Genomic DNA, 72,089 nt, shown 5'->3' with positions numbered 1-72,089 from the left:
ACTCTCAACACGCCTAGAGATCGTTTTCAGATTCCTCCACTGCGATTTTTTTTTTCAAAATCTTAAATAGATAACAATCAAATGATTAAACAGCGTTTAGGTCTAATAGTAGGATCTATCTGCAAACGGAAAAGTTAACAATCAACACGTCACCCAAAGATGGACATCATTTTATTGATTTCATTATATATTGGGTGTGCGTCCGGGACAAAATTACTTATTCTTCCAATATTTCGGCTAATAACCCAACAACCATTTACAGGATGGGTTTGTGACTGAACTGAAACCACTTGACACAAATATACAGCAGAGTAAATGCTCGGGTGTCAGAGATAAATATATTTGCGTCAAGTGGTTTTAAGTTAGTCATTGACTCGCCTTGATGATAACTGTAGGGTTATTAGCCGAAATATCAGAAGAAGTTAGGATGGTGTGAGGGAGTCGCAAATACAGCTTACATACCATGTTCCTTAGCCGAATCTCTTTCAAAATGCGGTAATTTTATAATGAGGTTGCATCATGGGCTGGTAATACGCATTCCTGGGATCACCGTCACGGTATTTGTCCAGAAAAAGAAAGCACTTCATTCAGAGGTAACGTCGTACCTCCATTCGTAAAGCGTGTATAGCCTTTAACATGGATACATGTGTGCATGTGTAGAAGCAAGACTGCTTGTGACAGTAACATACGGTAGTTGCTGCGATCGGGTTTTTCTTTAACATCTCACCCATTACGTCTCTCTTTCTAGGACAGGGTGGTAGGACTCGCAATAAAAACCTAAGAGTCATGCACACAGATCGTTGACTTTCCGTCAGTATTATTTCGTATCGCAGGCAATGAACTATTGACAACTTAGTAGTTGTAGGTAATGCGTGATATGTTCGCATTTGAACATTAGGTTTATAAAGTATGTGTTTGTGGAAAGGAAATGACTATGTCCACTCGTAAGGAGGGTGTGGATTTTACTTGGAGTACTGTGATAACAAAGGGATGAGTATGTCCATTCGTATGGAAGGTACAGCTTTTTCTGTTTCCAGAGCCAGTGCCGACAGCAGGGTGTATTTCAGATACTTCGCTCATTGTCGAATGCTGTTCAATTGAGACAACGATCGTAACATTTAATTGTAATTATAATGATAAAAGATACATGTGACCGGTTTTCTGGAATAATTCCGTGTATGCATGGACTGTGGTGAGAATGAATCACGTTCCCCGTTAATGGCAGCAGCCGTTAGAATGCAGAGGCCTGTTGTAGTGTACGAATGTATATGAGTTAACTTTGATGTCTCTACACGATCGAATAGAGAACTAATACTTAGTATGTGTTGGGCAGCTTTCGTGATCAAGGGGAAATTTGAGAAGACTGTGTATGGAAGGTTTTTTGCGCTGGACTGTTATTCCCTCCCATGTAAATTGTTCGGTTGACTGCTTGTGCACATTTTGGGCTTTTATTTAGTTGAGAGAAGATGGACTGTGATGTGTGGAAGACACCTTGGCTGTTCTCTAGACATGGGAAAGACCTTAGTTCGATTGTAAATTACAGGGCTGATTTGGGATCTGTTGCATCACCAACATCGGTGTTCGAGAGTGGAAAAAAATAGTTTCCTTTATTTGTTTCTAGTTACTCAGTGGTTTACAGCACGCTGCACCTTACTAAAGTTTGGGGTTGTAGAGAAATAATTTCCAGTCTATATCTTGGGAATTATGTTGCGCTATCAGTCGGTAGAATGCTGTATAGTGCTTGATATCGAGACGTACGGCGAAAACGGTATAATATTATGGCGACAACAGGCGGGTTCTTGTAATCCCAGGTCTGGAGATGTGTGTAGAAGAAAGTAAGGAAGCAGGAACAGTAACACGTTTGTGCCGAGGGGAAACGAGTGCACGTTAGTAAACGTTTATGTACGTTAATGTATATGACACTTTCACACAGCAGCTGGCTGGGCTCTGAACCTCTTGGTGGACACATTGGGTGCCGCCATCTTGGATTGCGGTACTTGCGTCATCATCTGACGTCATGAGAGCTGGTGGTAATCTGAACTAAGCCAGTTGGAGTCCAGACCCAGTGGCGAACACACCTGCTTGAAATTGGTTAAATAATAAAGAAAAGTCCTTTTTCCCACAAATGACGTGGCAGTCGAGTTACTTAGGTTAGTGGAGGTAGGCCAAGTGTCCTATCTTCACGCGATTTTCTTCGCTTATAAGAGATAACCGAGGTGTGGTGAATTATCCTGTTGGAATCCAAACTTGGCGCCAGATCGTAGGAGGATGTGGCGCTCGGGCGACTTAGGCTAGTGGAGGTAGCCCAAGTGACCTTTCTTCCTGCCATTTTCTTTGCTTAATAGAGATAACTGAGGTGTGGTGCATTATCCTGCTGGAATTTGAACTCTGCACCATTTTTCTGGGGGAGGGGGTGTTGCACTTTCCTGCCAAAATTCAAACTTCTCACCATCTTGAATGACGTCATCACCGCCGCCGCCATCTTGGATACATCTGGCAACAATGAAGAGTGATCTGAAACCGGTGTTGTTCCAATACTTATGCGCCCCCTTATTAAGAGGCATATTGGACTCTTAACTTGACACCTCTTCCCTCATGCCACCACTTAACCACTCTGTCACTGAGTGCCATAAAACAGCTCACCACCTGGCAGTCAACCACGCCTTGCATCCTCACAGACAGTGATGTCGCCAACCCTTGTGGCCAGCAGCACCTCGACTTCCTGTGACACAAGAGGAGATATTTGATATGCTTCTGCAGTTAAATCTGTAGATGACACAGAAATTTTTAAACTACTTGCATTGCTTACGGACTTGTCACAATATTGTAATCTGAGAGTTTTAGTCAGACATTCATTACATATACCGGCGCCCCTGTCAAGAGATCATTCAGGCTCACTGCAGATTTGTCTGAATTAATTGTTGACCAAGATCCTGTCAAGACCACTGAATTTTAGGTAGATACCGCTATATTCCCCATTTTACACACTGTAGCTGTTAACCCTGCCAGGCAAAATATGAGTATATGTTTGTTAGCTCACACAAGCTGGTTCACCTCTGAAGTTTAAATGTCACTCCTCCCCCAAATGCCACCCCAAGGTCAAAGAGTCACCAAGAGGGTGGAACCACAACAAGACGACTGCGTCTATGACACACAATCGAAGATAGAGATACAAGATGGCCTCAAGGCCTCCCTATCACCAATGCCCCAAAATGGCCTACATCCTATCAGGACCACTGCTTTGCACACAGCTTCCCCTAGAGAGCTTTTACAGGTGGGATTAACAGGGGAAATTTATAAAAGTCAAAGAAGTGCAAGCTCATTTTGCATCATTGCAAAATAGAGCAGTGAGTGTCACGGATATGATATGTGACTTGTGATGACAATCTTTTCCCACATAGACCTGCAGACAATCTGCTTGATCGCAATGGGTTGTTTAGCGAACATAAATATGAGCTTTGAGTCAGATTTGTAAATAAATTCAAAAACGTCCTAGTACAAGGAATGCCAGTACATAGACGAAATCGACAGATGTATCCGTAATTTCGATTCAAAGGATTGTTATAGGCTTGTTACTAACCACAACAGATAACACTGGAAGCTCCATACAGCTTTCTCAGGTGATGCTGTTGTCTGTAGGAGTACCCTACCACAAAAACAGATGTGTAACAGAGATTTCATCCATTCCATTAAGAGTATATCCTGTTGCCAATTGTGGGTAGAGTAGCAACTTCCCTGATTTAAATTAGTAATAATTAAGCGCTCTCGAATAACACCTGGGAATAATGAACACCTAGATTTTTCCATACATCCTCTGACTTCTCTGATTTCGCTATGATGGTTATTTATCCCTGTGCAGGAGGCATCCCATAGCCTGATGCAAATTATGCAACTCACTGGCACGAACCACGTAGTATCGATGAAGTATTTTATGGTTGATACTGTTTCCACTGGCGTAATCTAACAGTAACTGATTTATGCGCTGATTTTCATATGTAGTGTTACATTTATCTATGTAAGCCACTGTCGCAAGCAATGTGTAGCTGACGAGGTATTTTACAGTTGGTGCAGTTTCCACAAGCGTAATATAACAGCAACTGATCTCGTCGCCTATTTTTATATACAGTACATTACATTTATTTACGTTCACAGTCAACTGCAGGTCCTTGCACTTGAAGTAATGGCATTCGTTTCCTGATTGTTTTGTCTCTATTTCTGAATCGGTTGTGTTGTTTCTCTGGAAGTGTTTTCAGAAATCGCGCGAGACCGTGAATTTCATTAGTAGTTACCTCAGGGAATCACGGCCGGTGTTTGTGCTAGTGATTAGTGGCTAGTGGCAAGCAGCCTGCTGCATATGTTTATAATAGAAACACCTCACTCACTCACTCACTCACTCACTTCCTTCCTTCCTTCCTACAACACCAGGTGGTATAGCAAGACTGCACAAAAAAAGTGCAAAGAAAGGTTTTATACATTAAAATTTATGTAAAACTAAAGGACTAGAATTAAAGCGGGAAATAATTTATTCAGGTAAAACACATATTGTTATACATTACTCTGAGAATAAATGTTGCCATATGATGTCTCTTGTGAGCGTAAAAGCTATGGATGTCTACTGTGATAAAGCGCTCCACTTGTGAGGATGCTAGAGTGTTCTCTAAGACTACACTGTCGGCCGAAATGGCCGAGCGGTTCTAGGCGCTTCAGTCTTGAACCGCGCGACCGCTATAGTCGCAGGTTCGAATCCTGCCTCGGGCATGGATATGTGTGGTGCCCTTAGGTTAGTTAGGTTTAAGTTGTTCTAAGTTCTAGGGGACTGACGACCTCAGAAGTTAAGTCCCATAGTGCTCAGAGCCATTTGAAGCCATTAGACTAAACTCCCTGCCTGTTTCTCTCGTGTAAACATGACAGTGGTGCCCCCCTTTTTGTGTTCACTTCCGTGGGTAACGACCGTTACTCACAGTTAATAGAATGGAAGGGGACAGAAAGAAATTTTCGATGTTGACCATGGCCGGGGTAATAGCACCGTCGTATTGGCGCCAGACAGACAGGGAGGGCAGATGGCAAGAGTGTCTATATTTTCTCAATGCTCACACATGTCATGGAAGTGGATTACATCTTGTTGTGTCGTATTCGTTCTTATTTTATTGTTTGCTTGGTTTTCATGACATGTGGTGAAGGTCCCTACAGGATATGGTTCTTTTTCCTGTAAGTATTCTAGGAAAGAGGCAAGATGCATCAAAAAGATGCTGTAGGTTTACAATACCTGGACCAAGAAACAGCATACACTGTACATAAATAAAACCATAAATTGACCAAATAATTTTTGTTGAATATCTTTTTTGCCGCAGTAGTCAGCTCTTTTGAAGGAGAAAATACAGCTGTTTTCGAATTTATTTGTTACACAATGAAGAAGGTAGAAATAATCTATGTATTGCCTTCTGAATATTATCTGATGTGCTTACATGTGTTTGTTTTCTCTGATGAATAACTGTCAGTGTCTGATGAATAACTGTCAGTGTAACAAAATTTCCTTTTTTTCCCACTTCTCACCAGATAATACAAACTTGGTCGAGAATATCCGCTGTGAATTTCACTTTGGAATTAATATACTTTGTCACTGCTTGTTTTTTAATTCTGATACTATATTCCGACGTTCTGCATCGCGGATGGTATCTCATTACCTTACATTCATCATTCGATACTGGGCTAATCAAAAGGAAATTTTGCGGTTCCGGCAGGTGTGGTCACACCACGATGTAACGCTGACATCTCCTTCCGAGCCACTCCTTCCGCCAGCGCCCATTATGAATCAACTTTATTAGTAGTACTACTTCTATTACTACTGCAACAACTAGCGCCACCATTATTACTCTAGTAAACAGCAAGTGTTTATGCAACATTGTCTGCAGCTTTCCACGCATCATACAGCAAAGCGAAATGAAGACCTGGCCAGGGTAGCAGCACTGTTGTGTTTGCCGCTCACAGACAGGGAGGAGATGAATCAACTTTATTAGTACTACTACTTCTATTACTACTGCAACAACTAGCGCCACCATTATTACTCTAGTAAACAGCAAGTGTTTATGCAACATTGTCTGCAGCTTTCCAGGCATCACACAGCAAAGCGAAATGAAGACCTGGCCAGGGTAGCAGCACTGTTGTGTTTGCCGCTCACAGACAGGGAGGAGAGGTGACAACTGCGTACATTAAAGTATTTTTACAAAGGAAACTCCCAATCGCACTCACTCAAATTTAGTGTAAGATGGCCCAGTGGATAGCCCGTCAAAAACTGAACACAAATCAAGAATGAAAACAGGAAGAAGGTGTACTGAACTGTGAGAAAAAGATGGCAAAATAGAAACAGTGAACGGTTCAAGCTCAACAAGTCCCATATTGAGCGGGCGAGCTATTTAACTTTTTTCGCAACATTATGAAATGTCCCTTCGGTCGCTGAAATGTTTGCTCTCTTTCTGTAGTCTTGGCAGTTGTTATACACAAATGGTTATACAATTTGAGTCATGTGGAAAGAATACGATACCCTGGCAACCAAACAAGGTGAATAGTGAAAGCAGGCGGGATACCACAAGCACGTAGCACAGAAATAAAAACAACAATAAACGGGTGTGAAGTATGTTATAACAAAGGAATTCTGGAGTCAACACTTCCAAAACGGAACGCAACTTCAAAAACGTTAAAAACATACGTTCTGGCAGAGCACAGAGAAACTGTGTGATTGTGAAACTGTTGCGTTCATTTGTTGTCGGTTATGCGACAAACTATTACGGTTTCATGATTTCCTTGTGAGTGATCACATTCACACTTATGCGAACACCTAAATCGAGCAAGGAGGCATATCTCACTCACTCTACCAGGCGTACAAATTAGGTGTGTCGGTAAGAGATTCCCATCATATGACAAACGTACTGTCACTAAACCGTGAATGACAGCCCAGACGTGTTTTCAGGTGGATGATTCGGTTGACTCGTCGCCTTGTCATCGAACGTTTGCGTTTCCCATTCGAAAGCCACATCCTTTCGGCTGCTAATACAGTAGTTGCGCAGAATCAACTGTCATTATAGGTCCTTTCGTGACATCTCGCTGTTGCGAGCGGGCGTTACACAACCATACAGACTCAAATTTGAATATAGCGGGAAAAAAATTGGCACGGTCGTCCTGCTTTCATGCTTGATCTGTGTTCAGTTTTTGACAGGCTGTCCACTGGGCCTGTTACCACTAAATCTGAGGATGGTGCGACGGGGAGTTTCCTTATTAGAAGTGGAGTGCTGTCATACGTTACACGTCTATATACATACGCACTGTATAGTACAACAATTAAACATTGACTCGTAACTTTTGTTTGACAATGCTCCTCGCACACTAGCCTTTGAGAAAATTTATTTATAAGTGTAGAAAGTATGAATCTACATTTCGACTAAAGAAACCACTGACAGCTTTAATTCTACTGCTTAATTTTTTCGTAAAAATATAATGTATTATGCCTATTTTGAAACTATGTAGTCTTGTTTGCACGTGATAATTCGTATATTCTGCTATCTTTTAAAAACAAATCCCACAGACAAAATTTTTTTTCTCAAAATTTCTTTGACAGCCTTGAATCAAGTTCTGTGCGTCAAAACCGGTGAAGTTTTCCTACAATTTTATAGATTTGTTAATACTTTCAGCCATTCTTTCTCAGTTGCTCCCTCAATTATGTTTATCACGTAGATAAAAAGAAACCCGTATTTTGAAACTAAAGGCTTATTTTGTTTTTAAAGAAACATGTTTCGCCTATTCATGCTAGGCATCATCAGTGATCTATAATATAAAAAAAGAGTTATACTTTTGCTACGCATCTGTGGCATTTCCTGGCAGCACATTTACATTAGTAAGTGTTCATATTTATATCGTTCCGATTTATTAATTACTTTTTACTATGCTTTTCACATATCCATTGGTTCTTCGGTAGACAGTAGGTGCACATTGATTCAATGGACACATGAAAAGAATACAGAGTTTAAATAGATAATTTAGATTTGCTGCCAGGAAACATTAAAGATCTCAAAATAAAATACGTATAACTAATTTTTTCTTATAAACCGTTGATGATGCGTAGTATGAATAGGTGAAACATGTTTGATTAAAAATGAAGTAAACATTCATTTGTAAAACACGGAATTTTTATTATTTACAGGATAAATGTAATTTTATAGTTGTTTGTACTGTTGATAATATCGCAGAAACTGCTGCCTAATAACAAATTTATACATATCGTCAGTACGGTATTTGTTGTGGGAATTTTGCTTCTGCTTCTCTGGGCTAGATACTTGAATCCCACTCACAAGGGGACGTACGAATTTCCCCTCTCGGATTTGATCATATTGAAGGGCTCTGGAGCACACGACTATGACTTCAACATGTGTAAATAGAGAGACGCAAAAGAGATTTTGAACATTTTACACATACTTACGTATTTCGTCATACACGCTTAGTTTCGTAAGCACGAGCACTGTGGCTCGACTCTTGCTTCTGGTGTTTTTTCCATCATACCCACGTAACTCTAACAAAAGATATACGTGGTACACGGCGAAATTGTGTCATGGCCGAGTACCGTCTAAAAGTGTAACACACCGAAAAAAACTATGCACATGTTCATTACAAGTGCTGTATGTCGCAATTATTGTTATTTCCCACGTTTCTACGTATTATCCGTATCATCGTCATCCGCACAGTCTCCATAGATTACACATTACATTTGCCACGCATGTAGATAAAATAATACAAATAAAATTGACTATACTGATTTGATTGAAAGTGCTTGTTTATCCTTTTTTCCCAATCTCATTACGAAACTTTTTTTCTCCTTTCAGGATAACGATTATGAAAATATGGATGAATCATTCAGTAACAACGGTTTGCACATTTATAATAATTACGCGGGAAGAAAAAAAGAAGGGCGGTTACGAGCATTCGATGCATGAACCTCACGATCCTGAAACTAATCTTTTTAACACGCTGAGCTGTGGACTTCCTGAGTACTAGAGACCACAAAAATATATAAATACGCGTAAAGTTTTCAAACCCGATTTTCTCGAAAACTGGTGAGAGTTAGGACTTCCTGTTTACATATGTAGAAGCCGTAGTCCGGTCAATATGAATCAGATCTGTGCGGGGAAGCTTGTACAGTCCCCTTGCCAGTTCATCATCGCGTCCCTCCTGACTTAATCTGCGTACTATCGAATTTCTCATAAACGTCCCGTCACCTTTTCCGTCAACGCTGTCACTCCTTCCTTCTTTTCATCGTCAATAACCATAACGACGTTAACAACAGGCCGTTCTGACTCCGCAGAACATTATTCACGGCCGGCCGCGGTGGTCTCGCGGTTCTAGGCGCGCAGTGCGGAAACGTGTGACTGCTACGGTCGCAGGTTCGAATCCTGCCTCGGGCATGGATGTGTGTGATGTCCTTAGGTTAGTTAGGTTTAAGTAGTTCTAAGTTCTAGGGGACTGATGACCACAGCAGTTGAGTCCCATAGTGCTCAGAGCCATTTGAACCATTTGAACATTATTCACGATCTTTTTCCTTGTTTACGCTGTCGGTAACAACGCGAACTGCTTTGAAATGGAACGTGAGCGTACCAAGTAACGTGACAAAAGTTGGTTCCCGCTACGACCGGGTCTACAGTCCGCTTTGTCGAGTAGTAGGAGCCTACCTGCTGATGATCGGAGCAACGGCGGTGCAGCGCCAGCTGTTGTAGACGGGAGCGGCGCGGCTGTGACAGTGTGGGCGGCGTGACAGGTAGCGCGCCGGAGAACGACTGAGCGGGCGGTGTGGCTGGGGGGCGGATCCCACGAGGTGTGTGTGTGTGTGTGTGTGTGTGTGTGTGTGTGTGTGTGCGTGCGCGGCGCCCCGCGGACGGCCAGCGCGGAGGGCACAGTGGGCGGTCGCCCGCCGTAGCAACAACACCAACGCTGCCTGTGTCGCGGGCATCAACACAGTGGGGCAATCTACTGCTGGCGGCTACAGTGTAACAAGGCTTCGCCTCGCATTCTGCCGAAAAAGAAATGGAATTGTCAGCGTTACAATAAAACCCGAAAACATGTTTACAAGCGTTTCTTCACAACGAACGTTTGGCGACACCACCTCCGGATTGCCTAATTTTAATGCTAATTAACTGGGAAACAGCGCAACGTGTCGAATTTTTTTTTATCAATTATTTCTCAGCACAACCTACTCTGCCACACCCGTATAAGCTTTTCAGACTCTTTCTGGCCACTTTGTGTAAATATGACTCCTGACGATACCACTGCCTTCGATAAACACTCACCGTCTGGGATAAAGTACTAGGTTGTATTACTTAAGAATTCTTCGAGCCACTAATATATCTGAAAAGAGAATTCTGAATATTAGGTAGGCAGATAAATAATGAGGTACTAAATGAAAAGAGGGAGAAAGAACTTTACGGCACAACATGACTAAAAGAAGGGATCGCTTGATAGGACACATTCCTGAGGCTTCAATGAATCACCAATTTGGTAATGTAGGGAAGTGTGTGGGCCAGGTGGTGGGGGGAGAGGAAAAAGGGGTGGAGGTGGGAAGCAAAAACTGTACATAGTGACCAATCCTCGACTACAATAAGTGGGTTCAAATGGATGTATGTTACAGTAGTTACGTACAGGTGTAGGGGCCTGTATATGAGAGCCTGGTGTGGAGAGATGCATCAAACCAGTCTTTGGATTGAAGACCGCAGCAACGACAGCTCTCCAGTAACGAGTAGTGAGTGAAATTCTATTCAGATCTGTGTTTTAAGATAATTCTTCGCTAACTTGGGAAAACATATAGTGTAACCATTACTGAGACCGGAAGGTCTGTGCGCCACCTTTAGGCGCTGCGAAAGGTCAACACCTATCTGCTGTAAGGTTGACGCTGAAAATTGCGTTCTATGCAAGGGACACCTGTATTGGACTCCGCAAGTTGAGGAAATCTGCAGAAAACCGGAAATCTCTTGGAACAAACACCGAAGTTCAGAAGTCGTGTAGGTGCAGAGAGGCTGCACAAAAAAATCGAGTCCTACGACAGGTACAGTGCTGTCAGTGCCAACTGTGGAGCGACAAGACGCGAAAATGCAAAGTTCTACATCACTGGTCCAAAATCGCCCGTCACTAGTTTGGCGCAGCTATGACTGAAGCAGAGGAAACTGTTGAAAATAAAAATGCGGTTTTATAGGCTAGTATATCTCTTCCCCACCTCCCCTAAAGTTTAAAGTTGGTTCAGGTGGTCCATCACTTGTGGCGGATTTCCGAAAGCGTCACGGAACTATCTGAAGCGCGCTCCCCTCTTTTCATGTGTCGCCGGGAAGGAGGACTCCTTGCTTCCTTTGGTATAAATAATATTATAAGTTGTCGCCTCTACAAGTGTTTGGTAGCAATGGGGCTGACAGTTGATACTTCTCATTTGCCAGTCAGGATCCCTCCTTGATTGCCTTAGCTGAGCGTTTCCAAGCCAGCATGAGTGGATGCCAGCAAACAGGTATTTGCAGCAGGTCTGATACAACTGTGTCACTGGAAACCTCGATGTGACTAGCAGAGGAGCATCGCTTAAGGTAACGCCCATCTTCAGCGGCTCCGGCCAGTTCCAGCGATGGAAATGCAGTCGCTATGACAGAGACAGAGAGCGTTTGCGGTTCTATTATTTCTTCGTCCGTATCAGTTCGCGCTTCTGGTTTCACCTCTCGGTTTCTCACACACCTTCAAAAATATCGCTGCACAGAAGTTTGCTTCAATTTTGCAATGTATACAGCTACAGGCTCTAAAAACAGATCACGGCACACTTGTGGAACCTCTCAGTCTTCCTCCACTACTCCGAAATATTTGCAAGCATAAATAAATTTGGTAAAGCCTCAATACATTTGCAAATGTTGCTTTAAACAATTTGTTTCAAATACACTAGCACCCAAAACGCTGCACTGCCTTTCCAGGTACACGTGGAACAGAAATACATTACGGAAAATACATTGGGGGAAAAAAATACATCGCAAAAATAAATAACCGCAAATCTACCGCGTCGAAATTCTTAAAGAGGATCCTGCACAATATTGTTAAAGACACTATCACAATACTTTGTCACACAAGGCACAGTCGTAACTGGGGGACCCGCAAAGCGACGGTACGTCCGTCAGCAGCTGCAGCTCACACAGAGTGAAGTCCAGACTGGAAGCAGGCTTTTTCCAGCTGAATCCCCGAGCGCGCGAAAACCGTAGCCAGCCAGACCAGCACCAACTTGTCATGCAAGCTCAGGCCACCTCATGATACGAAATTCATATCAAAGTCAAAAATATATTCATACATATTCTTTATTTAATCAGTTTGCGAGAGACGTGGTTCCCCCACTTGGGTCTACATTATGACTGCACCCCTCACCATTGCACCCCATGACATAATAACTGCAATCAGAAGGGAATGGAATGAAGTGCGATATAGTAGTCACTATTTGAGGTCTCCCGCGAATGTATCTATCGTCAGGGTGCCGCCACGAAGTTCAAAACAGTCCATGTTCTAATTACAGATCACGTTACTAAATACCACCGACCACGCACCGTCTATCGGCCTCCTTTGATCTCGTGGCCCCCAAACAAAACATCAAGTGGGGGCATTCTGTTGATCGGCAAATTACGGACTCGCTTCCTGTCTCTGTCGCTCTCAAGTGGCCACTCCCTGCTAGTCTGTGTGAACCAAAGTCTCCAAACACGAAGATGGAGGTTTCATCTCTCCTCAGAACATTGTATTCCTATTAGCTAAAAAAAAAAAGGGAGACAAAGGGAAAGTTGACGCAATTTCGGTATCCAAAATATAGTTAAATAATCCATTTGACCTACCCTGTCAAATTAATTGTTTAACAATTTGCAGGAGTCAAAGAGATCGCTTAAAGCACTCACATCCACTTTACGATGATCCTTCTTCATAACAAAACATATTTTCAACGTTTGAGTACCACACGCAAACATTACGCAAATCCAGTGATAAAATTTCCGTCGTAAATAGATCCTAGTCCTACATATATCCGAGGTCTTGTACGCACCCTCCTCCATCACAACGATTCCACGGAACATATGTGGTGGAAAAAATCCTGTTAACCACAATAAGTCGCAACCACAATGAACTGCATGGTAGTCGCTTTCACGTCCGCATGCAATACCATTATTGGAAACAGTAAACTGATCAATCGGGAATTTGACATCGCACGTGAGTTTTTAAAAGTACTATAGGCTTCCTAAATTGGTTGTCTCCGCCACATTTGGAAGGAGGGAGGAAAGTTCTACTACGTGATGGAATAGAGAGAACAACAAATACCACTGCAAGGAAGAGGCCACTGCGATATAGTGAGAAGCACTAAACACGACACGCTTAAACTACGATCCAGTCCGTAACAGTAGTTGTCATGACTAGATGTCGGAGATAGCTGAAAACGCACATAACGCGCTCCTGTCCCGAGGTCCACACGCAGAGCGCCCTCCCCCACGTACACTGGCAGCGCCACGTAAAGATATCGGTGAAAATTACCTCTGCGGCCACAGCCGCAGTCGTGGACGCGCATGTATGCAAGAGCGCAATATCCCCGTCATGGAGGGCATCCGGGGATGATTGGAGTGCTAGGATTTCGGATGCTATCGATACCTCCAGCACAAACGTTGAAGCGGCGATGTAGTTAACCATACACCTCGAATTTCTCACGCGAAATATAGACTCCTCCCTTTCACACGAGTTATTTTCGAAGATAGAAGAAATCGGAGAAACACGCGTTTTCACGTCGCTGAAGTATAGTTACTTCCGAAACTCCCGTGCAGGACTATGGCACAGGACATTCCCTCTAACAAGGGGAGGCCACGACGTTTGGAACGCGGATTTACTTCAAACTTCGTGCACTCGTAGTACTCCATTCCGTGCGGTTAAAGGCGCTGCAGTCTGGAACCGCAAGACCGCTACGGTCGCAGGTTCGAATCCTGCCTCGGGCCTGGATGTTTATGATGTCCTTAGGTTAGTTAGGTTTAACTAGTTCTAAGTTCTAGGGGACTAATGACCTCAGCAGTTGAGTCCCATAGTGCTCAGAGCCATTTGAACCAAGTACTCCATTAGGACAACAAAATGTGTAAACAGTAGCGCGTACTTCTCAAGCGTTATTGAGAAAATCGCAAGATAATTTCGGTCGTCCAATATATACCTGTGCGTGGCCATTTTTATCATCAACTGGCAGCAGCCGACTGGTTAGCGTTCAAGCCCCGTAACTATTGGGTCGCTGTATCGAGTCCCGTTCGTCAGTTTTTTTTATTTTCAACACAGTTATTCTTTACTATTTATATTACAATTGATGTAATGAGAAAAATACGTGTAATCGGATGAACTTTTATTAATTTACAATGTTGTTTGGCAGTCTACAAATTTTTATTATCATAAATAATACAATTTACTATCGCCTAGTAAACGACCAAAAGCATACAGTGTAACTGAAAATGTATGCTTGTCCGTGTCTTCAAAATTGTTCGTATTTAATCGAAACAGAACGAGAAATTGCTTCTCGTGAAGACGCTATTAAAATACAGTTGATACTTCATGACCAATTAGTAGCGCCGACATTTAAGGAAATGCTGCGTTATGCATGGTTTGCTTCCAAATTATCGTCTGAAAGAGAGGTTTCTGAAAATGGTAACGAGGTTTGTTTCCCCACGGAAAACCTCAAAAGACCTTGCGTATGCGGAAATACAGCATTTATTCAATGCAGCTGGTGCCGTTTAACTTTATGTTTTCCATGTTTTTACGAAAAATACCATCCTGCAGCTTGTAACGTCAAAAGCGAAGATTAACTGACATCTTTCGAAAGCCGTCTGTGCCGCTCATAAACTTGGAACAAGTCGCTACGGGCTCCTTCCAGGTATGAGGGATTTCTCGAATCACGGACAAGCATACATTTTCAGTATCACTTTATGCGTTTGGTCAGTTACTAGTCGACAGTAAATTATATTATTTGTGATAATAAAAATTTGTAGACTGTCAAATAACATTGTAAATTTAACAAAAGTTCATCCGATTACACGTATTTTTCCCATTACATCAATTGTAATATAAATTGTAAAGAAAATGACTGTGTTGAAAATAAAAAAAAAAAAACTTACGAATGGGACTCGATCCACGGGGCTTGAACGCTAACCACTCGGCTGCCGCCGCTTCATAGGAAACATTGACCACGCACAGGTATATATTTGACTACCGAAATTATCTTGCGATTTTCTCAATAGCGCTTGAGAAGTACGCGCTACTGCTTACACATTTTGTTGTCCTCGTGGAGTACTACGAGTGTACCAAGTTTGAAGTAAATCCGCGCTCCAAACGTCGTGGCCTCCCCTTGTAGGTGTTGTTTCATCCAGTAGAAAAATATCTTTTCTTATCTGTCCGTCCTGCATCACAAGACTTAAATATTAAACTCATTTTTGGCTCATGACACAGTTCTAAGATCTACCACTGACACAGGACACCTCCTCACTTTCGGACTCTCTCTTAAGTTAATAGCACAGAGAAATTGTAAATAATAGATTTATACTACGTATCACTTTATAAATTCGGTAATGCATCTGATGTTATTAAGATGGTCGTCTCTCCCTGTGTATATGAGTGATACAAATACCTTTAAAAAATATCGAAAAACAGCACGCAAAGTCAAGAATCATATCCGTGGTACCCTAGCCATCGCCTACAGCCGCCAGCTGGCCTGTCACACGGATAGCAAATTGATAGGCTAATTAATTAAGTTGATCATGAAAGTCACTTTGCATGGCGAGTAATTTTTCTTTATCAGTAATCGTATTACACTCACCAGCTAGTTTAAACTGAAATCCCTGGAGGGAAGATGGTGTTCTTTTCGAGGAGCACTATTGAGAACCGACATTTGAACCTGACCACAGACGGATTCTACTGCCCGCAACATACATTACACATAAGGACCGCGCTATTAAAAATTAGATCGCAACGACCCTGCATAAAAAGCGCTTTTGGTTCTACAGGAACACACATGAGTCACTGATAGTGTGACGCTTTCTGGTAGAAATTCTGTCTGTGATTTGGAATCAAATGTCTCATTCAATCACACACTTGCATTGGATTCTATGGAGACGTCTTTTTATGATTACAGCCACTGGTGAACAATATTCGTGCCACACTCATATCTCGAAACGAGTCACCTTTTTCGAACCTATCTGCTACAGCAAAACTTCAACGCGGTTTTAGACAGTCCATCTTTTAACTGTTCCTCAGTATCTGCACTGGCCTTCCTGCAGCTTTGTCCATGTGATAGCCCCAATTAAAGTCGGAAGTGAACGGAAGTCAGAGAGCACTATATACACCACCATCTGCAACCCGTGTAGAAACAGATCGAGCTGAGTTAATGCAACAGGAACGTCTTTTGACCACTCGGTGGAAATGGGAATACGGTCTTAGCTCCGCCAATGGTGTACGACGTGTAAGGTCAGCGCCGAAATGAAGCTTTCTCCTGCAACACATTGTAGTATAAAAGACAGTACAAACTATTACGGTGGTGTTTTCTTATTTAGAAAATTTGGAAGAATCCACATCATACAGGAACTGGAAGAAGGACGAGGATTTTGCTACAGTATAACGAAGTGTTTCCAAACTACATACAGGTACTACAGTCCGAAGATGATCTGCGTCCCTCAGGGTGCATTCACATCTGCGCCCAAACATTCAATCACCGTTATTGTGTACCATCCAACAGAGAAAAATTACGAACTATAAAAGCTCCGCTAACTTCGTCCAACATGCTGTGCATAGATATAAAGTTTAGAAGATGTGTATGTAACAATGACTAGTCTGCGTATGATTGTTATGTACACAACTTGTAACCATTACAGGGTGAATCAAAAAGGACTTTACAACTTTCAAATGATATAGAAATTTATTGAGATAGCTTACAGAATCAGTAGATGTGTAATTTGGTAGGAAACTACCTGAAGTTTCACATAAAAGTGTCAAGTGTCAGTGTGGTTTGATGTGACTACGATTTGCCATGCAGCACACATCCCACCGGTCATCAATTTCTTCCCACAGTCACTGCAGCAAATCAGGTGTAACTTAGGCGATGGCAGTGTAGATTCAATTTTTCAGGTAGGCTAAACTGTTTGGTAGGGGAGGAACTCACACAGTGTTTAAAGCAACCCCTGAGAAAGAAATCAATTGGTGTCAAGTCTGAGGGGCAAGGTGGTCACGTGATGTGCCCTTCATGGCCAATTCACCGACCTTGGAAACGGTTATAGAGGAAACCTGGAATTTCTGTGAATCTGTGTGGTTTCAAGAGTAAATGACTCTGCAGTACCGGCCAAACAGTCTTTTGTGGAATATCAGTCTCGCCAGACACACGTCACAATGAATTCTGTGGGCTTCCAGGAAAGCTCTCCCCAACCTGTTCGACATAATCATCAACATGCAGGCAATCTGATGATTTATCATGTCGCAGTGAACAACCCATCTCAACAAAGTTCTTGTCCCACGAGTATATTGTAGACCTGCTTGGAGGTTCTTCAGCATATTTGGCGTGAAAATTATGCCAAACAGTTGTTGCAGAGTTTCTTTCCTGAAATCTAAACACTCAGCGAGCACACTGCACACCAGTCAAAGTAGCCATTTTAACTGTGCATTGCACTGGCGTTCCTGGAGGTGGAAAGGGTACTGATGCACTACGTCAATAATACTTGAGGTTTTTTGCTACAAAATGACACAACTACCAATTCTGTAAGTTATCTCAATAAATTTTTATATCATTCCAATGTTGTAAAGCCATTTTTGATTCACCCTGTTTAACTATGTGCAGCATGTTGCTCCTAGGTACCTGAAGATGGCAAAGTCTGAAATGCATCATATTACAAGCAATAAAGTCATTCTAGTTTTGATGTAGAACTTTTTGACTAGCGACCAATCCAGCCACTGTTAAATCTAAATGCCTTGTCTGAAGACCATCTAGAACAGATAGTTTGTGATCCCACTCACTCCAGAAATGTATTAGATCTAATGGCAACAAGTAGACCTGATTGAAATTGGTATCACTAACTGCAAGTTGGTTGTAGCAATAATTATTACCAAAGTACAAAAGGCCAATAAATCACATAGAACGATTTATATGTTCGTATTAATTGCTTCTTCCATTGCTGTCTGGTTAGACAACTTTACTATTACACATGAAAAGCACAAAATTGTGGATGTTCTGCGGTAAACTACACACAGGGCAGTAGTCACCTCTCAAGGAGGAAGAGGAAAATTTAACTCCGTGTAGGAACTTGAAGAGGAACTGTAGATGAAATTTAGAAGAACAACTAAGCACTAGATAGGTATGTATCTTCCAGAACAGTTTGTGAGGTTAGGGACCTTCCATGGTATACAGTCTGTAAAAACTACAGCTACATAAACTGCAACTACTGTACAGGGGATGGACAAATAAATGGATACACCAAAAATGCAACACATTATCATGCCTAATGCAGTGCAAGAAAACCGTTGGAATTCGAAACAGCGCCCACTCAACTCAGAGTGGATAAATATAGGTATCATATGGTTTTCAAGGGATCTGATTCTATTCTTCCCACAAAATAATGGCAAGTTCAGGTAACAATGATGGACAGGGATAGCGTTCACATGCCCTTCTCTCCACAGTAGACCACAACTGCTCAATAATATTAAGATTTGGTGACTGTGGTGGCAGGAAGGGTGCAACAATTCATCCTCTGCTCTCAAAACCAATCCCAGACTAGGCAAGCTGTGTGAACAGGGGCCTTGTCATCTTAGAAAGAAGCCTCACTTGTTGGGGAGCAAACACTGTACAATGGGGTGGGCCTGATCAGTCAAAACAGCCAAATAAAAAAATAATCACTGGCAGTACAGTGAAATTGTAGAGCAACCATGGTGCCCCAATCTTCACTGAACTCCAGTCATGTTTCACTGTTCGAACGAAAATTCGGCCAGAAGTTGGAAACAGCGTGAAACAAGACTCATCCGTCCATTGCTCCATAGTCCAGGTTTTATGGCCTTTGCTTAATGTTTTCCTGTTATGGGGATGCATTGCTGATGAGTGGTTCTGGAAGTGCAGCGTGCCCTGCAATTCCCTGCTTATGGAGCTCCCTTTATGTTTTGGTGCTCACAGGATTTGCAAGTGCGACATTCAGTTCTGCAGTGACTTCTGCAACTGTTGTCCTCTTATTTTTAGCCACAATCATTCAGTACATACTTTCATTTACTTTGTGACTTAGTGGATGACGGACTTAATGGATGACATTTTTCCACTTTCCCTGAATGCAGTACAAACATTTTGGGTACCGTTGTTACAGAAGCATCCATATATGAGCGCCAACAATTTACACATGTTCTCAGTCACTTAGCTCCAACATAATGTGCTCACAACCACACAGAACATATTCTGACCACAACTGACATGGCAACATATTGAGGACATGGCACTGAGGACATTAGCACAACCTGCAGGCTTGGCCAGCATAGCATTTATATTCAAGCATGTGTTTCTTGTGGTGTTTCCATATTTTTGTCCAACTGCCATACAACAGGTGTAAAACACAGCACAAGACGATAGATAGGTAGATAGACAGATAGATCGATACAAAACAACCAAACTTGGTTGTCAAAAGGGAAAAGTGTGAAGCTTTCAATGATCAACATAGCAGAATCTTATCGAAAGACCTTTTACAAAACAGAAAAAAACATAAATCATGTGTAAGGGATGTAAGTGGCATCAAAGTTAATGTCCTCTCATGGACGACCAATGAACTGAAATTAATGGCAGCAAAGGAAAGGCAGAAATGATTAACTGGTTTTCCAATCTTCCTTTACACGGGGAAACCCAGGAGTACTCCTCCAGATCAATTCTCACAGCAATGTGCAGACATCAGTGCCAAAACATCTGAACTTGCTAAATCTGAACAAAGCTCCAAGTCCAATGGAATTCATGTTATATTCTACACAGAATTTGCATTCCAGTTGCTCTTCTTTTAACAATAATATGCTGTAGATCCCTTGAAGAATAAACTTTGCCCACAGGTTACACCTGTCTACAAGAAAATTAGCAGAAGTGATAAACAAAACTACTGTCCAATATCATTGATATCCTTCTGAGTAGAACCTTTTAACTTATTCTCAGTTCAAACAAAATGAGGCACCTGCAAGAGAATTATCTCCTCCTACCAACCAACATGGATTCTGAAAACATCAGTCGTGTGAAACCCACCTCAAATCTTTCTCAATGACATTCTCAAAGCCCTGAATCAATAACAGTCAGACAGATGTAGTATTCCTTTCCAAAAGCATTTGACTCAGAATCACACCAAGGCTTATTAATGAAAGTAGAATCATGGAGGGCATCACACAACATTTGTGACTGGATTCAGGATTTCATGGTAGGTGGACACAGCATGTTGTCTTTGATGGAGTCATCAACATATGGTAGCTTAAGGCTGCCCAGAATAGAGTCTTGGGAACATGCTGTTCACTGTGTATACCAATGACTAGGCAGTCAGTAATAATAGTAACCTCAGACTTTTTGCAGATGATGTGGTTATCTACAATGAAGTACTGTCTATGGTGGCAAAAATATTCAGGCAGATCTTTGTAAGATTTCAAAGTGGTGCAAAGATTAGCAACTTGCTTACTGAAATCCGTCAACTCCCATAACGCCTGCATGCAATAATTTGTAGGTACATGAAGTGGAAAATAAGCACTGGGATGTTATGAACAAAAAGGGAACTCCCAATCTTATAAGTGCTGAAACACTTATATGACAATATACAGATAAATGATAAGAACACCTCAAAGGAACTCATTTCTGAATACACGAATATGGGCACAGAACAAGGCTGCTCTTGAGTGCCAATTTTATTTATGTACTGACAATGCTATTCAAGAACTGAAAAGAAAAATTCCATGTTTAGATTTGGAAAATTACAAACGACAAGAGCTTTGTCTTGATGCTCATTTATCAATGATCAGGTAACAGTCTCAAATTATGACGATACACTACAGTGAATACTATCTGTATTGTGTAAAGTAATGGAACAGTACAATTTTGAACTTACACTACCTAACACAGAACCATGGAATTTTGTAGTCCATCTCAAATAGGCTGGTTATTGATAACAAACAAAGTAAAGCACTCCTTCTTCAGGCCACAAGTGGCCCATCGGGACCATCCGACCGCTGTGTATCCTCAGCTGAGGATGCGGATAGGAGGGGCGTGTGGTCAGCACACCACTCTGCCGGCCGTTATGATGCTTTTCTTCGACCAGAGCCACTACTATTCAGTCGAGTAGCTCCTCAATTGGCGTCACGAGGCTGAGTGCACCCCAAAAAATGGCAACAGCACATGGCGACCAGGATGGTCACCCATCCAAGTACCGGCTACACCCGACAGCACTTAACTTCGGTGATCTGACGGGAATCAGTGTATCCACTGCGGCAAGGACATTGCCAACAGACAAAGTAACAAAGGAAATAATGCTAACGTTCTGCAAGACTACAGCAGTGTAAGCAACCTTACCCTAGTCTAAAGCATGGGTTGTAAGGATAAAGATACATGCCAAGCCTCCAAAAGGCAATTTCTTCAATCATTTGTGAGGTGACAAAGAGGAAGAAAAAAGAAAAATCAAGATGTCTGACACCCACTGAACAGTCATAGTTTAAATGACAAAATTTCATGATGTCCTCAAAATTGGAGATCTCACAGAGAACATATAAGCAATGAATGTTTGCCAGTATTGATAAGATCAAGTTTGAAGTTCGCAACATGTCAAAAAGCCTAAGGGACAAAGAATAAGAATAATAAGAAGAAGAAGAAGAAGAAGAAGAAATAGAATGATCACATAAGTACAGCAGTTGGTACGCTTCAGCTCATTGGTATGATACAAGGAAAATGCAAGGAGACTGCTTAAAAAACACCTGTGCAGCCGATCCTAGAATTCTGGTCACATGTATGGGTGCAGCTTTGTTTGGCAAAGAGGACAGTGTCACAGAGATGCTGAAAAATCTGAACTACCCGGTACTTGGAGATAGATGTCAACCATCCCACATAAGTCTAATTACAAAATTTCCAGAACCTATATTAAGCAAGGATTATGCTACAATTTGCTACATACTGCTCCCTTAGGGATAACAAAAACAAGATTACACTAAGTACAATGCATATAGAGGCATTTACGTATCCTTCCTATACTACATTGACGAAGGGAGCAGGAAAAAGATTAATATTTGGAGCAATGGGAAGTACCCTCTGCTACACATTTTTCAGTGAAGGAACCTTGTTCAGCAGATATTCCATTTCCAGCAGATAGGCAACTACCCTTACCAATTGCATTCGGATGTCCTTCATTGTCACCTCTAACAAGACTGTTTATTTACTTCCATTAGAAACAAAATTAATTTACACAAAATTCAACCAGTTTCTTTTAATCTTTTCTTTTACCAAGATTGCATCTATAGAACCTTAATTTGTTAGCAATAATTTTTGTATCACAAGAAGTGAGCAATATGGACAATAACGTAACCTTTGGTTGCAACTTCTGAATTGAAGTTCTTCATAATTTTGCATACATGGAATGGCTTGGCAAAGCACACAAGAAACACTTCTTACTGTGGACTCACTGTTTATTAATAATTTTACACTAAACATAATTTTTTTACTAGACATCTGATTGACACGTAATATATTAGTGCCACCAGCGTATAAAAAATAACAAATGAAAGTAGGACTTTCCTCAGCTGTGAAGGTTGGTTCGAACATCAGAGTGCTTTACTACACAAATTGTCATAATAGAGGTTTACGAGAGATTCAAAACCACAGAGCAAACTTTGTACCTTTATCTTTAATACATCATTTCCAGATGTAAATGAAGTGATAAGCCTTAAAGAAAATCCTAGCATTTATTGAGAATTGACTCTCATACTTTTGGATTTTTCAATCAATGTTACCAATATTTTGAAGTGAATTGCACCTTCAGCCTAGCCCAGGAATGCCACCACCCCTCCCCCCCCCCCCCCCCCCTCACACACACAGAAATTCTGTTACCATATCAATAATATCTAAACAAACATCAACATTCTTACTATTCAGTGGTAAATATTTAATTAAATTAGTTATGTAGTAATGAACAAGTGACATGGAATTATGAGTATAAAAGTTAAATAACAGACCATATAGGCAAGTACAAGGGATTAATAAAACCAGTCTTTTGAATAAAAGATTCTGTTATTATTAGTCATTTTTAAAAACTCATAAACATGATGTTATTATTAACAAAAAGTAACACTGCTACCTGTGAATGACATTAAATACCACAGTCAAAAAATGTACTCTTTTACAGAAAATTATCAACAGTTACCTTTTAAGGCATTATTTTTAGACCAAAAACAATGCAATATTAAAATTTTTGATGATAACATTCACTCAATTTAGTTTTGTATTTTTTCTTCACTTTAATGCTAAAACATAAGGCGCTCTCTCTCTCTCTCTCTCTCTCTCTCTCTCTCTCTCTCTCTCTTTCACACACACCTACTGCAATCACCCACTTTGTCGTCATTATTACCATCATATTTAATGTATTAAAATGACACACAATAATTAAGGCTTAGGTACTGTCATTATATTTGCAACTCATATGAATTCAAAGAAGAACAATCATGTCTCCTGCAACTGCACAGAGTTTTGAAATCTTGTTATAGATATCAAAGTTACGAATGTATCACTCTTAATAGTGACAGTATAAACATCTTTAAACTTAAACGCTTTTGAGTATTTATCAAATAGTAGCCACTGTTTTAATATAAGAGTGGCTTGCTGAATCTTAGAGAACAGCAATTTGCTTTCTACTGTCGTGATTATGATGAAATGCTTATGATTTTTATTTTCTCAGGTACACACACTGGACTCGGTTAAAACTGTACACATTCCATATTTAAACAACAATTTTCACTCTGTTTATAAGAAAAATAGATAAATAAACAGAATACAATAATTGCCAACAAATATCAATTTTAAAATACTTCTGACTTTCCACACAGCATGTTCAACAAAGAGACAGCTGGAACCTTTTATCTTCAAACCAGAAGTGAAAAGTGTGACTGGTGTAAACATTTACGCATGTACTAAATGGAATAAGATAGGACATAATAAGCTAAAAACTGAGTTGATGTGGATGGAAGTAAATATCTGCAGAAGTCAAAAAGAGTCTAGAATTTAACCTTTAAGGGTTAGAATCAAGTCTCTCTTAACTGCAACAAAGCAAAATGTGGACCCGCACTGCATTCAAAAGTAGTCAGTGGGAGTTATAACAACATTTTTAAATAAAAGGTATACTGCAACACGAAAATGACTATGCTTGATTATATGTTCAAATATCACAAGGCCATGCCCATTATACGTTTAGTTTATAATCAACAGTATGGACAGTCAGAGGAAGCAGCTCTTCTTTTATGCTTTCCAGTTTCTTATGCTTGTGGAGTCAGTTTTTTGAACACATAAAAGCATATATTGTAGTACGAGCCATTACATCAGCCCTTTACAAGCGTAGTGACGACATCACATATTATTTAATGACACAAGTAAAGCTACAATACTTCATAGAACATTCTGACTTGTTCCTTAGCCTCTTCAACTGAAATATCTCTGTTCCTCATTCATGACATTCATCTTCTTTTTAATCAAATTTAATGTCTGCAAATTTGTGTGTCCCTGTCTTGACATCATTAATTTGCTGCAACACTCATCTCCTGACATTCTAAAAAAAGTATTATCACAATCATTAAAGGGTTCATTCAACCATTCATTGATTTCCACACTTTTAATAGCACAAATTACTACAGTAACATACATGTCACTAATTCCCATTTCCACTTCATTACATGTATTTAACCCTTTGAGTACTAGTGGTTTTGTATGAAACTACCATTTCATAAATGTTGTTTTGAAGTATAAATACCTTTTGCATAAAGTTTCCATGCTATTACAAGACAGAGACATATAGTAGTGGCATGTTGAGGTACTTCTAAGAATGTAGCACACCGTGGCAGTCACTTGTAGCATACAAACAACAGTCAGCACAGAGACTGTGCTGCACGATTGTAGGAGAATGTGATGTGTGGTTTTTTCCTTTTTTGTGATCTTATCGAAATCATTGAGAGTGGAAGTAAGCATAATTTAAATTATTGTAATGTAAATTTGATTTGTAGTACTGCTTTTAAGATTAATTTCAAAATTAAACAATGCAGCATTATGTACTTTCCATACAAATTTATTGAATTTTTGGATCATTTTTGCTTGTTATCTAGGACAACAAATAGTTTTAGGCACTATGAGTTCATGGAAGTTTCAAGATGTAGGAGTGTGTCGAGCACAACTGCAATATTGCTTTCAAACATACCTAATGAAATGATGGATGTTAGAAAACTGTGTGTCCCAGTGGTGCCAAAGTGAAACCACCAGCTCAAACAACTGATTGTTTACTTATCGCCCTTTCTTCTTACGTTCATTTTCTAATATGATGATAAAGGTCAATTTTATCAAAATTTTGATTTTTTAAATATATTATTGGGAATTAAAGGGTTACACAGCAAAGAGAAGAAGGTTATATCTCAGCTGGAAAAGGATGGAGAAAGAAATGCCTGAGTACTTTACAATGTATTATTTTTGTAAATATCTGAAGAGACAAACAGGGACAGTGTGAGTGAGAGAGAGACACAGTAGGTCTTGTATTGACTTGATCCCACAGTGATCTGAACAACTCTATTTTCAAAACAAACACCACTTTTTCTCAAGCAGTATTTTTCATTAAGGAGCACTGCATATGTTGTGAAATTTCCAGTGACAGTAAAGGTACACATTGGAAGGGGACTCAGAAATTAATCCTTACCTTTCACTGACAATGCTTTCAACAAGTATGAGCATTGTACAGAAGAAGCACTGCTTCAGCACATGGTTTTAACTTATTAGACACTTTAAATGTTGTCAATACAAACAGGTTTCGTGACAGAAGTAAAGTAAGAGACATTATGGTGCTCTAACGATGTGCCACCATGTGAATAGTTTTAAAACCACTCCTGACTGTAGAGCCAAGATCATAAAGAAAGCTTTCCTTCATTTTATGTGCTCTGCATTATTATCATAAAATTTCATTAAATCATTTGTGAATAGTATTAAGAGGCATATTTTAACCCTTATTAAGCAACAAATTAAAAAAAAAAATGAAAAGCGATTAAGGTTTCATTTTTCACTGATGACAATGCCTTCAGTTATGATCCATAAGATTCAATTAGGCAAAGGAAACAAACTACACCATTTTCTAAGAACCAACCTGGGTTGGACAAGGATTTGAGTCCCATCCTTCCAAATTCAAGTCCAGTGCCGTAACCATTACACCACCACTCTCAGAAATAAATTACAGAGCATTTTCTCTTTAGTGCATTGAGCTCCTCTGCCTAAACAATATATTTTGGACAGCTGCCCCCACCCCCTATCCCTGTTTCCACCATTTAGCATACCAAGATATGTACAAAAGACTGAATGTTTTCTTTACTGTGCTTATAAATCATTCCATATTTACACATGTTGGAGGGCATAATTAACGTAGCAAAGAAACTGGTATAGGCCAATGTAATTCTTTCATGATACGGACTTCTTTAATTAACTGCCTTCTATATCAATATTATTGTATCCATATTTATTACGAATAAACTACTACCTGTGTTACTTCAGTTAATAGGTTCACATTGTTACACATCAAACATATTTTAGTAAAACTCATACATTGAAGGACACAGGAAGTCATGGGTGTTTGAAAGGTGAATGGGTTACAGGTGAGGACATCATTTTATTTGGATGGAAATTAACTCAGTTTCTGATCATTAATAAGGAGGGCAGAAAAAATCAACAATTTTTTTCCAGTTTCTTAAGTCCGTTCTGGATTCTACATATAACAGTGCTTCCATAAAGCCAAGCTGTGGAATCATCTCAGACTATCATTTCCCACAGATACACAATTTCCTTTCATTATCTCCAAATCGAAAGGCCCTTACATGGATTAAATATGATACAAAACAACTTGTTTGGTGTGCAAGTTTATCTGTGATCTCAAAGAACTGTTACGCACCTGTATACTAATATGAAAAACAGGTTTTGCACATTATCTGACAAAATATTTAAAGCTATAATGTTGTATAAGCCAATACTGTGATTGTCTGTCTACTCTACTAACTACTTCGACTACTTTAAAAACACAGGCATCATCTCCAGTTTTAGTTTGACTGTAACTTCAAATTGATCGACATCTCAACTTAACATAAAAAAATATTTTGAGCTTCTCACTGAAGAGGCTTATTATTAACAAACAAATATTTTTTTTAGCCTGCCTCTTTAGCTGGGAAGGAATGATGAGGTGTTTCAAAAAGATTACATCTGCTTTCACAAGACTATATCTCCTACATGAATGATGATAGAAACTTGGGTTTATATAAATTACGCATCAAATCTTGGCTTCATGTTGTATGTTCCAGTTCATGTGACCACCAGTTAGGGTCTCCCTGGCACAGTGACTAGCTTGTTTGCTTTTCGTTATCCAATGTGTGTCAACTCAAAATATTGATGACTCAGCAATGAAAGCCGTTTTGTGTTCTCCATTTCAATAGGTGCAATTCAGCTACAACAGTGCAGTGTAATTTACGTTCAGAGTGAGGTGCTGTACCTCCCACAGCATAAGGGGTGTATGGGACTTGCATTATACAACTGGTGTCCTAGGTTGCCTGGTTTCTCAATGTGTGGCTGGTGTGGGGTTCCTCTTGCAACAATTTTGATGTAACAACAGCAATGAATGCAGTTACTACAGAAATGTTGTAATATACCTGGTGGAGGGGGAGGAAGGAGGGGGGCGGGGGGGGGGGGGGGGGGGCAGCATACAGAACATTTTCAAAATCTAAATATAAGCTTTAATCTTACACACAATCATAAGAAGCATCCCAAGGTTCTATGTGCATGCATGTAAAAGAAATACCCTTACAAAAATAGATGTTTCTTTTGTAGCCATAGTACAAGTCAACTACCCAAAAAGTTTTTTTTCTTCGTTCGTATAGAAGGTATGGCCTTATGAAAATAGTTTTACTTTTTAAAAGATCCTGAATTTGTCAGAAAGATATAAGATAAGCATCACAGTTTCATCAAACCATTACATACTTTACTGAGCCCGCAAAATCACATCAACAGAGTTGAGAGCCACAATCACTTAAAAAAGTCCATACTATTTTCAGCAAGCTCATTTGTCATTTACCTTCTCCACTGCTACCTACCAATTACACAATCTCATTACCATATTTATATTGGATTATGCAGTTATGATAGTACACAGCAGAGTGATGAAGCAAAGAAAATTGCCAAAATTTGCACGAATAAGCTAGGAGAAACGCACAAGATGGGAGAAAGTGAATGAAATCTACTGGGAAATGAATAGTAAAGGAAAATAGGGCATAAAGTGGAGCGTGCATGTGCACACACTCAAGTATATATATGGTACCAGAAATGTGCCCCTTTCTAAAGATACTTGGTGGTATTGGACAAGAGTATGAGAAAAGTAGTTAAAGAACTGCCCTTATAGTGTCACTGTTCTCTACATCACACTTTGGCTTCAAGGATATGCTGTTCTTTTAAGAGTAATTATTGTACAATCATGGAAATTTATTGTTACCACTACAAATAATTATTTACCATATCTCTTAAAAGCTGCAACCTAAAAGATTCTTACACATTTGTCTCAATTCTGTAAAATAATAATAATAATAGGAAAATAACAATGCTAGGGGGAACTATGGCACAGAGAAGGTGACATTAAGACCTCAAGTCATTTGATAAATACCATGTACGTCCAAATGAAGTGCTGCTAATATCAATTTTTGTATACCTGCTGATGGTCAAATTCTAAGACAAACTGGTTATAAATTAGGGGGATACCATAACACAGCATGATGGCACATTATGAAATTCAGATTTTTTTTTTCCTTTTAGCATTGTTTACTCTGTATTTAACAACTGAAAAGTATAGCCCACTTCATCTGTTGGTACTCATGTCTGGAGCTTCTATCTTTGTATTTCTAAATCAGGTTCCACAACTGATTACCAGATTCTGCTCTTTTATTTAAACGGATTTCAAGCAATAAATTCCTTCCTTTAAGTCTTATTACTGGAACCAAATAATCATCTCATCTTTCACCTTTCCAATCACAGTCACAAACTCAAATACTGGAAGGCTTATGCACATAAGATTTCTGTGGTGTCACCGCCAGACACCACACTTGCTAGGTGGTAGCCTTTAAATCGGCCGCGGTCCGTTAGTATACGCCAGACCCGCTTGTCACCACTATCAGTGATTGTAGACCGAGCGCCGCCATACGGCAGGTCTAGAGAGACTTCCTAGCACTCGCCCCAGTTGTACAACCGACTTTGCTAGTGATGGTTCACTGACAAAATACGCTCTCATTTGCCGAGACGATAGTTAGCATAGCCTTCAGCTACGTCATTTGCTACGACCTAGCAAGGCGCCATTATCAGTTGCCATTGATATTGTAAAGAATGTACAGACAAGAGCTACGTTCAACATTAATAGATTAAAGTTAAGTATTCCACCAAGTACCACCTTTTTTTCTGAAGTTATAATACCTTGTCCTGTTCCAGACCTCACGCCAGCCTGCGTGAGCTACACGCATGCCTTTCGGCTTCCTCTCAATTTAGTGGGTTGGTCTCCTGCCAATCCACAACAATTTCAGATAACAAAACTATTTTTGGAAGATGTCAGCAGTTTCATATCAACTTATCAACCATTAAATTCTTTTCTGTCTTCACTTTCTAATTACATCACTAACAATTTGTCAGTATCACTGCTTTCATAAGCCTGAGTTTGAATATAATCAGCTGACTACAACCTTCAATGTCATATCATAATGGCAGACAAAGAGTCAAGTTTTCTTCTTAAGCAAGACATTGTCCCAACGCCTAAAAATCAATTAAATATAAAGCATTAATATTCTTGAAGGATGCAATTGAGAACTGTAATAGATATCCTCAACACAGTTCTCTAATTGTTTTCTGCATTACAGGTTGAACAAAAAAAAATTGTAAAGTTTTTCATGATTCTGTCCTGCTCACAACAGACTACCTGTGAATGGAATATTAATCACTGTATCTACACTGGTACCTGAGCAGTTATTTTTGAGAAAATCATTCTCTTGTTGCTGTATGTTTCACCTCCGCCACTTTGCAATATTTTATTTGGTAGCATGTTTCCATGAGAATATTTGCCACTTGCCTTTCTACGAGCACCAACCATGAGCATCTTTATTCTTCCATCAGGTTTCCAAGTCTATCTGTATGATAGGTAGATTTTTCCTTCAGAATTTTTTCACCACCTTTTTAAAAAACTGTTAAGTCTGATACATTCTTCTACCTTCACTTATAGTAGGTAAGTTTTGGTAGCATGTAAACACTTTAGGATTAAAGGAGACCATTTACTGAAAACCAGAAGTGATAAGCTGTCAACAGGTGCACACAAAAAAAGGACAGAAAACCTTTCAGAGTAAATATTTTCTCAAGCTACAGTACACACAAACACAGCTGTGCCCCTACATAGTGACGTAGATAACGCAGGGCGCATGCTGTGTGCATGATCTAGCTCAAGAAGGAGTTACGTCTTTTTTCGCATGCACCTATCAAAGATTCAATGCTTCTGATTTCAGTGAGTGTTCTTCTTTATTTATAAAATATTTCATTTCTCCTACTAACCTCATACGAACTTATCACTTCTGTTGGAATACATCTCTCAAGTCCCAAGCACTACACTTCATGCATATTGGAAAAGTTTTCATAGCACAAATTTTCTCACACATCCATTTATCAAATGCAGTTTATATATATTGTTCTTATTCCTGAACTAGAAGTTTTTATTTTGATGTAAAGCTGAAATCAGATTAAATGACTGTTTACCTTCAAGTCATAATTTAATTTAGTCGTACCAAGTTCACTTATCCCCTTCTCCATTTAGTACCAAAGCCTCAATACATAATAGTGTTCTTATTCCACACATTTACTATACACAAATACATTATGCTTATTTCTCTCCCATACTATGCAGCTGTTTTTATACTGACCAGTTCCAAGTCAGAAACCATTTAATAAATGAACTGTGCAGATAAAATATTGGGCACCTATGAAACATGATGAATTATTCTTCTAAATGCAGGTAGTAGTATTTCAGATCAACAATATCTTAATCCCATTAAAGCCCTGCACAAGTAGCACAGTCCAAAACCAAGCACAGTCCAAAACCATATAGCATTTTTTTCCATTTTATAAAAACTAATGTTGGAGATTTGAGGACAATGGCTTAAATGTAAATACAGAAATTACTGACAAATGCACTTCCCCTCTTACAACTGTACATCAGATAGTGGAAACAACATTGAAAAGACCCACGTGATCTCCAATAATAATTTACTGTAAGGTGCCTAATAATTCATTTTACCTTCATAACTCAGATTAAAAACATTAAAAAAATGCATATTGCCTACACTTGAGCAAAAACAAGGTTATGATGTAATTACTAGTACTTTTATGATTATCCATGCTTGTAACTTATTACATACATCTGTACCAAATTCTATGAAAATATCTGTCTGCATCATCAGACATGAAATGTAACTTTTCTAGTACAATTATACCAATTTATCACTGTCAAGTCATGCAGTTCACAACAAAACAAAGACAATCAGTTTTCTAAAGAAACAGTATGTACCAAATACAAATATTTTATGCTGTGGCAAAGAGGTCAAGTACCACATGGGTTTTTCAAAAGTCAGTATGTGCAGTTAATTAATGGAACACACACACATATTTTTAAAAAAACTATCATTAACAGCAGGTTTCTATTGTCCTGTAGAGCAATAGTCAATCAACAGACTGCTGCTTCACCTCCTGCCTGATGCCTTAGGTATTAAAACAGGGATGATTGGTGTATGCAGGTTACGCAAACTGTACTAGTTTGTTATTCTTGACCTATTGATGCTGATCAGATGCTGTATGAACCCCATATGAAGTGGTATCAGTCAGTCAACAGTTTTACATTACATGCAACACTGCATGACCAGATAAAGTAATGGTCACCACACCGATATGTGATAACTATCACCAGAGGCGAAGATAAGGAAGTGTGTCCATACTGGACATAAAAATATAATAAATGATACAGCATGTTATGGAGATGCATATTTTCTATTGAATAAACAACACATAAACAAACTTCCCAGATTTTAAAGGGTTCAGTGTCAGGCATTTAGCCTCCGCAGGTCCCCCATTTACCTAACGGCTCTTTGTAAACAACCACAAGTCAGCTGCACAGACATGAAACACAAATCACTGATATTATTATTATTATTATTATTTTTTTTTTTTTTTGCTATATAACTTACAGAAGTATATGAAGAAAATGGTGACACATGGTCTCAGCCATATTGTACACACATTTCATGACAACTCCCCACTTTGAAAATATACGAAACATTGCCTATTACTTTTGAAAGGAAACATTCTGGTGTCTACAGCACACAGCCACTTGAAAATCTCATCCTTTTACATTGCATGTTCTGACAACAAATATTTTCAGTAAGTTTAACCTTGAATAGCTAGATTTTTTTCTGAATGAGCTCGATCCCCGTTAGGGACTGTTATTCTCCAGTTAACTTACTTGAAAAGCTTCCAAATTTATGTACCGCCAGAGGACATCTACAATTGCACAACCATTGCACACAGTTGTAACCCAGATGTTGTGACTGTTCCAATTATACTGCAAAATATGGTACTACAGGAAAAATATGTTTTACAAATCAGTTTTAACAGATATTCTGAAAAAATGCATAAAATCAGAATCCTGTTATATGACTCTTCACTTCAACAAATAAATATATCTGAAACATGACAGAGATTCTTTGAATTTCCAAGTCACTGCATAAAAATGGACCTTCCCCGTTACACAGCTATTACAAAACCAAAATGTGATCTCAATTACCTGGTCTCTTCCAGTTATTCATTTCTTTTATATATTAAAAAATTATGGTGTATGTAATACAATTACAGCAACCAACAAATAGAGTAATAAATTCAAATGTTTTGTCAATTTCACAACAATCATCCAGTTTTCAGCGTTGTGCTTACTCAAAGACACACACAAAATTCACCAGTATCAACCCACCCCCAGCTGGTAAGGTATTTACAGTTTTATATGACATTTTAACAACTTTTACCACATTTTTCATGTATTGATTTTTGGAAAATTAATGCAAGTGTTTTAAGTAGTTGTCCCACATAAGTCAATAGATAACACAAAGCTTATATTTAAGACCAAAAGAACAAATTCTTCACTTTCTAAGGCTTAACAAAAACAATAAATGTGTTTCCACAAAACAATGAGTTTAGGTGCTACAATCAAAATATGTGTACAGATCTGCTCTTTAGATCATGAAAACCGTCAGTTCTACAATTCAGTGAGACCAAATTTTTTTATATTACAATAACTAATAATAAAACAAGGATTCGATTCTGTCCATCTACCAAACTTATTGTGCACAATTTAAAATGCTTTGAACACACATTCTCTCTCTCTCTCTCTCTCTCTCTCTCTCTCTCTCTCTCGTACACATGTACACACATGCACATACAGAGCAGGTACTAGTCACTGCCACACAAAAGTGCTTAAAACTATTTCTTCTTCTCAGCAATTTTTTGCACAAGAAAGAAGTACTTACAGTAAAAACTGGTGAATATAAAAGGGAACTGTCCCACTTGAAAAAAATTCAATTATAGGAACACATACAAGTTGACAACAGTTTCATTCATTTATTCACCACTTTATTTCTTCTTAAAGAATGAGGAAATACTTTTAGATCCTGATGCAGCCTTCATACGAGCTTTTTCCTTTGCTGTAATGCTGGTTTTTGCAGCCTGGAACAAAAAGTTTTGTATATAATATGTCACATTAGCTTAGACAATAAACTATCGCTGAAGGAGTGTAGGATACTTATAGATAACATCTTGCCAATAATGAGATCATCACAGGCCAAGCATTACACTCAGGTATGGAAGGACAGGGAAGGCACTAGCAATGGTTTTTATATTGGATTCATCCTAATACTTTCCTAATTATTTTATAGAAAGCATAAAAACCCAAATTTAGAAGTAGATCTGACTGTCACAAGAGTTGTTCACCCAATATGCCCTCACATACATACTACCTGGTAGAGTTTTTTTTAAAAAAAAAAGTAGCAGTTAAGTGACCAGTTTTCTGCAAATTAAAATTGCTGTCAAGGCCTTGTACCTGCTCAGCCAGCAACCAACAACACAGACAGGTTACACCTTGCAGGAGAGTGCTCTTCAGATGACAGAAAAGGAGTGGCCATGAGGCAGCAATAAAAGTGCCACCAGAGGTCACTGCCCTGCAGACATTTTCTCCTCCGCAGGTCAAGTGTCTGAAAGTAGTACCTACAGTACCCTGGCATCCACATTGTATTTAGAACAGTGCCCAGGGTATGCTCCAGGAGTTTGCTCCAAGTGAGTTTCCTGAATCATGTGCTGATTGTGAAAGCATTCCCACAATCATGACCTCACTCTGGACCCACTGCTACAATTACACCACCATCCATGTCGATCTTCACCTCCAGGAGCTGCCAGCTATGGACCTATACAATTCGTGTCATGAACACCGAAGAGATAAGGCATCCAACAGCATTATCAGCAACTGGATTATGTAATTTTTGTCTTTATTTTTGCATCGACAATACGCCTCTTCTGGACTTTGACTGTGGCATGCTTAGTGTATGACACTGGATTTTGGAACTTTCAATTTAATGTTACATTTTCTGGCCTTCAGCGTGCAGATTTTATTATTGCTCTTCCAATATTCAAGAAGAGATTTGTTTTCACTGATTGTATTCAAAACAACCAAACATCATACTCATTTTATACCCTGGCATATTTCCTGCACTGCATTCGGCGAACTCATCATTTGGTCTGAGGGATTTTTCCACCAGAGTCAGTGCCTGTGTGTTCTCTAACCCAGGCAGGTAGTGTTTTGGCAGATGTTCTTTCACTTCTAAGTACACTTACTGTCATGCTTCCAGCAGGATGGAACCGGTGGATGTCTCTACTCGTGTTGTTTCTGCTCCAGCAGATGCAGTGCCCCCATGAACTCCTGACTGAGCTGCTGGCGGTCATCTCCACATTGCCTCCATAGCTCTCCAATTGATTCTCACAGATCGACTCCATGGTCAAAGGCTCCTATGCAGTGCCTCCGCTGTTCCAGAAGTTCAACAAGAGAACTCAGCCACAGGCGAACAATGTCGCACACACGGAACAGCACTTCTTACCCCACAGCATCACAAGTGATATGCTGCAGCATGCCTTCTTTCTGGGATACATGGGTTGAAGCCCAGTGCATGTGACAGCAGACTGTGACAAGTTTTTCAGCTGGCATAAACTTAACAGTTTCCAGTGTAGTAACACTCAATGTATATAATCATAAGCAACTTCATTGGCCTGAGAGATGATTCTCATGCACGCCCTCAATGTAGGACTAAGCATAAACTCATTAAATTGAAGGACCCTTTTGATAAAGGGACCTCTTGAACAGTCTCTCAGATCATCAGCCCCCCCCCCCTCCCCCGCAAAACACATCACAAGTGTTCGCCACCCAGACAGGCTGTCACATCTCCCATTCAGGTTGGATTTACAAAACGCAGGCGAAAACTCGAAGGCCAGATGCCGCCTTCAACAGCTCCTTTATTAGCCAATATACACCAGTGCCGCTACTAGCGCACTTAGACCACCTCTTGTGGGAAATCTGGACATATGGCTGAAGTGTGCCATGCAGCACTCAAAATGAATACCGACTGCACACTTAATGGATACTTTGGACATGAATGAAAGGGTGGAGCTGTTATTGGTTATATCCTATGTTCAATCTGTGCTTCCCCACAGTAGCCATCAACAACACATACATCGAGCTGCACACAGCCACGTAGTCCACCGCGACCATCATAGATCGGCAATCTTGACATCGCATGGCTTTCCATCCTCTTTGACATTTTGACAGTCCACTGCATAGTTACTGCAATGATACCATTAAAGCCAAAGATCAAATTTACAGCCCAAATTCAGTACCATTCAACCGCCAGTTTTTCGCAAAGCGCGAAATAGCGAAATTTTCACGAAATTTTACACATTTTGCTGAAAACGCGAAACTATTTACTTTTAAGCCGAATCGCGAAATAATTGACGAAAATTTGCAAAATCTCGTCATTTTAACTTAACTGCAGAAATTCGATTGGAGTTATGGTAATACAACCTGGATATCGATTTTACACCATTTCGATATATATAATATATCGAGTATTCCAAAGACATTCTGCAATGTTCTGGCGGTGTATTCAGTATTGCGTGTTGGAAATCGTTGTGGATTGCCGGTGCATTGAGTGTTGTATTTTGTGTTTTGTTTTCGCACTACAGATGATTAATATGGTAGTGACAGTTTTCGACTGAGAAAAGGAATTTTCGTCAGAAGGATTTTAAGTTTTCGACAAAAGTAGGAAGATACTTATGTGCAAATACTGCAATGTGCGTATTGAGTGGCAGACGAAGGACATGTGCCTGAAACACATTAATAACAGTTCTTCCCATAAGATGAACAAGGAGAAGGCACTAACAACTACTGGTATAAAAAGACAAGCTACGCTCACGGAAGTCACTGCAGCGGCAAAACGAGTGAAAAATGATAAAGAAGAATTCATTTTATCGACTACTCAAGCTTTCATTGAGGCCAACATTCCAATGGAAAAAGTTGATCATCCGAAGATGAGAGAATGGATGAACAAATACATACCAGGTTTGTGTAATAATTAATTTACCGTCTGCTAATCGCAGCAGAGATTAGGTAATCTCGACAGCCAGTAATTTTTGTTGGTCAGAATAGGCCTATATTAAAAATAATTTTTCCTCCAGCACTCTCTTAAAAAAAAGTCTTATAATTGGGTAATGTGGTAATTTAATTCGATACATAGTAATCTAATAGCAGTTCTATTGACATTTTTAAGGTGCTGGAGACTTAACCTCAGCTGGAAGACTACGGGAAGGCTACATACCTCGAATCATCAAAGAAGAAGAAAGATTAAAAGGAGCCGTGAAAGACGCACTACAGAATGTGCACAAGCAATTATGAGTGTAATACAGAAACTTGAAATTCAGTACAGAAATGTAGTTTCTATAACTTCAGATTCAGCCCGTTATATGGGCAAGTGTATAAATGCAGTTAGGGTTTTAGTTTCAGAAGGGTTAGTACACACACAATTTGGTTGGCAATGTGTGGGCTGTGGAGCTTTGTGATTTGAACCATAGTGTTTTGCAGACTAAACACATGTTCCTTAATACCCGAAAGAGAAAGCATGCATACATTTAGTTCTTAGCTCAGAAATATGTAGGTGTACACACAAAAGCTAAACTTTTCCCTATTCCTGTCATCACCAGGTGGAACTCGTGGTTTGAAAGTGTCGAGTACCTTGGAGAATATCTCTGTGACATAGTAGAATTTGTTGAAACTTTTGAAGATGAGAATGTAGCTGTCAATTATTTTACAGCTTTGACTTCTGCTGAAGCAAAAAAAAATCAATGCCTAGCTATTTTTCTTGTTGAGCACTGCTCAAAATGTTGCAATTTGCTGATGACATTAGAGGGCTCTAAGATGCCGTTAATTCATCTTCTGCAGTCTAAGCTTGATGACCTTGCAAAGAGCTTTAAGTTACTAAAGGATGCACCAGAGCATATGCAATTACAGTTAACAGCACTCTTCCAGTCTGTAGGTAGAGCAAGTCTTACAAAACTGAACCACTTGATGAAGTGTGATACAGGAAAAATTATTTCTTCTACAGGTAAATTGTTTGATCCGAGAAACATAATAAAAGGCGATTTAGACAGTGCTGAAATCTCTCAGCTGATAAAGAAAATTCCCATTCTACAAGAACTTCCAACATCAGAAATTCTTGTACCATACACATTGTTTAGGGATTTAGTAGCCAGTTCTTGTAGAGAAGGTAAAGATGTTGATGTGATTGGTATTCTTCTTTCCCTGAAAGCAGAGTATGGACTTTTTGTGGAAGCTGCAGTGAAGGCTTTGTGGATCCCAGTCAGTAATGTTGATAGTGAGAGATCATTTTCTAGATACTGCAATATAATGTCTGACAGGAGAACATCTTTGAGTTCCAGCAATATGGAAGTCATGGTTTCCTTGTCTTTCTCAGACTGACTTGTGCGTTGTGTACATAGACTAGGACAGGATAAATGTTTTCCAAACTTTCATGATTTGGCATTTGTGTTTTAATAAGATTTATAATTTTTATGGTTTTTCAATTTATGTAAAATAAAAGATTTTTCACTGCAAATGTGCCATAAATATATTTCCTGTACCTTTTACTGCTGAAAAGTGGAAATAAAATTTGCGAAATTGACGAAATGGAAAAAAAACTAGCGAAAAATGTACCGAAATAACTTTTTAAAAATGACAAAATCAGGCAAAAATTTTCACCACAAACAGGTGCCTCTAGCCATCACATTTTGGTCGCTGACACTCCTAGAGCCAAAATTTCTTGTGCCTGGACCTGTTCAAAGCTCCTGGGGCAGGGGTCGGGGTGGAGGGGGGGGGCGGTGGCAAGTGAGGCAGTGAGGTGGGGGTGGGGGGGCAAATGAGGTGGGGAGGGGGGGGGGCAAGTGAGGCAGATGGAGCTCAGACAGTGGAAGGAGTACACTAGACTCTTGCTAAACCGACCACTCCTCACAAATATGGGTGCCGGATTATTGAGTGTGTCTTCAATTTAGTATAAACACATCATAGGGATTGTATTTTATAAAATCCAAAGATACGTTCATTTTCACAGAAAACTTAGTCCTTGTGTGTGTACATACATCGCTTGACACTCACTTTGAAACGTGTCCCAACTTTTTAGTTGTCACAATGATGATACGCGATGGCAGTATGCCTTATCACACAATGGCTTTGCAAGCATGTTATAGGTGCTGCCACGTTTCTGATTGTTGCATAATGTACTCCAGGAAGACGTCTCCAACTTAAGCACTGGCAGTTTCAGATATCCTCATGTTCTCTCCTCCTATGTCCTCTTCTTCACCAGCTTATGTTTACCTCTTTTCTGCTGAAGTTTGGTCACACATAGTTGCTCATCTAACATTGTTGCCAGCAACAATGGTTTTCTGCGAAGAACCTCAATTCAGTTTATATCCGATTTCGAGTTGTTGCTTGAGGTATAGCATAAAGTGTTTCCCTTTAGAAGTCATGATAATGATCCATAAGGAAAGCCACAATTTCAAAGTGTATAGGAATGTTGTAGATTACAATTTACTAACAACAATGTTGCAGACAAAATTTCATTATTGTAAGCGTCATTTCAGGTTGAACGACTAGAAGGTGGAAGTGTGCCAGATTACTGAGAGGCCGAACAACTGAGTGCCGTATTAGCGAGAGTTTAGTGTAATAATTACTGGGTAGTGGGAGGGAGGAGGGAGACCCAGTCCTAGAATTTGTCTTAAGTAATAAAAATCTAATTCAGTAGGTTCACACTGGTACTGAACTCTGTTCCACCCAACTGTAAGATTATTGCACTACCTTGCTGGGTAGGGAAGGTATAGTTGGTGTAGTAGGAAAAGATGGAAGGTAAACTGATAGGCCAAAAGGCAAGCAAAGAATTGTATTGAAATAAATTCAACACTGGACACAGTCAGTCTTTCATGCTTTTGTAATATGTTATGGTATCACATGCACAAGTACAACTTCATAGTATTCTCCTTCAATTACATGAATGAATGTAAACTTTCATGTATGGGGAAATTCAATTCAACTAAATACTAACATGAAGTATCAAATTTTATTCCTGAAACCATTTAGGATAACTATGTCTCATGTCACAAATGTACTGTATCACTGGAGGCAGTTAGTTCAACCTGCCTTGTAATACAGTATCATCTACACATGTAGTTGCCTGCACAGTGAAGTAGTATGAAAAGTAAATACAGGTAGATACTGTGAACTTCCACATTTTGCAGTCGCACTGCATTACTCATAAGGCTTTGCAGTGGCGCAAGAAGGTGGTTGATTTATTGTAATAAAATTTCAGCTGTTGTACCTCCTTCACCGACAGGCATTTGCATTTAATACTTGCAGCACGAGCAAGGGAGTGCATGTACATATATCTTTGAGGCTTGTCATTGATGTTTGTAAGTTATAGTTCCAGCAACTGGATGTACTTTAATGTTATCTTTAAATGTTAAATTTCAACACTCTACTGCAATATTAGTTATTGTCTCATTCAGTCAACTGAAAATCATGCAGACAACATGTTATTACACCTGCCAGAATACCATTCATTAAGAAAGAATGTCTACAAATCAACAAGCATACAACTACTTATAAAACAGTAACTGACTGCTCATTGAAGGAAGAAAGATTGCAAAAAGAGATTTATAAATATTTAAATCTCATGAAACAAACCATGAGCACCTTTTCAGGCTTGGTGAGATCCAGTGCATCTCCATTAGGCAAATCTTCTTGACGTGGCCTTTTAGTTTCAGATGCCTGTTGTTGTGCAGGCGCAAGCTTTCGCTTTGATGACTCTGATGGCTGCTCCTCTGGCAGTCCCAACTTACGAAGTAGCTGCAGGCTAAGGTCATCTGCCAGGTACTCAGATACAAGGCCGTGGGCATACTTAAGGTATGCTTCTACAAAACACAAACAACAATTCCCTGAAGAATTTCTGTTTAATTACATGTCATGTGCATATGTAGGTTGAAGAACAACAATGATACCAATGACGGCTCACCACTAATAGATATTATAGATAACACACATACACAAATAAATCATGAACACTGCATTAATTTACATCTGAAATCTAAAAACAGATACTTGATATAATATGTATCCTACTGCTTCCCCTTCATTAGTCCCCAATCAATATTTACTTCCACAAGCCAAGTAGCATGAGTAGTGGTGAGGAAGGAAAGAAGATTAGGGTTTAACAACCTGTTGGCATCAAAATCATTTTAGATGGAGCACAAGATAGGGCTGTGTCAAAAATGGGGAAGGAAACTGGCTGTGCCCTTTCAAAGGGACTATTACGGAATTTGCCCAGAGCAATATAGGGAAATCAGGGAAAACCTAAATCTGGATGGCCAGATGGAGATTTGAACCACGGTCCACACCGGGTCTGTCGTATACAAGGTATCCAATAAAACCATTATCAATTATTAATGAGGCAGAAGAACAAGACACCACAAGCATGTGTGTAACACAATGGACCATTTGCAAATATTGCACCAAATCATAGAATGGAGTAATGGGTATGCATTATGCCTGTAACTCAAAAGGTTGGGAACAACCCTAGAGGAACCAGTCACTGAGTCAATCTATGCCATTACCTGAAAGAATATAAACATCTTCAATTACACAGTATCCTTTTCATCAGGACAGCCAGGAGTATTATATAAATGACCTGGGTGACAGTCTGAGCAGTTCTCTTAGGTTGTTCGCAGATGATACTGTAATTTACCATCTAGTAAGGTCTTCCGAAGACCAGTATCAGTTGCAAAGCGATTTAGAAAAGATTGCTGTATGGTGTGGCAGGTGGCAGTTGACACTAAATAACGAAAAGTGTGAGGTGATCCACATGAGTTCCAAAAGAAATCCATTGGAATTCGATTACTCAATAAATAGTACAATTCTCAAGGCTGTCAATTCCACTAAGTACCTGGGTGTAAAAATTACGAACAACTTCAGTTGGAAAGACCACATAGATAATATTGTGGGGAAGGCAAGCCAAAGGTTGCGTTTCATTGGCAGGACACTTAGAAGATGCAACAAGTCCACTAAAGAGACAGATTACACTACACTCGTTCGTCCTCTGTTAGAATATTGCTGCGCGGTGTGGGATCCTTAGGTGGAATTGACGGAGGACATCGAAAGGGTGCAAAAAAGGGCAGCTCGTTTTGTATTATCACGTAATAGGGGAGCGAATGTGGCAGATATGATACGCGAGTTGGGATGGAAGTCATTAAAGTAAAGACGTTTTTCGTCATGGCGAGATCTATTTACAAAATTTCAGTCACCAACTTTCTCTTCTGAATGCGAAAATATTTTATTGAGCCCAACCTACATAGGTAGGAATGATCATCAAAATAAAATAAGAGAAATCAGAGCTCGAACAGAAAGGTTTAGGTGTACGTTTTTCCCGCACGCTGTTCGGGAGTGGAATGGTAGAGAGATAGTGTGATTGTGGTTCGATGAACTCTCTGCCAAGCACTTAAATTTGAATTGCAGAGTAATCATGTAGATGTAGAAGTTAGGCAAGAAGATCTTTTAGGATTTAAACTACTCTTACTGATCCTTAAACCGGGCAAATGAAAGAAAAATGTGTGTTAATGGAACATAACTAAAGCATCTTAGTCTTACTGATGACACTGTACAGTTTGGCTCTATGGCAGTTAAACTAGAGGAAGAAATGCTAAAAACGAGTTTAAAAGTAGGCATGAAAAGCATTTATAATCAGACTACATAGCATTTAATGAATAAAAATCAACAGAAATGGTGACAAAAGACTCCCAGTACAAGGTATTGCCCTCACTCGGCCAACAGCCTTGTCGAAGAATACAGAGGAGGGGATGGTTAAAAGAGAAACTCTTGCCCATGGGGGTGGGAAACTGCACTAAAAGATGGAAGAATCAGCAATGACCAATGGCATGAGGGTGCAGAAGGCAATGAAAGCCAATGCATTAAAGACCATTAGGTGTATCCACAGGACGCATGACCTGTAATTTAAAAAGTGTCATCATGATCTCTCCTTTGGCAAAAGATTCCAGATCAGCTCCCCATTCAAACCTTGTAAGGGGACTGCCAAGGGGGAGATGACCATGAGAAAAAGATTGGATGGCCAATGGAAGGGTGAAATACTACGAGTTGGAGTTGGAGTGATAATGTCAGAAGTCTGAACGTGGTAGGGAAGCCAGAAAATCTGATATATGATGTGACTTACCAAACGAAAGTGCTGGCAGGTCGATAGACACACAAACAAACACAAACATACACACAAAGTTCAAGCTTTCGCAACCAACGGTTGCTTCATCAGGAAAGAGGGAAGGGGAGGGAAAGACGAAAGGATGTGGGTTTTAAGGGAGAGGGTAAGGAGTCATTTCAATCTCGGGAGCGGAAAGACTTACCTTAGGGGGAAAAAAGAAAAAAGGACAGGTATACACTCGCACACACACCCATATCCAACCGCACATACACAGACACAAGCAGACATTTGTAAAGGCAAAGAGTTTAGGCAGAGATGTCCATATATAATAGAGGGAAACATTCCACATAGGAAAAATATATCTAAAAACAAAGATGATGTGACTTACCAAATGAAAGTGCTGGCAGGTCGACAGACACACAAACGAACACAAACATACACACAAAATTCAAGCTTTCGCAACAAACTGTTGCCTCATCAGGAAAGAGGGAAGGAGAGGGAAAGACGAAAGGATGTGTGGATGGATACGCGTGTGTGTGCGAGTGTATACCCGTCCTTTTTTCCCCCTAAGGTAAGTCTTTCCGCTCCCGGGATTGGAATGACTCCTTACCCTCTCCCTTAAAACCCACATCCTTTCGTCTTTCCCTCTCCTTCCCTCTTTCCTGATGAGGCAACAGTTTGTTGCGAAAGCTTGAATTTTGTGTGTATGTTTGTGTTGTCTTTAAATATGTCTGCTTGTGTCTGTATATGTGTGGATGGATGTGTGTGTGTGTGTGCGCGAGTGTATACCCGTCCTTTTTTCCCCCTAAGGTAAGTCTTTCCGCTCCCGGGATTGGAATGATTCCTTACCCTCTCCCTTAAAACCCACTTCCTTTTGTCTTTCCCTCTCCTTCCCTCTTTCCTGATGAGGCAACAGTTTGTTGCGAAAGTTTGAATTTTGTGTGTATGTTTGTGTGTCTATTGTTTGGTAAGTCACATCATCTTTGTTTTTAGATATATTTTTCCCATGTGGAATGTTTCCCTCTATTAATTCATATATATATATATATATATATATATATATATATATATATATATATATATATGAATATAATAGAGGGAAACATTCCACGTGGGAAAAATATATCTAAAAAGAAAGATGATGAAACTTACCAAACAAAAGCGCTGGCAGGTCGATAGACACACAAACAAACACAAACATACACACAAAATTCTAGCTTTCGCAACCAATGGTTGCCTCGTCAGGAAAGAGGGAAGGAGAAGGAAAGACAAAAGGATATGGGTTTTAAGGGAGAGGGTAAGGAGTCATTCCAATCCCGGGAGCGGAAAGACTTACCTTAGGGGGAAAAAAGGACAGGTATACACTCGCACACACACACATATCCATCCACACATACACAGACACAAGCAGACATTTGTAAAGGCAAAGATACTTCCCACTAACACCAACCTGTCAGAACTCCGGAGATGGGAACTTGCCCTTCAGCATATCCTTTCTTCTCGCTATCCGCCAGGCCTCAATCTTTGCCTTTACAAATGTCTGCTTGTGTCTGTGTATGTGTGGATGGATATGTGTGTGTGTGCGAGTGTATACCTGTCCTTTTTTCCCCCTAAGGTAAGTCTTTCCGCTCCCGGGATTGGAATGACTCCTTATCCTCTCCCTTAAAACCCATATCCTTTTGTCTTTCCTTCTCCTTCCCTCTTTCCTGACGAGGCAACCATTGGTTGCGAAAGCTAGAATTTTGTGTGTATGTTTGTGTGTCTATCGACCTGCCAGCGCTTTTGTTTGGTAAGTTTCATCATCTTTCTTTTTAGATATATATATATATATATATATATATATAAAAAAAAGAAAGATGATGAACTTACCAAACAAAAGCGCTGGCAGGTCGATAGACACACAAACATACACACAAAATTCTAGCTTTCGCAACCAATGGTTGCCTCGTCAGGAAAGAGGGAAGGAGAAGGAAAGACAAAAGGATATGGGTTTTAAGGGAGAGGGTAAGGAGTCATTCCAATCCCGGGAGCGGAAAGACTTACCTTAGGGGGAAAAGGTATACACTCGCACACACACACACATATCCATCCACACATACACAGACACAAGCAGACATTTGTAAAGGCAAAGAGTTTGGGCAGAGATGTCAGTCGGGGCGGATGTACAGAGGCAAAGATGAAGTTGAAAGACAGGTGAGGTATGAGCGGCGGCAAATTGAAATTAGAAATTAGCGGAGATTGAGGCCTGGCGGATAGCGAGAAGAAAGGATATGCTGAAGGGCAAGTTCCCATCTCCGGAGTTCTGACAGGTTGGTGTTAGTGGGAAGTATCTTGGTGGAGTGTCTTTCCGCCGTCCACCTAACCTTCGCAACCTCTTAGTTCATCCCTATGAAATCCCCAAACCACCTTCCCAACCCTCTGGCTCCTACCCCTGTAACCGCCCCCGGTGTAAAACCTGTCCCATGCACCCTCCCACCACCACCTATTCCAGTCCTGTAACCCGGAAGGTGTACACGATCAAAGGCAGAGCCACGTGTGAAAGCATCCACGTGATTTACCAACTGACCTGCCTACACTGTGAAGCGTTCTATGTGGGAATGACCAGCAAAAAACTGTCCATTCGCATGAATGGACACAGGCAGACAGTGTTTGTTGGTAATGAGGATCACCCTGTGGCTAAACATGCCTTGGTGCACGGCCAGCACATCTTGGCACAGTGTTACACTGTCCGGGTTATCTGGATACTTCCCTCTAACACCAACCTGTCAGAACTCCGGAGATGGGAACTTGCCCTTCAGCATATCCTTTCTTCTCGCTATCCGCCAGGCCTCAATCTCCGCTAATTTCTAATTTCAATTTGCCGCCGCTCATACCTCACCTGTCTTTCAACTTCATCTTTGCCTCTGTACATCCGCCCCGACTGACATCTCTGCCCAAACTCTTTGCCTTTACAAATGTCTGCTTGTGTCTGTGTATGTGTGGATGGATATGTGTGTGTGTGCGAGTGTATACCTTTTCCCCCTAAGGTAAGTCTTTCCGCTCCCGGGATTGGAATGACTCCTTACCCTCTCCCTTAAAACCCATATCCTTTTGTCTTTCCTTCTCCTTCCCTCTTTCCTGACGAGGCAACCATTGGTTGCGAAAGCTAGAATTTTGTGTGTATGTTTGTGTTTGTTTGTGTGTCTATCGACCTGCCAGCGCTTTTGTTTGGTAAGTTCATCATCTTTCTTTTTAGATATATTTTTCCCACGTGGAATGTTTATATATATATATATATATATATATATATATATATATATATATCAACAGCAGCATAATAAATATATATATATATATATATATATATATCAACAGCAGCATAAAATTGTGTAACAGTGTGTCTATATATATATATATATATATATCAACAGCAGCATAAAATTGTGTAACGGGAGAATGGTTAGTTACGGAAAAAAAGTAGTGCAGAGAATAAATTACTGAACAGATCAGTGATAGGGTTGTTCTCATTAGAATAGACAGAAATCTACTGCTGACGACAACAGTTCAGGTATATATGTTGATATCACAGGCAGATGTTGAAGAAGTGGAGAGAGTGCAGGAGGTAATGTGAAAGGAAATGATAACCTAATAATCTGGAGAATCTGAATGTGGTAGAAGGGGAAGAAAGAGAAGAATAGGTTATGGAAAATATGGACTTGGTGGTAGGAATGAGAGGAGAGGGATGGGGGGGGGGGGAGAGAGAGAGAGAGAGAGAGAGAGAGAGAGAGAGAGAGAGAGAGAGAGAGAGAGAGTTCTACAATAAATTTCAGTTAGTAATAGCAAATACACTGTTCAAAAATCACAAGAGAAGGTTGTATACTGCAAAATGCCTGGGGATATGGGAGGTTTCAGATGGATTACTTCATGGTTAAGACAGAGATTTAAAAATTAAACACTGGAATGTAAGACATACCCAAGAGCAGATACAGGTATGGATCGCAACTTAATAAAGATGAAGAGTAGGCTGAGGATTACAGAAGGAAAGTTAGGGTTTGACGTTCCGTCAACATCAAGGTCATTAAAGACGTGGTACAAGCTAGGAATGTTCCACTGAAGAGAAGGAAATTAGTCATTTCCTTTCAAAGCAAACATCCTGAAATTTGCCTGGAACAATTTGTGGAAATCGCAGAAAACCTAGATCTGGATGGCTGGACACAAATTTGAACCAAGGTCCTCCTGAATGTGAATCCAGTGTGCTGACCATTGTCCCACCTCATCCAATGAAGAATAGAAGTGGTCCAGAAGAATCAATGTGCTAAGAAGTACTAAGGAATAATGCAGTTTAAGTTCTGACTATAGACATTGCGATAATGTATACCTCAGTAGGCAATTCAGTTGAAGAGAAATGGAAACCTCTAAAAAGAAGCTGGAAAGAGAAACACAGGTACAAGGAAGGGAACTGAAGAATCCTAGGGTAACAGAATAAATACTTCAGTTCATTGATGGAAGAAGGAAGTACGAAACTGTTCAAAAAAATTCAGTAACACAAAAAGATACATCACTTAGGAATGAAATAAACAGGGAGTACAGGAGAGCTAAGATGAAATGGTAGCAGAAAAGCAGAAGAAACTGTAAAAGAAACAGACACTAAGAGACAGGTCCAGCACACAGAAATGTCAAAACAACCTTTGGTGAAAAAAGCAAGGGCAGCAATGTTAAAAAAATCAATGGGAATTCCATTGTTAAGTGCAGAAGAGAGAGTACATTAAAGGCCTCTACAAAGGAGAAGACAGGCCCAAAGACATGACAGAGAAAGAAATAGGAGGTGATGCCGAAAACGTAGAGGACCCAGTATTAGAGTCAGAATTTAATAGAGCTTCGGAAGGCTTGTGATTAAATATGACAGTAGGGATAGATAAAATTCGATCAAAATTTATGAAATCACTGGGGCAAGTGACAACCAAGTGACTATTCAAGTCGGTGTGTAGAATCTATGAGACTGGTGACTTACCACCAGATTTTTGAAAAAGCATCCATGTAATCCTGAAGAGTGTAAGAGCAATAAGTGTGAGAACTATTGCATAATAAACTTAATGGCTGATGCATCCAATATGGAACTAGTTTTTATCTGCATGTGTTGCATTCAAAAACACAACATGTAATCTGGTCAGAATAATTCTTCATATTTCATTGGAAAATGTAATTACAAGTGTTATGATAATGAACTGGAAGTAGGTAGGACATCTAGCCAGGCAAATGGATGGTAGCTGGACCAAGTTCTTTAGTGGGTTCCAAAAGACAAGAAAAGATTGAGATTATGACATAACAGAAGATGGGTGTATACCATAAGAAAACATGCTGCAACAGCATGATACAATTACGAGGGGTGTTTGAATAGTCCATGCAAAAATAAAAACTACTTACGTGTTTGGGGTAAACCTTTTTTATTTTTCAACATAGTCTCCTTTTAGACTTATACACTTCGTCCAACACTGTTATAATTAGTTGATCCCTTCCAAATAATAGGAATTGTCCAAGTCAGCAAAATAGCTTAGTTGCTGCAATCACCTCCTCGTTTGAATAAAATCTTTGTCCCGCCAGCCATTTCTTCAAATTGGGGAACAAATAGCAGTCTGAGGGAGCCAAGTCTGGAGAATAGGGGTGATGTGAAATGAGTTGGAATCCTATTCCCATTAATTTTGTGACCACAACTGCTGAGGTTTGTGCTGGTGCATTGTCGTGATGGAAAAGGAGTTTTTTGCGGCCCAATCGCCGGCATTTTTCTTGCAGCTCAGTTTTCAAATGATCCAATAATTATGAATAATACGCAACCGTAATAGTTTTACCCTTTTCCAGATAGTAGATGAGGATTATCCCTCGCCATAACCTTTCCGGCTGAAGGAATGGTCTTCGCTTTTTTTTGTGCAGATTCTCCCTTGGTAACCCATTGTTTAGATTGTTGTTTGGTCTCAGGAGTAATGTATCCATGTTTCATCCACAGTGACGAAACGATGCTTAAAGTCCTGTGGATTCTTCCTTAACAGTGGATTCTTCCTGAACAGCTGCAAACCATCCTTGCAACACTTCGCACAATTCCGTTTTTGGTCAAGTATGAGCAATCATGGAACCCATCTTGTGGATAGCTTACTCATGTCCAAATATTTATGCAAAATATTATGTACCCATTCATTCGAGATACCCACAGCACTAGCAATCTCACGCACCTTAACTATTCTGTCATCCATCACCATGTCATGGATTTTATCAATGACTTCTGGAGTCTTAACCTCCACAGGACGTCCAGAACGTTCAGCATCACTTGTGCCCATATAGCCACTCTGAAAATTTTGAAACCACTTATAACCTGTTCTAATCGAAGGTGCGGAGTCACCGTAATGCTTGTCAAGCTTCTCTTTAGTCTCCTGAGGAGTTTTGCCTTTCATAAAGTAATCACCACCCAAATTTTTTTTTTTGGTCCATTTTTTGATAATCACTCGACCTCCATGCTTCACACGAATGCCAAGAAATACACCAATATGGCCGAAACTTGGTGTCTGTTCTTTCCAAAGATGCTACTAACTAAACATGACCTCGATACGCGCCAATGGTGCCATCTCTCAGACTTTGCACAGACCTTTCAAATGCCCCTTGTAGTTGAAAACTGTATTCCATGAAGAAGTGTGGAGGAGACTTTTATCCAGCAGTAGATGCTAAACGGCTTTCGATTTTAGAGACACACACACACAACCTCAAAAAACACTTAAAAAGGATGCTTCTGACACTATTTATTGTGATATATTAGTACAAAACTGTGTTTCAGCCTGTAACTTTTTGATCACAATTGATGAACTCAGTAGCACTGGATGAGCAGACATAGGCTTTTGCTCCACTGGAAAATGTAATATAGAGGGGTCTGGCTACAAAAAATTATACCTATGCTGCAAATATGTGCACTTAACAAACTACTGTTATTAGTGATATGTTGCCAGCACTAGTGATGGTTGCCATCAGAATAGGATACACGTAGGTCTACATATACAGGAGTACATGAAGTCCAGGAACACTTTCAATTATTTATTGCACAAGAACCAAACATTGTACAGATATCATACATATGTCATTTTGAAGAGAAAGTTTTTTTTTCCATGTATACCACCACAGCGTAGTTTGGTAATTTGCCGATATTCAGCACTAGTCACAAACAATGAAAGTTCAGGTGCGGAGTGAGCTTTCTGTGTTTGGAGTTCAACAAAAACAAGTGTGCTACAGCCATTCCATGGATGTTTAGAACCAAGTATGGTAAGAAGCCACCAACAAGGAGGGCCATTTACCACTGGCACAAGAAATTTGTTACAACGGGTTGCTTGTACCCAGCAAAGAGAAGCAGACGTCCCAATGTGAGTGAAATGAATATGGAGCGCGTACGAGAGACATTCATAAGGATTCCAAAGAAATCGGTGCATCGTGCATCCCTTGACCTCAAAATGGTTCCAATGACAGTGTGGAAACTCCTGTGACAGAAGCTGCCTATGAAACCATTCAAATTGGAGTTAATGCAGAAGCTCAATGACAATGACAAAGACAAGCGTTTTTGAGTTCTGTTCACAGTTGCAACAATTGAATAAGGATGGGGATGGCATTGTTGAGCACTTAATTTTTAGTGACGAAGCCATGTTTCACACTTATGGGAAAGTAAACAAGCATAATTATCGAATCTGGGGTACAAAGCATCCACACAAATGCAATGAATTTGAGCGTGATTCCCCAAAGGTAAATGTTTTTTGTGCCTTGTCACATCGAAAACTGTACGGGCCATTCTTCTTCGCCGAGAGCACTGTCACTTGATATTCCTACTAGGACATGTCGCAGCAATGGCTGATGCCTCAAATGCAATCAGACTCTCCATTCATCTTTCAGCAGGATAGGGTCCATCTCATTTTCATCATGAACTTCATGAGCACCTGAACACAGAGCTGCCACATCGATGGATCGGCCATCCTACGAAGGGGACAGCTGTTTCACGAAATGGCCTCCTTGATCAGCAGATCTCACTCCATGTGACTTTCTTCTGTGGGGACACATTGAAGATCTGATGTATGTACTGTCTCTACCATGTGATGTAGCAGAGCTCCAGGAGAGAATACGGGAAGCGACTGCCACAGTCGACGACGCCAAGCTGGGACAGGTATGGCAAGAATTCGATAACCATTTTGACATCTGCCGGGTCACTCATGGTTCGCATATCGAATGTTTGTAAAAAACCTTTCGGAGTTTCTCTTCAAAATGCAATGCGTATGACATCTGTACAATATTTAGTTCTTGTGCAACAAATAATTGAAAGTGTTCCTGGACTTTATGTACTCCCTGTATATACTTTCATCTGTTCCAATGCTCAAAAAAATTTCTGCATTTTGTTTCGAGGCTGTGCAGGAGCTCTGTCACTTATCCCTTTTGGCAGAGTGCGCAAATGTGACTGTAATAAATTGCTCATCCTTGGCATTAAGTCGATCAATTTTAATGTGTGTGTGTGTGTGTGTGTGTGTGTGTGTGTGTGTGTGTGTGTGTGTGTGTGTGTGTGTGTGTGTGTCGCGCGTGCACACGCATGGAGAGAAAGGGGGGGGAGTGGTGGCGCTTATGTGAGCACAAGTGGATGCACATTCAAAAGTCATGATGCAATGTTCAACATCTTGTTGATGTGTATATCTAAAGCTAAAAACTTCCTTGTGTCAACCTGAAACCTTACTCTTTCTTTTCATATTACAACACAAGACGAAGGCAAAGTGCGCTAATAAATTATCCTTAAATTTCCATGCTACCACCTTGCAGAAACGCTGGGAAGTTCTCAGGGAGAGCAAAAATACAATAATGTGGGTTAAAAGACATAAGAAATCATGAAAAATAGAAAGCAATAATAAAGTGGAGAAATCAGCCAGCAGATAACGGCGATGCTGGGGAACTAGCAAAGGTAGGACATTTACGGTAAGTAAACGAGTCTAGTAAACATGACAGAAACGACGTATGTTTGTAATATCTTTATGCCGAACTACGGTTTTCATGATTTCATTTGTTTTCCCAAACGTGATCTACTCACACAAACAGAGTATACTGTTCAGAGCAGACACTGACAGTGCACTGAAAATCAACATTCACAACTTATGAAAAAGACAAACTTACAAATTTGTACTAACTTTGTGGTCATTAGCTCATTGGGAATTTCACACGTTTCAAACAAAATGGTAAATTGTTAGGAATAAATGGGATACGGTATATATATCTCGCTCATCCATGCCATTTTTGTCAAAATTTCTACTTTTATCACATCATGTTGGAGGCAAATACCTTTAAGTCCCTAAGGGTGATGGGTTCTGAGGAGTGAGACAAAGCACGACACTCCTGATCAGATTTATGCCACTCCCCACTTTCAAAAGGCGTTTCCAAAGAACCTCTTAAAAGCTAATGATCTCTCACGATCTTCAGTCGAGTCTTGAGACCGCATAGTCCTAAGTCTTTCAGCTATTCTGGTGTACTCAGAAAGATCTGACCATTTTCTAGGCATTTTTTATTCATAAACAAAATGAAATCAAAATGCAATGCGTAGGCATGCAAATCATAAAGCAATCTTAATAACTCTTTTTCCTAGCAAAGAATGTAATTCAACCTATTGAAAAAAGCAAAGCAATGTCATTAAGTTTTTAACACACAAAGCAAAATCAGTAAATCCATATATCCTAGCCAAGTAAATTCCATGTTAGTTTGTATTTGTAAAAATAAGATTGTGGCACTTAGTTCTGTCACTCATGTACACCTCCAAAAATACATCTATCACGAGTCTAAAAAACTAACATTGTCACCTATTGGTTCTTTGCAGTACTGCAAAACCCATAGCGCCACCTATTGGTTCTTTGGAGTACAACACCATGATGATTAAACATCCGAACTACTAAGCCGAGCAGATGACTTTGGATAAAACTTTAAATTACAATTTTTTTCCACTCTCTCTGTCATCTGGTTTTGATGAAATAAACCCTATATGTTGCCAAAGCTACACTCAAGTTTCCTAAAAAGACCCTACAAAAATTCATCCAATATTTTTGGAGATTACCGTGTTCAGACAGACAGTTTTATTATTGGTACCGATTTCATATAATAAATTATTCTACTTACACCATAAAATCTTTGAAGTTCTTACCAGGGTCATCCGACTCGGTTTTTCCACTTTTAACAAAGGTGGCAGCTGTTGCAACATTATTCACTTGAACACCTTTCTGCTTCAGAACTTCTGCCACACGTTCTGTCTTACGTTGCAGCCAATTGAGAGCTTTCTCTTCATTGTACTTGTAGGCATTTAGCTCCTCATCCCCTAATGGGAAGGAAATTTTCATACATTTTTAACTCCCTTCAGGAAAAGAGAAACACACGCATGAAATAAAAATTACTCACAATCAACACGAAAACTTGGAAAATTTGTTGTTATATATTGTACTCAGTAGCTTCAAATTTATTACTACCATCAACCAAGTAACAAACACTTGTATGAATAATAGCTTGTACAAACATAACAAAAATATGCTGTAACAGCAATGTTCTTTAAAAGACTCAATTTTATGTCTGTTTTCAAACAGTAATTGTTAGATCCATGCCTTACAGGATGTTTGTGTCATTCAATCAACAAAACCATTAAGTAATAACTACAGTAGCAGCTTAACAATAAGATAAACACTGTACATAAATTACACCTCTACCATTAGTAATAATTAAAGAAAACATGGGAAACATGAACAGTGCTGCTTCAGACTAACATTCCAAAATATTTCAAATTTCACACAAAACCTGCCAGTATTGTAATATGCAGGGTTGAAAAAAATCAAAATCTAGGCCCTGTAAGGGATTTCGAATCACGGAAAACTTTTCAAAATAAAAATAGGTCACAAATTCACTGCTGTGAAACTATGATCACAAAATTACGATCAATAATGAGTGAGCAGTAATTAGTCTAGTAAATAAATGTGTTTGGTTATGTCTAGAAGTGAAGTTATGTAAGACTAAGCAGCTGCTGTGTTATGCTGTGGTTGTTTAACTCCACTGCACTTGTTGCTGTATTTCAAATATATCCCTGGTTGCCTTAAAAGGGATCTCCGGTACCTAGGAACACTTATCTATGGCGATATTGCGTGAACAATCAAATATGTTACACACGTTATGCAGTAAGTAACTTACACATATTGTGAATGAAACTGGAATGACAAAACTTAGAAAGAGTTAACCCATAATTTGGCCAGATTGATTTTCACATTGTTAGGAAACAGCAGCAAGTACACAGAGTTCAAGCAACTGAAAATAAAATAACTGACTCAAGTCAATTGAAGATGAAATCATAAGAAACTACATATATGCAGCAGCTATTTTTCAATCCATTCTAAAAAGCACAAGTATCTTATGGACAACAATAGTGGGTGGAGCTCATTATTTAAGCATATTATCTAACAGAACTTCAATGTGCACCATTTTCCCACTCTTACAGCTCAGATTTAAAAGATTACTAACAGCATGCAGACAACCACATTTATATACCATCCCAAGAACAAACGTCTTCTAAACGTACTGTTTGTGTAATTACTTATAAATCAAACATGCAGGAAGCCTGTATACTCAAAAAAAGTTTTATTCTAAGGAGCTGCAACTATGTCTCACTGAAAACTGTACGGTTCTATCAATCCCTAACCAAAAATATTTTTCATTTCAACATAAAAGAAAGAAAGTTACTACTGTAAAGTTAGTAAAGTGTGTTGATGTTCTGTCCAATTTTCACAGACAAAACTGGCATTCCTGTAACCATTAGTGAACTTTATTTCCAAGCAATATTTTGTTGCAAGAGGTGTGGTGACAAACAAAAACAGATAATAGCAGCAGATCTTCTTAAGTGTGAGGAATATTCAATTCTCATCATATATTTGCAGCTAATAAAAAATTAAACTCATGGCAACAGCTGTGTATAAAATAAATCACTGCACACCAAAATCTTTTTTAAAAAAGAAATTCATTCCATCAAAATGTTGTACTATGAATTCCAAGATGAAAATAACAACAACAAACATTTAGTGTAAGAATCTTCTCACTTTGATAAAACTTGTTGACAGAAAAAGTCGTGTAGGTGTTGGTAATGATTTATCAGTACAAAGACATGTTGACACTGGCACTGAATGATTCATGTAAACCATATAAGGGCCAGGGAAATAAGCAATAATCCTCTTTGGATGAGCAGTTTTAATGCATTTTTCCAAGTTAAAGCCAATATCATCCAATCAAGTGACCCGTAAGTAGCATTACATAAACCCTAATTCCCAATTTTTTATATAGAATGAAGACAAGTAAACCTCTACATCTACATCTACATTGATACTCCGCAAGCCACCTAACGGTGTGTGGCGGAAGGCACTTTACGTGCCACTGTCATTACCTCCCTTTCCTGTTCCAGTCGCGTATGGTTCGCGGGAAGAACGACTGTCTGAAAGCCTCCGTGCGCGCTCTAATCTCTCTAATTTTACATTCGTGATCTCCTCGGGAGGTATAAGTAGGGGGTAGCAATATATTTGATACCTCATCCAGAAACGCACCCTCTCGAAACCTGGCAAGCAAGCTACACCGCGATGCAGAGCGCCTCTCTTGCAGAGTCTGCCACTTGAGTTTATTAAACATCTCCGTAATGCTATCACGGTTACCAAATAACCCTGTGACGAAACGCGCCGTTCTTCTTTGGATCTTCTCTATCTCCTCCGTCAAACCGATCTGGTACGGATCCCACACTGATGAGCAATACTCAAGTATAGGTCGAACGAGTGTTTTGTAAGCCACCTCCTTTGTTGATGGACTACATTTTCTAAGCACTCTCCCAATGAATCTCAACCTGGTACCCGCCTTACCAACAATTAATTTTATATGATCATTCCACTTCAAATCGTTCCGCACGCATACTCCCAGATATTTTACAGAAGTAACTGCTACCAGTGTTTGTTCCGCTATCATATAATCATACAATAAAGGATCCTTCTTTCTATGTATTCGCAATACATTACATTTGTCTATGTTAAGGGTCAGTTGCCACTCCCTGCACCAAGTGCCTATCCGCTGCAGATCTTCCTGCATTTCGCTACAATTTTCTAATGCTGCAACTTCTCTGTATACTACAGCATCATCTGCGAAAAGCCGCATGGAACTTCCGACACTATCTACTAGGTCATTTATATATATTGTGAAAAGCAATGGTCCCATAACACTCCCCTGTGGCACGCCAGAGGTTACTTTAACGTCTGTAGATGTCTCTCCATTGATAACAACATGCTGTGTTCTGTTTGCTAAAAACTCTTCAATCCAGCCACACAGCTGGTCTGATATTCCGTAGGCTCTTACTTTGTTTATCAGGCGACAGTGCGGAACTGTATCGAACGCCTTCCGGAAGTCAAGAAAAATAGCATCTACCTGGGAGCCTGTATCTAATATTTTCTGGGTCTCATGAACAAATAAAGCGAGTTGGGTCTCACACGATCGCTGTTTCCGGAACCCATGTTGATTCCTACATAGTAGATTCTGGGTTTCCAGAAATGACATGATACGCGAGCAAAAAACATGTTCTAAAATTCTACAAGATATCGACGTCAGAGATATAGGTCTATAGTTTTGCGCATCTGCTCGACGACCCTTCTTGAAGACTGGGACTATCTGTGCTCTTTTCCAATCTTTGTGGCACACCATTCTAACAGTCATAATAATAGCAGAAAAATCTGTTTATTCAATGCTGCCTGTATCTGTGTGATTAATAACATTTCAAAAACTTGTTGGCCTGTCCTATGGAAAGTGGCCGCACCAGAAAACATGTGTTAGTCTTGATTCACAAGTCCCTGCTTACAGTCCATATAGGTGAAAAGATATTACAAATATCTGTAACAAATCAAAAGTGGCGAAATAATGTGGAGCCTCAGCTTGAATATTAGATGACTTCATGAAAGGTGTCAAAGACAAGAAGAGAGTCTCATGAAGATGTTAAGAGAATCATCAAGAGGGAATTCATAATAGTAAAAGACACAGATGGTGTAGGTTAAGTCCTTACAGAATGTAAATACTTTAGGGTTGAAGCAGACCACTCACTGAAAAGCAAAAGTGTTGAGTTGTCAAAAGACACACACAAAAGAAAGGAAATTAGGTAGCTTCTGGATTTATCATTTGATGGACTGGTTGTGGTGGGGGTAGTGTCTGGTGGGGTGGGTGGAGGGAGAGGGAGGCAGGAGGCAAGGAGAGGGACTGGGAGGGGGTGGATAGCAGCTCGGAGGGAGGTCTTTTTTGCCAGCTAAGGATGTGAGAGGGAGGGGTAGCAAGTACATGGGCTGGCATGTGGCATGATTATAGCAGTCAGTGAGAAGTAGCACCTACTTCAGGCACTATGAGGATGTGAACTGGGAGGGGGTGACAGGGTGGAAGAAGGGGAACCTGTTGGGTAGAGGGTGCAGGGACAATGGGTTACCTGCAATTGAGGCCAAGACGATTACAGGAGCAGAGGCTGTGTTGTAAGGATAATGCCCATCTGCACAGTTCAAAGAAACTGGTGGTGAAGGCAAAGCTCCACATGATGGTCCACTCTGTTCTTGACAACAAACTGCCAGTGGCCATTCATCCTGGTGGGCAGTGGGCTGGTAGTCATACCAATACAGAAGGCTATCCAGTGTTTGCGGCAGATCTGTCATATGACATGGCTGCTTTCACAGGTGGCCTGGCCTCTGATGGCATAGGAGAAGCCTGTGATGGGGCTGGAGTATGAGGAGCTTGGTGGGTGGATTGGGCAGGTCTTGCATCTTGGTTTCCCACAGGAAGTGGGAGTGGCATAGGAATGGACTAGGATGTTATGTAGGTAGGGTGGACAACTGAACACCACTTTAGTAGAGGCAGGAAGATCCTGGGTAGGATATATCTCATTTGAAGGGCACGATGAGAGACAAAGCCCTTGTGAAGGATATTGCGAAGTTGTTCCAATCTGGGATGATACTGGATGAAGAGGGGAGGGGGTTCTCCTTTGTAGCTGATTCTTTAAGGGTGGTGGGATGATAGGGGATAGCATAGCATATCTGTTTGTGGTCTAGATTTGGAGGGTATTGCCTGTCTGCAAAGGGCTTTGTGAGTCCTTCAGCATACCGGACAAGGAAGTTCTTGTCACTGCAGATATTTCATCCATGGGTGGCTAGGCTGTATGAGAGGAATCTTTTGGTGTGGAGGAGATTGCTACTGTTGAAGTGCAAGAACTGTTGGTGGTTAGTGGGTTCAATGTGGAAAGAGGTGTGGATGGAGCCATCGAAAGAGGTGTGGATGGAGCCATCAAAAGTGGTGTGGATGGAGCCATCAAAAGAGGTGTGGATGGAGCCATCAGAGAGATGGAGGTCAATGTCCAGGTACATGGCACATTGGGTACAGGTGGACTAGCTGAAGTATATGGGAGAAAAAGTGTCAAGGTTGTGAAGGAGTGTGAATAAGGTGTCTTGGCACTGAGTCCAGGTCATGAAGGTATCATCAATGAACATAAAACAGACATGGGGTTGTGAGTTTCAAGAGGCTAGGAAGGTTTCCTCTGGATGATCCATAAACAGGTTAGCATAGCAGGGTGCCATGCAGATGCCCATGGCTATGCCACAGCTCTGTCCGTAAACCTTCCCATCGAAGGGAAAGTAACTGTGGGTCAGGACATAATTGGTATTAGGAACGAGGTGGTGGGTTTGGAGTTTGAAGGACACTGGGAGTCTTAGTGTTCGATAGTGGCATGGCACTGGGCATGAGGTATGTTGGTGTACAGGGAGGTGGCATCAACAGTGATGAGTAGGGATAGAGGAAGTAAGTGAGTGGGGAGGGTGGAAAGCCAGTGAAGGAGGCGGTTATTATCTTTGATGTGGGAGACAGGGTTTCATGCAATTTGCTGGAGCTGTTGCAGTCGACAAAAGCAGAAATTCTTTCAGTTGGTTTTGTGGATTTTGGGGAGCATGCACACTATGGGTGTGTGGGGTGCTGTTGAAGTGAGGAGGAAGATCAACGTTCGTGAGGGTTTCTGGGAAGGGCCTATGGATTTCAGTAGGGACTGAGGTTACGTTAGACTTCCGGTATGGGATCACTATGGCAGAGCTTGTGGGTGGGGGAGTCAGACAGCTGGCTGAAACCTTCTGTCAGTTAGTCACTGTGACTCATCACAACACTGTTGGTGTGGATCCTTCCTGAGTAACCCACTGTCCCCACATCCTCTACTCAACAATTCCTCTTCCTCCATCCTGCCGTCCCTCCCAATTCACAACCCCACATTGCCTCCAGCGTGTGCCGCTGCTCACAAACCACTACAATTGTGTGTGGATGCACAAAGTATTTATTGCTTTAAGCTGAGTAAAGTCATTACTTTGTGGTAGATGGAATTTTATTGATTCTACTGTGGAGACAGTCTACTGGTTTTCCATCATGAAACTGCCACAGAAAGTGATGGGGCAGCTTTAACTCATAATTCTCAACAAAAATTAAGGATTAATTCATTACAGTGTAGAAATAATATGATTACTTTTTTAAGTATTGGTTGGCAACCTTATGAAGAGAGTTATTCATTTGTTCAATTAATATTTAAGTAAAAATAACACCCCAGCTCGTAGTTACAATGGTGTGCCCAAACAAAGCCTCTTGGAAAGCATACAGCCAGCAGAAATACTCTCTTACATGAACAAACAAGACAGCAACAGTTGGGTGAACGTGCGATTTATTACGTGTGGGTGGAAAAGATTAATAGTGCCTGCATAAGCATAATCAACAAGCACTGCTCTGCCCATTCGGTAGCAGTACTGACCTGACTGCAAGCTCGTATTGATTCACTTATCCTACAACACACTTACTGCTGTTAAATGGTTTCATTTTTCAATGTTTTCTATTTTCTTAAGCCAGTGTTATGGCACGAAGTATCTTTTTCTAATTTTTGCAAGTCAGCTATGGCATCTTTTCTGGTTAAATAACATATATGAAATGTAAAGTCATTTCTCCAAGTGTTCGATCATGAACTTTATGGGGTTGTGGTTGTCGATGATGTGTTCTAGGAACTATTCCAGATTTTCATGTCAATGAGGCCATATGTTGAAGATATTTCTATATAGTGATAAAAACAACTAGGCTTCTCAGGAGTCATTTCCAATTCGATGTCCTCTAAATGCTCCATAAAGAGGTTGGCTACAACTGGAGCTAATGCGCTCTCCATCATGATGCTGTCCATCTGGTTGCAATATTCACCACCATGTAAAAAATATCATGATGTCAGGGAATGTTCAAGTAAATCCACGATGGTGATGTCACAGAGCTGGAACAGCAAGACTGTAGAGTCTGTGATGGGCACACACATAGGAAAACTACATCAGAATTAACTATAACATCTCATTCACCAAGTCGTCAACAGTTAATTCGATCCATGAAGTCCTCCATACTATTTATATGATGCGCAGTGTGCAACGTGGAGAATATTTCAACCAGATGGACAGCGTTACAATGGAGAGCCCATTAGCTCCAGTCGTAGCCAACCTCTTTATGGAGAACTTTGAGGATATCACCTTCAACACGGCTCCTGCACAGCCTAGTTGTTTTCATCACTATGTTGACAGGACCTTTGTCGTAAGGTCCCACGGACATGAAAAGCTGGAAGGGTTCCTGAAACACATAAACAACTTCCATGACCACATAAAGTACACAATGGAACTAGAGAAGGATCGTAAATTGCCATTCCCGGATGTCCTTGTCTGCCATAAACCGAAAGTGTGTCTCAGTCACAGCATTTACTACAAGCCCATCCACACGGATTGGTATCTGCTCGCCTCCAGCTACCACCAACCAGCACAGAAATTGCCTGTTCTAAGGACCTTGGTACATTGAGCTGAAACCATCTCAGATGCTGAAAACATGCTGAGGGAACTGGGCGACTTCTGTAAAATGGCTCTGAGCACTATGGGACTTAACATCTATGGTCATCAGTCCGACTTCTGTAAAGTTTCCATGGAAAATAGTTAAAACAACAGACAAATTTTGCAAGCAGTTTCATCCAAGCCATGAAAGCAGAAAGTCCCGAAAGAAAATGCGAAGAAGATTGCATTTTTACCATCTTGTGGCACAATAACAGGGAAGATTAGCCAGCCCCTGAAGAGACATAAAACTGACAGTCTTCAGGCCCCCAGCAAAGATTCAGCAACTACTGAAGTCTAAGAAAGATGATGTAGGCCTCAGAATACCTGGAATATACAAAATACCAGGTGGGTGTCAGCAGTTTTATGTCGGTCAGACTGTCTGCACTACAGAACAGCACCACATAGAACATGGAAAGTGTTTCTGTCTATGCTATCCCAAAAAAAATCAGCTGTAGTAGAACATGCACTGCAAAATGAATATCAAATTGCATTTGATGAGACTTCTATTATAAAACAGACCAACGACTTCTGGGACAGCATAATAAATAAAGCAACAGAGATCAAAATATTGGACAACACTCTAAATGAAGTTGGTACATTACAGCCAAGTACAGCCTGCGATCCTGCGAATGGGAAATTGAAGCAGGTGCATTGGTCACACCACCAAAATATTAACAGTATCTAATTACCTGACTTTGTCAGAAGGAAAGCGATTTCTATATCAATGTAAAAAAGCTTCAAAAACAGAAGTTTTATTGCCCAAATCTGGGTAACAACTTACAGTCTGGGTAACACAACTTACATTTTGGAAGCTTTTTACATTACCACATACGGTGCAGGACTGAGCCGAGGTGCACGAGAAAGCCAGGCCACGTCACAGCATGAGACACTGTACATCTTACAAGTGCCAGCAGCTGCCTCCAGCAGGGAGTGAGTAACTATTTCAAGTGAGTTTAATACTTCTTGACCGCATATTTAAATGCACTCTAGTTCTCGATATCACACAACAAAATTAAGACCTTTAGTGGGTACCTTTTCAAGTAAATACTGATATTCCATCAGCTCTGCATGGAACTGAGTGTTCACCAACTGTTGTGGACAAGCTGACTAGTTTGACGTCACAAGTTCATTGCAAGGCCCATATATCTTGTTGACCCCGACTGAGCACCAGTGACGGTACGGCTATATGACCATGGCAGCAGCATCCACACGACAGTCAACCACTTGAAGAGGAGATCTCTGCTGAAAGCTTATGGACAGTTAACCACTTGACGTGGCTTGAAACCCTACAATATTTTATTGAAGGCTTAAACCATTTGCTTTGGTCAAGGGATAGCTCTGTTCAGTTATCACCTGATCTGGTCTGGTAAGGGTGAGTTCTTACCCCTGATAGCATGTTTGCATCATTAGTTGCTGGCCGAAGTGGCCGAGCGGTTCTAGGCACTTCAGTCTGGAACCGGGCGACCGCTACTGTTGCAGGTTTGAATCCTGCCTTGGGCATGGATGTGTGTGATGTCCTTAGGATAGTTAGGTTTAAGTAGTTCTAGGGGACTGATGACCTCAGATGTTAAGTCCCATAGTGCTCAGAGCCATTGTGCATCATTCGTCATCACTGCATTTTTGATAATTCACAATGACAAAGAGGTAACTGAAGGCAGAGCAACAGCTCGAATTGGAGAGCATAAGTAATGAAATCAGCCATGCCCTTTTCAAAGAAAACATCCTGGAATTTGCCTTTTGAGAAACCATGAAAAAGTATTTGAACTGTCATTCTCCAATATTTTACCACTGCGCCAACTTGTTCAGCAATTGTTTAAGAGAAACAACAAAATCTTCATTTTGATTGTCAGATGGAGACAAACTCCAAAGAAAGGTTTACAGCAGCCATAGACAGTTCTACAATCACGCTTCACAGATGGAATGCTGAAGAAATACAAGATCATTTCTTTGTGCATTTTTTACCTAAAAATGGCATATGTCAATGCCTGGCCAAGAAATTTACCCTTTGACTCCGTACTTTAAAACACGAGGGCTATCCACAAAGTACATTACGTTTTGGAATTAAAAATAAATAAAGTATTGGAAATTTTTTTTATTATATACAGATGAAAGCCACACTTAAATACTACTTTTCTACATAGTTGCCATTTAAATTAAGGCACTTATTGTAGCCATGGACGAGCTTGGAAATTCCTTCGTCGTAAAATTTAGCCGCCTGCACCTTCAACCATGTGGTTACCTCTTCTTTTGGGACAGAAAAGGTGTGATTTTTGTGGATTTCTTGGAAAGAGGCACTACAATAAACTCTCAAAGGTATTGCCAAACTCTGCACAACCTCAGAAGAGCAATACAAAACAAGCGCAGGGGAAAGTTGCGCTCAAAGATCTTGCTAATTCACGACAACGCCCGGGCCCACACAGCAAACGCCACTCGTGAAGTTCTCGAATCTTTTAAGTGGGAGTTGTTTCCTCATCCGCCGTACAGTCCCGACCTGGCACCGAGCGACTTCCACTTATTCCCAGCAATGAAAAAGTGATTGGTTATGCAGCGTTTTGATGATGACGCACAGCTTCAAGAAGAGGTAACCACGTGGTTGAAGGCGCAGGCAGCCGAATTTTACGACGAAGAAATTTCCAAGCTCGTCCATCGCTACGGTAAGTGCCTTAATGTATATGGCAACTATGTAGAAAAGTAGTATTAAGTGTTGCTTTCATCTGTATATAATAAAAAATATTCCAATACTTTATTTATTTTTAATTCCAAAACGTAATGTACTTTGTGGATAGCCCTCGTAGATTTCATTTACAATGTACTATACTACCTATCGCATGATAACGTTTACCTTTTTTGTCTGCAACTTGAGATAAGTGTTTCAGGCCAGTCGACCTAAGAAGTCTTTCTGTCTCAGGGTAGTCCTCATCCTTCAATAACTGGTCCAGAGGCACAGCATGACTTGTCTGTAACATGACATATGTATAGGAATTCCTATTACAGATGTAAAAACAAAGAAATACAATGAGTAAAACAAAGAAAGCTTACAAAAGAAGTTTTTTGCAACACTTTAAATCCACGTTCAAGCAGGACTCATACTGTGTGACATTTTTGTAAGTCTCACACCACCCAAGAATAGCTTGCATCACAATTGCTGTGTTCATAGGTTTGGATATATAGGATCAGCTCATGTATGGTTATGATAGAAACATCCACTGGTAGTTTCTCTGTATTGTTGTTGGTTGGTGCTCCATCTGTTGCCTACTTAGAGTGCTAGAAAAACAAGAAATGCAGATTTGTGAGGCTAGTGCCACTTTTGGCATGCTGTGACCAGTGGTTGCCACAGCTGTGCGAGGATATTTTTGATCATTAAATACAGATATACTGTGTTTCTGTAGTATTCATTCACCAAGTCTGTACATGATAAATGAAACTGGCTCTCAGTAATCTATTACCAGACTTAGCTAATTGTTCTTATATTAGAAGGAAATCTGTTTGAGTTATGTGATAAGGTATCTTCCATTGTTAATTATTGTCAGTTTACAACATACAGAAACATTTGACCATACTTATTCAAGCCTGACAAATCATTTACAAGTAAAGATAGGAATACCATTTCTTCTCAAACAAGCAATGACAATCTTGCTGTCTGAACAACAGATCACCTTCTCAAGCAACAAAAATTTTTGCTGTTTGATTAACAGGTCATCTGCAACTCTTAATGCAACAAAAAGAATAGAAGTATTAAATATGTTGTCAGATTTGCCATTTACTGACTACAAATGAATATTAGCACAGTTTTCAGAAAATAGATGAAATACACTAGCTATCAGATCTCAGTAGTTAGAGAAGTTTTTTACAATTTTACTTAAGAGTATAGACGTAGTCAGTGGCAGCATACATATCTCAAGACCAACAGATATAGTTAACTCGTAGTGAAAACACATGAATCAACATCATCATGCCTCACAGTATGTGGGACATGCAAGGTGAAGATAAAACAGCATGAGCCATAATATGAATCTTTCACTTACATTGTCAACATACGTATAATATACTGGGAGACTAGAAAATAAAATGTGTAATGTGGCCTTCTACCCAAATCCTGATCAGTATATATAAATGTGCAGCAGGTAAAACTCATTCACTATCTTGTCTCATGAGAAGTAGTTAACCCACCCTAATATTTAAGGATAGTTAACCTACCCTTAGAATCAAGGACATACACCAAACCCTGCAATTTATACCATAGTAACTGACACCTTTCTTACACAAAAAATATTGCTAGAAGTACAAAATCTTGTAAAGTACCAGAAATGTGCTGATATTAATACAAAAAAAATTTCCTTCATTATTTGGTGTAAGGGAAACTTATGTTAAACTGACACGTACCACATCATTACAAAATGTCGTATTCATGATTTATGGAACAAGGATTAATGTATGTATGTATGTATGCATGTAATAAGGCTCATAAGTAAAGAACCACAATCTTCTTCTTTTTTAGCTAAAGGCAACTTGCTACCTGCCAGAAAAAGGAACAAAGTAATGCAATCTTGGAAACAGTCTAGACACTGACTGAGACCGATTACACAAAGAGAAAGCCAGTATGAATTTGGTCTACAAAGACTGAGGGAAATTGCTGTTGTCCTATAAATGGAGCATTTACTCACTTAACAACTGAAATCGGAAAAATCTAGCAAGTATTTTGGGGACAGTGTTTCCAATAGATTTCTCTTAACACACAAAACAAAACTTTATCGCCCAACACAAGTGAATGAGGTATGATCTGCAAACCTTGTACATACACATGCAAAACAAGAACAGTAATTATCCATGATACCTTGGACGTAAACAAGGATTTGAGTGCGGCAGTGCCAAAACTCCAAATCTTAGTCGCAGGGACAGGCTGATTGATAGGAAACTGCTAGAGGTGGGGAAGTCAACAAAATGAATTACAACAACAAAAAAATGGATGGTTGTGATGACTGATCTGCAGCATACAGCATGAGCAGGGATCTATGTTTGCTATATATTTTGCATAACTGTGATTATAAATAACTAAAAATGCAAGGACACCTCAGAAAATCTGTACTATGTAATAGGCATATCACCAGCAAGTAGTTTACACATTATCTGTGAAAAATGCAAGGGAGCCACTTGGTAATTATTTACACAAAAAATCCCTGCAATCACTATTATTTCAAATGTCATCAAACCATATATGGGTACGTATAAATACATATGACATAACTGATTTCATCCTTGGTGTCATCTGCTAGTAATTAAGTTAAATTTCAAGAATTATAAATTTAGCTGTAACCAACCTTCGCAATATGACTATGACTTGTAAACTAAATTCATAGGGATCATGTCAACTTATTAAAATGGGACTAAAAATCTGTGCATCAAGAATGTAGTACGCATTATGAGTAAAATTAAATATGTAATCCTTATATTTTATGTACTAAATGATTAATTTTTTAATCCTCAAATCATTCTTCCTATGTATAATTCAACTCTCGTTCCCATTTGCACAACACAAATATTTTTGAATGTTTACTTCTTGTGGTCTCGCTAATAAATACTTTTTTAATTAATCTCTGATACAATTAAGGTACAGAGTAATTTGTCTGAGCTTTACTACACCAATTACAGTGTAACAAAGCAAAAATCCTCTCTTCCTTCCTACCTAATCACTTTTTACAACACAAACCTACCAAGTTTTAAGATTACTTCTTGAGATAAAAACACAGCACCTACAAAATAACAGTAATAGAAGAGCGTCTAATCCCTCCATAACTTCCATGCCCCTAATAAATCAAATTTTAACATTTCTTAAACCGAGTAAGGTCAAATTGTGAATCACCATTACAACGAATTTTTTATGTGGCCAGTTTTGATTGACTTATATCCAACTTACCTTTCTCAAGTATGGTATAACTAGAAATATTGGGTCTATTGGCGTAGATAAATGCATTTTGCCATCAGATTTCACTGAATCTTCAATAAACCACGACCTGAAATTAACAAATAAAGGAAACGGATGAGGAAAAGTTTCACTTCAGCTGCAAAAATAATTATTTGCAGGCTACTTCTCACCTCTTATTTTCAGAGAATGTTAAAACCTCCTGCACCATTCCATCTCCTGGTGAAAACATAAACATTGCCGGTGCACCAGACAGTGGATGTCTTAATTGTACGATATCTGGCGTCCCATCTGCCCCATCCAAATTTTCGCCTAAAAATCAGATTCATTAGCAAACATAACGAAATGCTTCGCAATGCAGAAGCTGTTTCACTGAATGTTGTTGTTATTCGTGTGACTCAACCCGACGCCAAAATAACAACAGATACTTAAACATCAGCCAAACAAAGCAACGCTATTCACAAGCGTTCTTGCACCTTCCAAAAATACATATTTACAATCATCATTGGCAAAATTATAGATTTTAATCGAGAATGACATAATCTTTCAAATTAGTTTACTAGACGCCGTGAAGCTTCCCATTTATATAAGCAGCGTCCGACTTACCTTTAAGGAGCAATACCCATGTATTCGAAGGCTGTTGAGGATTCGGTGACTTAACACATTTTTTCGGTGACGCTTTAATTCTCGGCATAATGAATTACGCGAAATAAAATTCTTGATTTCATATAAATAATTCAGCCATCAGCGCGGACCTCGAAAAACACAGCATTGCCCGGGTACAGGTTAGCCAATATATAAGAAATATTCGTTGCGCAGTCACTTGCTCGGAGCACTACCGTTAGTTGATTTGTGGTATAGGTTTTAAAACATTGCGCACAAATATTGTTGTGTTAATTCCGAGATATGTTTCTCTCATGCAGTCCTTTAACTCAACCTGTTGTCTTTCATGCAGCGATTGCAAATTTGCGTTTCCTACACTGCATCCATTTAAGACAATAAATGGCAAACTATTAAAGGTTACTTCAAGCACTTTATTTATTGGCTATCGTTTACGTTAATCTTCTAAAACAATCATAGCCGTAAGACACAGAGTAACATTCGTTTCATCTTATCACCACACAAGCAGCACTTAAATAACTGAACGACGTTATTTAGCAGATGCGACTTTCTGAAGTTGTTACACGCGTCCTAATGTGATCAATAGTTACTGTGCAGCGAGGAGGGGTCACGCGTAAAAAAAAAAATAAAAAAGGAAAAAAAGAAGAGAAAGGTTGTTAGTGCCATTTCACATATCAGATACCAGTATCTCGACAAGACTAATACGAATGAGAAGTGCAGAAGAAAACGAAAGGTTCAGGCGGAAAATCAAGGGTTTTCACGTCAGCCTTTATACCGACATCCGACTATTATTGCAGTCAACTCGTTTGGAAGCCATTATTTCTTTACAATTGACCAAACAGTCGCGTTTCTTTTTCTATCGCTAACACAGGAAGGATTCTACTATTGTGCTGTAGCTAATATATTCGTTAAAATTTAAGCGAATTGTGACATCTCAATGTTCACAACAAATCAGCGGAAATGTTTTGCTTGCAAATCGGCTCTCTACCGTTGACTGCTTTGTTTCGAAAAAATGACGAATTAAATGGTATGATTAGGAGTGCTGGAAACTTTGTGTCTACGTATGCTTCAGACTGTGTATGTCGACATCCTTTCTCACACTTACTGTAGTGCAGAACAGCGAAAGGACATGTTGGAATGCATTTCATGTACGTTATTGTCACTTCCCAAGGTCGGCGAAAATGTAGTTATTCAGGAACACCACAAAAAAAAGCTACACACACATACACATATTAAATCCTCTGGTGAGTTCTTTGGAGATGTAAAATTCCCCAACGACTACTGAAAATGTGCTTTTTACCTGAAGCAGCATTGGTTGAACTTTGAATCATACCATACATGTCAATACTTCCACATATTTGTCAAGCACTGCAAAGGTTTTACGTTGAAGTACAGGTACGAAATTCCGTGTCAGAATGATCCTAGGAGTGACTATGCAGTAGCTATTGGTTTCCACTATTGCGCTGTTGTCCATCTACCACTGCACACAAATATTGAATATGAAACCCCACTTACAACGACAAACGACAATATCGATGTATTTTTGAGCAGCGAATAAGTATTTGGAGACATAAATCACGATTCATCACCTGGCTCTCGGATGTGCGTGTGTAGTGCTGGTGGATGTTGAGTGAACGGTGTTTACCTGTGTGTATTATGAGAACCCTGGAATTCAGTGCAGATGGTGTAGAGTGGTAGTTTCGACATGTTTCTCCTGATTTGAATTCGAATCATTATTTTTTATTTCTGTTTTATCGATTTATTTAGCTCTGAAGTCGGAATAAACTTGTCTAAACAATTTCTAACACTTATTGAATATAGAGGGTGCGTAGATGCTAAACAAATTTACAGCTTTAGTCTCGACTCCGTTGTGTCATATCTCTTTCTCTGACAGAGTGCAAAAAAACGTGTACGCTAAACTGCTCGTTCGCTATCACTGAGCTTATTGAGTTTGATGAAACTTTTCACCGTGTAAAACAGAGTTCAAGGTCGAAAACCAGTAGTGCACTAATACGCCAAGACTAATAATTCCTTGGTAACATAGCAGTCTCATCAGTTTCGCGGTGAATTAGTGGGCCTACATTACAGATTAAGCTAACAGCAGTCAATACCGTCCATTACCTCCAAGTCTCACATCCTTAATAATTAACCCAAAATCATACTATTAAAATCTCATAAACTCGTGGTATGTTCATTCGACATTTTAACGAATTTGTCATGAAAGGCGCAGAGATCTGATCGGGCAAATCAGTCTGACAATAGATTTCTGTTGCAAATACATCGATAATGTTTGGGTATCTGTTGAGTGGTCATACGAAGCAAGTGGATGTAGAGTAAGATTTAAACAAGACAGTATACTTATATATAAATTTTGCAGTAAAAATACTGTTACATAGAAATTTTGTGCACTTGTTGTTGACTGTAATGATGGTCCTCTCCGTAGAGTTAAGAACTGCCATTGTAGGCTGCTGGCCACTAAAATTACAACGCCAAGAGTGATAGGAATTAACGACATTGTGCTTTTAGGCATACACAGGAAGATTACATCATTAACCTTCTCATTGATCCAGACGTATATCTATGCTAACCATTTCAGCGCTCCAGGCGTATTACACTACTGGCCATTGAAATTGCTACACCACGAAGATGACGAGCTACACACAAGGTTGGCGCCGGTGGCGACACCTACAACGTGCTGACATGAGGAACGTTTCCAACCGATTTCTCATACACAAACAGCAGTTGACCGGCGTTGCCTGTGAAACGTTGGGCCTCGTATAAGGAGGAGAAATGCGTACCATTATGTTTCCGACTTTGATAAAGGTCGGATTGCGGTTTATCGTATCGCAACATTGCTGCTCGCGTTGGTCGAGATCCAATGACTGTTAGCAGAACATGGAATTGGTGGGTTCAGGAGGGTAATATGGAACGCCGTGCTGGATCCCAACGCCCTCGTATCACTAGCAGTCGAGATGACAGGCATCTTATCCGCATAGCTGTAACGGATCGTGCAGCCACGTCTCGATCCTTGAGTCAACAGATGGGGACGTTTGCAAGACAACAACCATCTGCACGAACAGTTCGACGTTTGCAGCAGCATGGACTATCAACTCGGAGATCATGGCTGCGGTTACCCTTGACGTTTCATCACAGACAGGAGCGCCTGCGATGGTGTGCTCAACGACGAACCTGGGTGCATGAATGGCAAAACGTCATTTTTTCGGATGAATCCAGTTCTGTTTACAGCGTCATGATAGTCGCATCCGTGTTTGGCGACATCGCGGTGAACGCACATTGGAAACGTGTATTCGTTATCGCCATACTGGCGTATTACCCGAGATGATGGTATGGGTTGCCATTGGTTACACGTCTCCGTCACCTCTTGTTCGCATTGACGGCACTTTGAACAGTGGACGTTATATTTCAGATGTGATACGACCCGAAGCTCTACTCTTCATTTGATCCCTGCGAAACCCTACATTTCATCAGGATAATGCACGACAGCATGTTGCAGGTCCTGTACGGGCCTTTCTGAATACAGAAAATGTTCGACTGCTGCCCTGGCCAGCACATTCTCCAGATCTATCACCAATTGAAAACGTCTGGTCAATGGTGGCCGAGCAACTGGCTCGTCACAATAGGCCAGTCACGGCCAGTCACTACTCTTGATGAGCTGTGGTATCGTGTTGAAGCTGCATGGGCAACTGTACCTGTGCACGCCATCCAAGCTCAGTTTGACTCAATGCCCAGCCGTATCAAGGACGTTATTACAGCCAGAGGTGGTTGTTCTGGGTACTGATTTCTCAGGATTTATGCACCCAAATTGCGTGAAAATGTAATCACATGTCAGTTCTAGTATAATATATTTGTCCAATGAATACCCTTTTATCATCTGCATTTCTTCTTGCTGTAGCAATTTTAATGGCCAGTAGTTTATTAAAGTCACTAGACGTCTCGTTTTGAACTGGACATAGCGTTTTTCAACATGTGGTCCCAGTGTCCCGATAGATTTTGTCGGGGCGGCTCTTTGTTCTGTTTTACTAAAAGATAGCATTTATTTTTTTATTTTCTCTCTTATGCTACGTAATATTTACATCCTTAATCCATAATCACTGAGAACAAAAGTTATGTTGTCGATGGGCATAATTCCTTACGAAAAACAAATCATATAAATGGCCACACAGCCGACAATGTTTTGATTACCGTGCTTCATTTCGACAATTCGATTCCACTGTCTCAGTGACGTAGGAGTGTTCTATGCATTGTTTGGCAGTACCGTGAGATGTTCAACATGCCAAAACGAAAGTGTGTGCTCACTACAGGAAATGTAAATATCTTAGCCTATGGCATAGAACTTGCAATTTATAGAAAATTTGAAATAAACTCGCGATAATTATGCATAAATCAACAAGTACCAAGTTGTT

At 39.9% G+C, this 72,089-nt stretch overlaps 1 protein-coding gene across 2 annotated transcripts; it reads right to left on the bottom strand.

Moving 5' to 3' along the window:
- Positions 1 to 31,954: 31,954 nt before the first annotated feature.
- LOC124595449 (ribonuclease H2 subunit B) lies at positions 31,955 to 68,247 on the bottom strand. 2 transcript variants are annotated; one of them, XM_047134192.1, is made up of 7 exons: positions 67,651 to 68,247; positions 67,218 to 67,356; positions 67,039 to 67,135; positions 63,967 to 64,081; positions 53,363 to 53,533; positions 40,677 to 40,903; positions 31,955 to 34,075 (listed from the first exon to the last, which is right to left on the bottom strand). In XM_047134192.1, the coding sequence occupies exons 1-7, from the start codon at positions 67,736 to 67,738 to the stop codon at positions 33,983 to 33,985; spliced, it is 930 nt and encodes a 309-aa protein (XP_046990148.1). In that variant the 5' UTR covers positions 67,739 to 68,247; the 3' UTR covers positions 31,955 to 33,982. The 2 variants fall into 2 exon arrangements, with proteins under 2 accessions (XP_046990148.1, XP_046990150.1); XM_047134194.1 differs by having other exon boundaries at positions 40,686 to 40,903.
- Between the last annotated feature and the right edge of the window lie 3,842 nt (positions 68,248 to 72,089).

The sequence above is a fragment of the Schistocerca americana genome, chromosome 2 (assembly GCF_021461395.2).
Source record: "Schistocerca americana isolate TAMUIC-IGC-003095 chromosome 2, iqSchAmer2.1, whole genome shotgun sequence".
Classification (NCBI taxonomy): Eukaryota; Metazoa; Arthropoda; class Insecta; order Orthoptera; family Acrididae; genus Schistocerca; species Schistocerca americana.
The sequence above is the reverse complement of the archived record's forward strand: the minus strand, read 5'-3'. Positions and strand labels throughout refer to the sequence as shown.

Coding starts and splice junctions, on each gene's coding strand:
- LOC124595449 (XM_047134192.1), bottom strand. CDS start 67,738: ATGCCGAGAATTAAAGCGTCACCGAAAAAATGTGTTAAGTCACCGAAT. Junction 67,357..67,650: donor ATGGGTATTGCTCCTTAAAG/GTAAGTCGGACG, acceptor TCTGATTTTTAG/GCGAAAATTTGGATGGGGCA. Junction 64,082..67,038: donor TTATACCATACTTGAGAAAG/GTAAGTTGGATA, acceptor GTCATGTTACAG/ACAAGTCATGCTGTGCCTCT.